General features: G+C 42.7%; 2 protein-coding genes across 3 annotated transcripts; both read left to right on the plus strand.

Annotated features, from left to right (window-relative positions):
* The first annotated feature begins 16,317 nt into the window (after positions 1–16,317).
* vgll2b (vestigial-like family member 2b) lies at positions 16,318–24,195 on the plus strand. Of its 2 annotated transcripts, none has more exons than XM_088933521.1 (4): positions 16,318–16,633; positions 17,624–17,882; positions 20,282–20,680; positions 21,818–24,195. In XM_088933521.1, the coding sequence occupies exons 1-4, from the start codon at positions 16,547–16,549 to the stop codon at positions 21,859–21,861; spliced, it is 789 nt and encodes a 262-aa protein (XP_088789647.1). In that variant the 5' UTR covers positions 16,318–16,546; the 3' UTR covers positions 21,862–24,195. The 2 variants fall into 2 exon arrangements, with proteins under 2 accessions (XP_088789647.1, XP_088789648.1); XM_088933522.1 differs by having other exon boundaries at positions 16,318–16,491.
* A 5,528-nt stretch (positions 24,196–29,723) lies between these two features.
* ythdf2 (YTH N6-methyladenosine RNA binding protein F2) lies at positions 29,724–42,924 on the plus strand. The gene is made up of 6 exons (XM_088932093.1): positions 29,724–29,904; positions 30,117–30,141; positions 31,865–31,944; positions 34,655–36,304; positions 39,168–39,230; positions 41,784–42,924. The coding sequence occupies exons 1-6, from the start codon at positions 29,878–29,880 to the stop codon at positions 41,805–41,807; spliced, it is 1,869 nt and encodes a 622-aa protein (XP_088788219.1). The 5' UTR covers positions 29,724–29,877; the 3' UTR covers positions 41,808–42,924.
* The last annotated feature ends 29,165 nt before the right edge of the window (positions 42,925–72,089 follow it).

A 72,089-nucleotide genomic window follows, 5' to 3' on the forward strand; every position in this document is an offset into this window, starting at 1 on the left:
TAAACAAAACTGCTTGCCTAGAGTAGTCTGCAGAAGGTTGACAAGCACTTGATTTGAAGGATGCATCTTTTATGAATAAAGGAATATACAGCATATGGGTCCAACCTAGACTGGTGTAAGAAATTTTTTTCAGTTTTCATGTTCATTGCTAAAAATAACATGTTGAGACAGACGTTTAAGGTGTAACTCCTCCAGGGAGATTCAGAGAAAAGTTGAATTGAACAGCTCGAATGAAATAGGAAGCCCTTGCAAAGAATTCCCTGTTATGTTCCACAGTAGCTCAGAGAGCACATTCACCAAACCACCAGGCGAGGAGAACAGGCGTTTGTTTTTGAATCCTTTCACATCCTGATCAGTTGGTTTGGCACCTAGCGTGTGAGTTACAGTAGTGGTTTGAAGGTGCAATACGTAGTGAAAAACCACATGAGGGGGCAAGCTTTTCAGCCACAGCACAGGAAGCATGACAGAAGTACAGATAGAAGTTTTCGTCAGCCATAGCCTACCCATAATTCTTGTGCCTTGTCTCTGGAAACATTGTAGCTGCAGTAATAACTGTAACTGAGCAATGTAACAGGTGCTTATGGTGGGGTCAAATGACTACAACATTTTCAGAGCACTGTAAAACAATTGAGATCGTCTGAGTTAAGGGCAACCCAAGTTAATGTTCCTCATGTGCTCTCCTTCATGACCACTTCTGTTTCAAATCAGCAAGTCATGAGGAGCCTTTGAGAACAACTTGTCAAATCTCTGTCAATTCACTGTCCCATGTGACAGTCTTCTGAGTGCGTCAGCTTGCATTCAGACGCTCTATGACCTGATTCAAGGTTATTGATTTATGTGTAAGCTTAGGTGTTGCTACCTTGCTTATCACAGGTGTAACAGAGTTCTAAAGGGACTGTTTTATTAACACTTGTTTAAAGGTCTTAGGCATTTCATTTGACACCATGATTGCACTGCGGTTTTACTTCAGTTTATTACTTATTAATCTAAGAACCTCTTACAGGGACTCGATAAATTTAGACTTTCCAATTTGATACTGAGCCAAACATCCTTACCATTTTGGATAAAGACTCACCTCCTGTTTTATTCATTTGCTTTCTTTCTAACCAACCAAAGCTACGTTTGTGTAGTTAGGTTGCGTCTGCCTGCTGTTTACTGACGTGCATGATGTCTGGATCTGCACAGTCATGTTAGCAATAATGACAGGAGTCTGACTGTATTAACATACAGCAGGATCCTCCGGCTCTGGTCCACAGGTTTCTGTAGATTGGGAATACTGGTATATCATTTAACAATTAATCAAGTCATTTATGGAATAAAAAGATCTTTGACACCTGAACTTCGAGGTGTTACTAAAATAATTTCAGTTCCAAATGAATTCTAAATTACTTCCTTTGAAGAACCACCTGCTTAATTGATCACCAATAATTTTTTCCAAGTCTATTGAAAATTGCTGATTGAACTGTGACATATGAAACCTGCATGCTTTGTTCTTTACACTAGTGAGACTGAAGCCCTCCATGCAGTGATTTGAAATCTCACTGAAATCTGTCCTAGTGTGTAGGAGGTTAACTCGAAAACTTTCAAGTGACCAGAAACACAACTGCAGTGAACAGGCATTTACTGTTGCTTTGTTCAAACCCCCATACTTGTTATAGCAGATCTTTCAATATGATTGTGTGATCGGACCTTCGTTAAAGAACCCTGCAGATAAGGGTTAGGGTTAGCGTTTAAGCAGACCTGAAACTCAAGACGCTGATTTAAGCAGGCCTGAAACGCAAGCTGCTGATGTGCATCTTCTCATTAGAGACACATTCCTCTTCTCTCTCTGCATAGCTGCATGATTCACACCCTTCAATTGGCACGACCACAGAGAATCTAAAACCAATTACTGTAAATCATTAACTGGAAAAACAAAATATGAGTAAGGGATAAACGAAATGACATGACTTTTGGAGAAATGCATCTTGACTCATTATTGGGTGTAATCTGCCAAATGTGTACAGGCTGCAGTCTGAGGGAAGTGAATAGAGGAAGATGAAATCATTGTGAACCCACTATTAACCCTCTCCTGTTCTGCTTCTCTTATGAACACATGCAATCCATTTGGCATGGTCATCAGCTTTAATAATTTGTACTGAGGCCTAACCAGAAATCAACAGGCAAGCCCCCTTGGTGCATGTGAAGTTTCTTCCTTGTGAGCACAGGTAAATAGGCAATAAGGTAAAGAGCTTGCCTTTGGAGTCAGAGACTGGAGTTTGAATCCCACTACCTGTGCATCATAAATGTAAGCTTTTTCATGCATGTCTTAATCTGACACCGAAACAGTCCACTCCTGTATCTGACTTGTCGAATTCTACATATCTTTCACTTACAAATTATTGTGCATTAAATGTTTTTTTTCCTACACCACATTCCCAAAGCTGCTTTGACCTGTTAGAAATGTTAGTGTTTACAATGTCACTGTATATGATGAAACAGAAAATAAAGTTGGTTCTGATTTATTATAAATATCCACCATACAGTGATCTGAACAATATTGTCATGATGCATATGACATAATGAGCTGTCTCATGTCCCACACCAGAAAATCAGGATTATATTTATTACATATGCAAATGTATTAATCTGTTCATTCTGCTTTCAATCCAAACATTTCAGTTGTGTTGGGACTACACATAACATTCTTTTAACTAAAGCTTCTTCTTTCATTCCCCTCCATATTTGCTCTTGTGCTGGACAAAGTCTAGAAATGTTATTTCATCTGAAATGTAGTATTTTATCACTGGTCAGGCCAGTGCTGTGATTATGAAGAGGACCCTGACTCTTAGACTCTCCGTGGGCCTAGTCACCTGCCTCCTTGTGCTGAGTTTCAACAACGGAACCGATTGGTCATTATCATTATCCTCAGGCCTGAAGGCATCTCATCTTCTTGTTTGATTCTCTATGTGATTGTCATGCAGAAAACTCCAGAATATCAAGAAGAGCAAAGTCCTGAGCCTTGTTATGTCCTGTGTTATGCATCTGATTGTTCAGTATGTTGACTTCATAACAGCTTTTAAAAGTGCCTCATTTCCCTCACATAGAGAGCCGAGTGCCTTTCCTCAAAGGAGCACTTTCTGTCGTCTGCACTATCTTTTTAATTATTTTCTTAATTGCTCCATATTCTACAATACATCTTGTTTTGGGTTTTTTTTGCCAGTGCCTCAGATGAGATTATTTCTATCGCAAAATAATTATTTCACAAGGGCCTCTATGCCAATGAGTGCTCGTGTTTTAATTAAATAAAGGGATTTCCTATCACAGGCAAGGACCTTTTCTTGCTCCAAGGACAACATTGAAAGGTCACAGAATACTAATGAAAGCTTTCAAAAGAATGATCAGACACTGCGCTTTCAAAACTGTGTTGATCGGGTAAGAAGAGGAGGCGTTTGCCTCTGAAATCCTCCTTTGGTAGTTTGTAAGGTGAGAGACATGCTACTTTCAAAGTGATTTATGACTATTCTCTCTTCCTGATACTCTTCAGTCAGATGTGCTGTGCTAAAGGAGAAACATACACCTGAAACAGAAAGACTCCTCGTATCAACCTGTTCTCACGCAGTCAGTGCAAATACACATCTGGCCGAACAGCAGCAGGAGAGGTGACATTTCTGTGACACAGCACTCCTTCATTTGAATGCACTGGCCAGAGGCTGCTATAGTCAATGCACACCTGGAAGCTTTGCAAACATAGAACCTGGTCTTTCTTTCTAGCTCAATTTTTTCTATTAGGCTCGGTTTGCACATTTCCTCCAAAAAGAACAGCATCTCTTTTCCAAACATTTCGGTTCTGTGGTTTCTCTGTTGGGAGGGATGATACATACAGTACATACAGCTGTGATGATTTCCATTCTCTTCTGTTAACCACCAGGAAATGGTTGGGCATGTGTTGTCCCACTCTGGTCGTTGATTGAATTTGAGAAGGAAACTTCTCAAATTCTCAAAAGTACTGTAGGCCAGCTTAAAAGCCTTAGTTCATTCTTTGATGGAAACTGGTCTTAAGCTTTTGGGTTCAAGACAACCCCCACATTAATTTCCACCTTAAACATTACAGTGTAGGAAATTGTATTGCAATCATTGTAAGACTATTGACATTCTGTGTTAGAGTGACTCACTAAATGCTTATCATGGCTGTATTATCTACATGCAGTTTTCCCCATAGCCAAGAACATTACAGTAAATGAAAACTGGTTAAAAAGCAAATTGCACACCAACACAACAAAATTATCTTTCAATCCATCCATTTTCTAATGTCTTCTTAAAATTCAGGCTAGTGGGAAAGCTGGAGTCTATCCTGGCAAGCAACGGGTGCAAGGCAGGATACACCCTGGACAGGACACCAGTCCAACACAGGGAAGACACACAGATACAAACACACACACGTAACAAACTCACACTCACTGCCAGTGTGCAATCATGTCACCGTACTGGAAAATCATGATCACCTGTGGGCTGAATGAATTGGTAGCACTTGGTATGAACTCTAATGTCAACAGCCTTGTAATTGATAAATGATTTACTTTGTAATGTTTTAATACTTGAGGTGATTAACATGTAAAATGCAACATTCAGCCAATGCCCGGGACTGTACTGCACATGACATTGATGTTGAAGTCTTTTGTATGCACTACAAAAAGGTTCTTTTTTGTCCAGTGCCAAGAAATGTTCATGATCTACATAAACGCAACCCACACAGATTTAAAAAAAAAGCAACTGCAATTAATGTCAACTTCTGTCTTATACATTAACCCAGAAATAGGAAATATGTGTGGGGTACGATCTTTACAGTACTGTCTTTATAAGTCAAAATGTTTGTTACTTTAATTTTACAGAAAGAATGTTCTCAAAATTCTTCTCATCTGCAATTCGATATCACTCTTTCCTTTTCAAAACCACAATTTCCTCTGCACAATCACAAATACAATTGAACTTTTCATTCTTGTTTTTAGATTATGTTTTGATGTCAGTTTATTGTTATCAGTGTTATATTATTTGGACAAGGGGTGCAGTCAGTTGGCATGGTTATCATAGGTGGGCTAATGATATTACTATAGCTGGGCTGTAGGTCTTCACATCTGCACCAAGGATTTACTACACATTCAGCAGCTCCATACAGTATAGTGGGCCTTGAGTCTGTATGGTTAAAAAGCATTAAAGTGTACATAGAGTGAAGTCAGGCCTTACTGAGTGGCATCTCATGTCTCACCATTCCTTCCTCTGCCTGATTAGAAGTTTAAGGCATCTTTTACCAAACATCAGAAGATTCAAACCCACAAATGATCTGCCAGATGATTCAATGTCCTGCAGTCACTTTAAAATACCTGACAACATGAAAAGAGAATTCAGTGCAATCAGATATTTGTTTGTGTTGTTTGTCAATCATAAGAAAAACTTCAGTTCATCCATTTTGCCAGCAGAGGTCAGCACAGGTTCTGCAATCACAGAGCCGTCTTGGCAGATTCCAGATTGCTTACTGAGGACACACTGTGAATCTGCACTCCTCCTGTCTGACACACTGTTATAAAATACACCCACTGGCATCCCTTACAGGCTTTTGCTCAGGCATATCAAGGAAAAGCAGATTAACATCACGTAAATCTCAGTGGCATTATTTTAAATAAGTACAGTGAAGGTAATCCGTGTTCAACAGTAGACTACATCTAATTTAAAACATTTCTGCTGGGATCTTCAGATCAGGTTAATCATGAATTAACTCTGATGCACCAGTCACATGGTGCCTAATTGAAAGGGTACTAATTAAAACAATTAGACTGAAGGATGATTTATTTTCTGCTCAAACCCCAAGACTCTCTCTTCAAATGGGCCTTATTATCAACTAATTCACTGGGCATTTGGAGAACTGTCAACTTGGTGCCACCCCCCAAATTACACACACTTTGTGCTGCTTTGACTAATTGTGTTTTGCTGTCTCTCAACTCCTTACCAGGCTACAGCCAATGTGGTCTTCCTAACAGAGATGATGAGCATGTGACACAACACTAAGCACAACACAGAGCAGACCCAAACACTGCATTGTCTGGCATACCTAACTGCATGCGGAGCCAGATGTTTAAGGGTTTAAATGTCAGACATGGGGGTGTTTTGCAGCAACTGGACAAAACCACTTTTTTTTTCCAACTGTTCTTTAAATACTTTAGTCTATGTCTTTGCACCTCTTTTGAAAATAAGCTGCTCGGTCAATCAATTGTGAACTAGTGACTCCACGAGCACCTCCATCCCAACTCTCTACTTTTCCAAAGGACCCTGGTAGATCGGTAAGAGAAAAATATATTCCCTGCTTCTCGCTTTCTTTCAGTCTCCTCTGAGCACAATGGAAACACGTGGGCCCAGAGACGGAATATAGTAGCAGCTTAGCAGAGGTAACTAAGAAACCAGGCGGCGCAGCCTCATTATTACACACTCTGAGCCGTTGGTAACAAATCTGGCTTAAAAGAGAAAAAAAAAGGAAATACACACACACATTGCCAAAGAGCTGCGTAGGGCTCCTGTAATGATGGAGCTTTAATTAGCGGTCATTGTGCTGCATTGAAATGCTGCCACCTCTTCAGAGAGGCAGGCCAGCGACGAACGCGCTCTTCCGTTGCTCCCGGTGCCTCTATCTTGCCAAGGGCTCATTACCGTGCCCTTTGTGCTTCGCCGCAATTAACGCGCTTCGCACACCCTGGGTCTCCTCCAGCTCCTCGGGGGGACAAAGAGCCGCCCGCCTTTCTTCAGAGGAGACAATCAGTCCCGTTTTCCACTTCCCCCGATCTCAGAAACTGGCCTGCCGAGCCGCTGCAAAGCACGCTGGGCCTTAAAACAAAGACTGGGCTCGGGGGGCGCTCTCCTGCCCTTTGTCGGCTTTAATGTCACACTCGCCGGTTTCCCCGGGCACCGTTCCCACAATCAAAACTGGGATATGCAGCAGGTGAAACCCAGATCTGAGCAAAATATTTTTTTTCACTTTTTAATCCAACTTTAATAGTTGGCTTAAACTGGAGTAATCAAAAGCAGCAGATATTCTTGTTTATATTATCCAATATACATACATGCTATACTTCCAAGGCTGTATAGAGTGAAAGGTGCATACTGTATATAAGTACAGAGAACGCACCTATTTCACCTGTTTTATTCTAAGCTATTGAGTAGGATTTCAAAACCACATAAAAGGTTCCAGGCAGCATCCAGGTTTATATGTTTGATTGTCACTATCATCAGTAGACCTGGCAAATATTTTCCAGTCAATATCGCATATTGCATTATGCATGGAATACTCTACTACTTGGACATGCATCAATTAACCTTTTTATATTAAAGGCTACTCAATTTGTTTTAAGGCTGTCTTGCAATGGTGTCTGCATCCATGAGGCTGTGTCTGGATACGCCCACCTGAAGAAACAGTCATTCATCCATCCATTTTCTAACCACTTACAGGACTGAACTAGCACAGGGTCATGGGGGAGCCAAAGCCTTTCCTGGCAAGCATCGGGCACAAGGTCGGATACACTCTGGATGGGACACCAGTCCATCAAGGGGCACACACAGACACACACTCACACACTCACATCATGGCCAGTTTTCCCAGAAGCACATATACCTGTCAGTATGTATATGGACTGTGGGAGGAAAGCAGAGCACCTGAAGGAAACCCAGGCAGAACATGCAAACACCACCCTACGAACTGAACGCAGGGCCCCAGCGATGTGAAGCAGCAATGCTAGCCACTGCACCTGCTATTCCCCAGAAACAACCAGCAGCTGATCCATTCCAAACTCACGACACCCGTTAGGCGATTACTGCATATTTATAGTCAGTTTCACCTGTATATTAAAGGATGTATGTGCAAAGGAAAAATGGTACAGAAGCAAAACCTTGTGTAATGCATAGGGGACAATATCGCTCCATGTGTCAGGCAGGGCCGTCAGTAATCCTTGCATTTTCTTGGAAACATGAGTCCAAGCAAAGTAGTTGCAGTGGGATTTCCCAAAGAATCCTGTATTATATTCTTAGGAATGTTCAAAGATTTTGGCACCACTTTTTTCATTTTATTGAATTAGTACATTTTGTATAATGCAAAGGAACAAGTAATAGGTTTATTCCATGCTGAAAAAAAGAAGAAGAAAGAAAACACAACGTTTTGGCCGTGGAGCCTTCTTCAGGTGTGAGAAAGACAAGGCCACCTGAAGGCCTTCTGACACCTGAAGAAGGCCCCACGGCCGAAACGTTGTGTTTTCTTTCTTCTTCTTTTTTTCAGCATGGAATAAACCTATTACTTGTTCCTTTGCAGCCTTTGCATGCTGACGCAGCTACCCACCTGAACTACTACATTTTGTACAATGGCTTTTTTGTATATTGTCTAAAAGGAGGTCTTCTGGTGGAGTTCACTTGTTTTGAAGGGTGGCACAGACAGTGCAGGGGATTATTTTCTCCAAGAAAAGGGCCAAATTAAAAGCAAGGCTTTCATGTCTGGAGATACCTGCTAAGGAGGAACTAAAATCCAGGATTGTGTTCTTCAAAGACTGGGGGGAGCTGTTTAATTGTAGGAGGACCCTGTGTTGACCTGAGGGCTATTCTCACCAAAACAATGGCAGTAATAACAGGCTCTCAGCGTTCACACATCAAGGAGAGAAATATGTATCTACATGGTCTCTGAAAAAACGATTGCTTGGCCAAGAGATCCCAGAGGATTACTGGTAATGTAGACAAGCATGACATCACTCAGTGAGAGCTGCCTCACATGCTCCTGGTACTGTATGCCATTTTTAGGGGACGAGGCTGCATAGAGACAAACAACTTGTGACCCTCGCATCAGATTTGAGGGCTGGAGACTATAAATATAACTCTCGAGGGCCCAACCGTCATCTGATTGTCCCGAAAGGTGGTGTGTGTACATTTATAATTGAAGTGTATAATCACAAAACTTGAAGTCTGTGGAGATGATGCCAAGGTTTAGACGGCAACAGGACCAGAATTCGATGAAGCCCCGAGCCAAACTGAGACTTTTATTTCGTTTCTTTGTTTTCATTTCAGTAGGGCAAGTGACTCGCATGGTACTTCCTCACTCTTACTTTCTTGGATATAAACTCACACTTTTTTGGGGGAATATCCTGGTCTGTTCCTTTATGACAGTTTACCGCGCTTACTCTTTTATGCCATAGCAGTAGCTGGAAGAAAGTAAAGCATGGTGAAATCAGAGTAACAGCATGGTCAGACTTAGTGTGGCATGGTAAAGTGAAGCACGGTGCACAATGGGATATAGTCAAAGCACAATACAGGCGAGCCACAGCTGGAATATATCATTCAAATTGACTCGGACAAACTTTCCTAAAGATTCACTTAAATGCACATTACTGAATAAATCCTCTCCTTCAGCAAACGAGTCATCTGGCTGAATCTTTTGCTCAAGTGTCCAAGACAGTTAGAGCTATGGAAAATTTTGACCAGGACTACATGTTTATGTGGCCATTTTAACCTCTGGCAGCACAACGCAACAAGCAAGTACTTTATGTGCATTGGTTCAGCAGTTTAACATGCAATAAAAATAGCTGGGGCCTGCATGATGTCACTCCGGGAGAAATCGAGACGCCTGCATGAAGCCCTCAGCCCCAGCCGAGCAGCCATGTGCAGAAGCGGCGCGGTTCCCTTCCGTGCGCGGTGCCTGCCGCCTGCGCTCATGTTTCCCCAGTTGTCCTCTCGCCGCGGGACGGCCTGTCTTTACGAGGCCCCAGACATGGCAGCCACCTGAGAGGGAGTGATGTCACCGGGGTGCCAGGTGTGGAGGCCTTGGCACCAGGCCGCTGGTCCCCGAAACCGGAAAGTGATCTCATCTGAGAGCCGGGGCCATTTTAGGCGCCGGGCAGCAGGGGCGTTCTGGAAACCCGACCTGCTGTAAATTATTATTGTTTTAGCATGTGACGGGTCGCGTACACTGAGAGGAGGCTAATCTTGCCCAGAGATCACGGGGTGAACAATTAATGGCACCGCCCCTGTGCAATTCGAGAGGAACTGCAGGACGCAAAAGTGACAATCCGTTGTTTTGCCCAACGAGTGTGTAACCTGAACCCCAATTGCACGACAGAGGCGTGAGGGTGCCTGTGGAGAGCCACGCTACGGGTCATAGGCATGACACCAGGACCAGGAACTCAGACAATAACATTTCTCCACCCTCATTTCTCAAGCAGGATGCAAGGGTCTGGGAGTTTCGCAGAGTTCCCATGCTTGTGTCTGCACCTGCTTCACCACAGCTCTGCGCAGTGTGTCACGCTTCACCAAACTGCTCTGTGCTCTACAATGGTTTTATCATTTCACTGGAATGTACCTCACTGGCACACCACTCCACTACAAGCGAATAAGCGACCAAGTGTATTGCTGTAACTGATTTCCTGCTTCAACAAAGGGCAGGATGAAACGATAAAAGATCAATAAGTAACCAAATGAGTGAAACGGACTGCTTCCTCTAATTTGTAACCTTTGCTATTTGCTTAAGTGCACTCTGCTCTTTCTAGGCCACACCATAGCAACTGCGAAGGCAATCGTAATGAGCTGTGAACCAATGTTCCAGAAAATACAATTTTTATAACATTAACATTCCTGTATGTTTTTTATTTGAAAGGACTAACTATAAGGAGTCAGTGCACAGGCCCTATTCAGTGCACTATAAAAACCCCTACATTATACCTCTTAATGTCTCCCGAAGGCACTATTTTCATAACAAAGAACACCTTTCAGGGATATGCAATGTTTTAAGAGCTTGCAGTTATTAGGAGTTAAGGGAATGAATATTAATAGCTGTTTAATTAATTAATATTCATGCCCATAATTTATATCCATCTAGACGTCAGTGCATCATAAATAGAAGTACAAACAAGAGAAAGTCCAAGCACAATATGCTCCATGCAGTACATAGTTCAATAGTGGTAATAGTGCAGTGTGGTTACTTACACAGTTCTGTAGAAATGCAATAAATCCAAGGAGAGCACCAGGGCTGCATGCAGTTATGAATAACCAAATTTTTATGTGCATTTTCTATAAGTAAGATTTTCACAATCTGGCTCAACGATCCCCATGAAGGTTAATATACTAATGTAAGACTTGCTAACCAGTTTGTAAACAGTGTCTACATATATAGCGACAAAATGTGTTCCAATTGTCCGAAATTGCTCTAAATGGATTTCAGCACTACATAGGCTGAGTTCTGCAGTTAAGATGTGGGCACGTTCATCAGGATGAGGTCTCCTGAATATGATGGCGATGTGTATTACAAAGCACACGGTCTCTCACTGCATTGTCTCTTTCAGACGCCATGGCATCAACCCGCAGGTATTGAAAGAAGCACTCCTAGCCTTCAATTGGCAGGGCTGTTGGGATTTTGACATGCAAAGAGAATCACACTTTCTTCACACCACCTCCAGAGGCTAACCTCCATATTACCACGTGCTATTTGCATCAAATGCATGCTTTTTAAGGTCCAGTAATTGTGTTTTTAAGTGGGTTCTCATTCTAAGATAATCCCCATCTGCATGCTGAGTTTGAGCTCCCCTTCCCTTTTTGCTTGCCCACAAATCAGCATGTTGTTATGACACCTGACAGGTTTATAAATTGGCCTGCGGAGATGGGGCCAGACAGCTGTGGAGGCATAAAAAGGGACTGTAAACAGCTGTAGAGCTCACGCAGGGACAGGGTTAATCTGGCAGAGCAGCAGCTAAACCAGTGGAACCCTCAGAGGAATTCAGCAGTCAAACCACACTGGGTATGACCAGCTGACGTTCTTAACCCTTGCTCAGGCCAGACAACTATACTGTTGCATTCTGGGAAAATTGGCAGGGTTTCCAGAGACAGGCCGAACTTTGTCTATAAAGCCCTTTAGTAGAAACGTCTAGCTGGTAGATCTTTTTGTTACATACTTACTCACTAGTGCCATTTTCTTTCTGTAAGAATCTCTTCAAAGGCACAAGACAGGGGAAGCTATAGCGTAAATAACCGAGACGAAGAAAAGATTGGTTACCAGGGACATTAAAGTAAAGCTTCAAACGGCAAAATCTAAAGGTAGGAGGCCTGTTCGTTGGTACTTATAGGGATCTAGGACAAGAAGAAAAGGACATCGGTCCCAGGGAGGTGTTTCAGTAGTGTGTGGCCTGACAGAGGTCACTGTTGTGGTGAAGGCAGGCTTCGCAAAGGCATGATCGGGGCTTCAATTTGAGGACCACATGAGCAGTAGAGCAGGTGGGGCGGCAAGAAAGGATCATTGACAATCTGCATTTGCCTGGCTGAAGCACACAGACTGGGAAAATGGCAGAATAAACCATGGACATAGCCTGGAAGTAACCTGTAAACAAACAGTGCTGGAGGTGCAAAAGTTCGGAAAAGGGCCAAGGAGTTTCCCTGTATTTTTCAGAGATCCCTTTGGCTACAGCATCTCTCACACGGCTGCGAGAGCCCTGGCGCTGCGAAACGAAGCAACGGGGTTTGTGGGGATCTGTGGACAGACATATCCAGGCGATGATGTAACCTGAGTTTATTTTCGGTCCACTCACACTTTCTCCCAGATACACACACATACAACACACGCACTCACACGGGCTCAGGCTTATTTTTACCTGCCTGTCTTCTGACTGGCCGCTCAGATGTCTTTTCTAGACGCACTCCAGCCCTCCACTAGGACTCTCTCATCCCTTCCCTAGTTTGGTCACTTTGTGGGACGGTGGTCAGGTGACACCCCCCTCCTTCTCCCCCACCCCACTCCCACATGAAATATGGGACTGGCCCACAAAGACAAATGACTGGAAACAGCTGTTATGGGCATGGGAAGAAGTGCAGGTCAGGGTCATTAATACCAGGAACTGCCATAACATGTGTTATTGTAGCTCTCTGCAGACACCCAGCTTGCCGCTGGGCTGTCAGCAGCTGTCATTCCTGCAGCAGCCCAGGGGGGCGAGAGTTGCATCACTCCCCTCTGCTGCTGTCTGATTCAGTGGCTCACGCTTCTCCTCCTGCACAGTTTTAATAATTTAGGATCAGGATAAGATTTATTTCTTAACTCGGCCGAGAGCCTTGGTTTCGCACCATTTTTGCTCCTGGTCCTGTAACATGCACGCTAGGTTTAATGTAAACCTATTAAAACCAGCCTTAAAATAAAAAGGTTATTCAAGAACTATTTTTAGAGACTCATTTGTCAGTGGCACTAAAATAAATGAGATGTGGGGAGTCTCAGGGAGGACACTGTGTACAGGACTGCTGTATACTGTGACACAGTGATCCTCACTCCTGGTCCTGGAGAGCCACAGCCCAGCAGGTTTTGTGGAAACCCCAAACTCCTCAAAAACTAAAGACTTGGGAATGGACCCAAGCTGAGCCAACATCACCAAGACACAATTGAATCAAGAGCTCAGGCGTAAGGAAAAGAAGTAGTGGCTGTGGATCTATCGCACCAGGACTGAGAATCACGTCCGGAGCAGAAGGATGTTTACAGTTTCAATTGCAGAGCAAAGGTCACCCCTGGTTGACTGAAATTCAAAAGTATTCTCATCCACTCAGGAACCACTGTCTTGTTTCAGTTATGCACTGTTTTTTGTGTTGCACAACGAGCTCAGTCACCGAGCTGAGCCAAGCTACAGTCGCAAGGCAGGATACACTCTGGATCGGACACCAGTCCATCACAGGCACACACACAGACACAGACACGCACTCATACCTGGGCCAATGCTTTACATTAGAGTTTTCTCAGGTCATCTAAACGGCATTCTTAAACAGATGTTTGGGAGGAGGACAAACTTTATCTCACCTGCTTTCAAACCTCCTTTCACACCCCTCATTCCACCCCATCTTCACTCTTGCAGCAGCTCCCTGGCTCATTCCTTGTGAAGAGTGGCGTAGCAGGGTCCTGTCAGCCTGATTCTCATGGGCAGGCTGCCCTATTCTGCTGACAGGCAAGTGTTCATCTCTGCGTCACATTAATTTGAATATGACTAAAGTACTGGCATGATATTAGTGCAATCCTGCAGAAAAAGGATTTTAAAATTCTAAGTGAAATGGAGGGTGGTATGGTGGGCACAGCAGGTAGGCTCCAGCTCCCCTGCTTCCCTGTATTAGAAGAAGAGGTCAGAAAACGGATGGAATTGAAATGGATTGAAACTGTAAATACTTTGTGAGACATCATCAGGCACATCATCTTGTGTGCTTACTGAGGTTAAAGGAAATTCACTTTTATTGTCCAGTATCTATAAAGTCTATAAATAAACTCATTAATATAATAAACAGGTCTCTTTTTGTGTACAAATGTTTGCAACATGACAAATTTGCCATCATGATTCCAAAAGTCCATCAATTTAACTAGCCAGTCTTCTAATGAGTGTTGTCTTCTCTCCAAGTAGAAAAAAAGGCTGTGAAGAACTCAGCATGTTAATGGAGTATCCTGTTCCCTTCTAATGCTGCTAAGCTAGGGTGGAATACTAATTGACATTGCAATGCTGCTAATCGTCATTTACATTACAGCACTTTCATGCGATACCCTTGTCTCCTTCTGGGCCAAAAGCTATTAACCAAATCAACTTGAGAGACATCCCACGTCACCTTATGAATCTAAGACAGGAATTAGTCAACATTTCAGCCAATCCGTTCATTTCAAATTACAATCCTAGAGCTAGCAGGTGTCCATTGAATAGGAGTAAGAGTCCTTGTAAATTGAAATTAGTGAGTAAACTAATGAGTCTGGTCTTTGACAGAATTCTGCATAAATTCAGTACAAATATATTCTTCTGATGTACTGCATATATTCAGGGGGACTTAAGTCCATATGGAAGTATTTGCATTCTTTAGCAGAAACAACACTCTTCACTACTTTACTTAAAGAAACATTGTATAAATGATATCTTTTCGATATATTTAGTCAAGGAGTAGGTGTAAAGGTTCCAGGAGAATTAACCGTGAGTTCAAACAGCGGTTTGCCCACAACTCCCTGGCCTCTAGGCTGAGAGGAACGCCCTGCACTGGAAGGCTGAAGGAAGTCAAGACTCTCCACACAGAGGATTATGAGAGGTCTGACTGAAGTATTCAAAACCCTCAAAGGTATTGACAAGAGTAAAAAAATTGACTTCTTTAGAATCAACAGTGAAACACAAACTGAAAACACACCTGGATACTACAGCAAAGTGCATTTAAAATGGAGAAATCTGGAACAAGCTACCCAGCCAGGTTGTCAAACTGATATCCTGGCGTCTTTCGAGAAATTGAACCTCTTACTGAAGAGTAGCAATTTCTTATTGAAATTGAAGTTTGGGAGAGATAATGACAGACATTAAGCCAATCATTTAACTGTTTTATATTACCAATTTTCACTCTATATACTGCAGCTCTTGCACACTCCTCAGATATTTTCGCATTTATGTCTGGAGTCCTGCCACTGGTTCAGTCAGTGGGCATCCTGACTTGTGATGTCTGCCTTCTCCTTCACCACGCATGTTCCTTCTTGCTCTTTCCACATTGGTGGTTTGGGGGTTCCCTTGTTCCTTTTGGGGTTTGAGCGACCCTGAGTTCTTTCCTATTCCTGATGCCATCTCCTCAGATCCAGGTCTGTCTGGCGTGCTATCTGTGGTTCAGTTAGCAGGTTTTAAAGTCTGTCTTCTCTTGTTATTGTGATATCAGTGTTTCCATACTGTTCCTTACGCCCCTGTTTCTGCATGGCTGGTTTGGGGGTTTACTTGTTTCTTTTGGGGGGGTTGAGCCTCCTGATCCTACGGCTAAGAGGCTACTTCATAACCAAGCGGGATAAACCAAAACGTACTGTACTTAAATCATCAAACATTCGCAAAGCACCTGATTCTTAGATGGTGTTATTTCTCTTGAACTACCAAATGGACTAGCTAGGACAGGATAGTTTGGGATAGGCCACATAGCCTCCTTTTGTTTGCAGTTGGTTTTATGTTACAAAACGCCTGGATAAGACCACTTATTGCCCTTCCTTCCCCTAAATACAACCGCATCGCTCCTAGACGCTCTAGAAAATGTTAATAGATGGGCTTATTTAGACCTTCAGTTTTTCTTTTGTTTTTTTCTGTTGTTTTTTTTTTAGATAAATAAGGGGAGCAAATTTAATGTTCTTAACTTCACGCCTGGAAGAGAGAAAAAAAAAAGTTTTCTTGAGCCTACGAGCGTGTCCTAAAAAGGTGGAATCGGCCGGAAACGTTTAAGGACCACCACGACTTAATACTTCGCCGCCGAATGACAAGCGAGGAGCACACTGGGTTTGAGTTTAGGGTCTCTTGAGTGAGAAGAGAGGGGAGGAGTCGAGCTGTAGGGAAAACGTGTTCTCTTCCACCGGGCGGACTAGTGCAGGCGCGCAGCTGTCGTTGCGGAGGGCTCGTGATATACAGCAATACTACTTTGCTGTAAACGACATCCAGCTTCTTCTGCCGGCCGGCGGAATGTCCGGCGGTTCTAAAAGGGCGCTTTCCACGGGTGAGTCCAGCCATTCCGTCCCACAGAGCTTTCCGCTGGAGACTGTAAAAGGATCATGAGTTGCGCAGAGGTTATGTACCCAGCCCATGGATCTTGCGCACCTTATACCTCAGCCTCTTCTTTCAGCGTCAACAGCCTGCAGGTAAGAACTGCTTGTCCTCTCGAAGTGACTGGCTTTCATTTAGAACACCACTAGAACAAGCGCACTTTCAAAATGGGTGGTGATGGTTTTCCTCCGTGCTTTGCATAATTAATCGTTTTGTAAAAGAAAAGATAAGCGCGTTTTAGTTTGCTCTTTAGGAACTGGGTTTATTTTTAGCTATCTACGGGGTGATTGCTTGGGTGATAGCCCATAATTTATGAAGGCTGTTTGTTTGCTTTTGCTTTTTAAGCGCAACTAAATGTATTTTCATGTGTCTAAAGAGCAGTTAAAGCACATTTTCTTATTTTGCTAATTCTCGTGTTTCTGTATATTCATAATTATTGTACGTTTTTATCTACAGTTGCGGGCAGTAATTATTTTTATCTGATGTCTTAAACTCGGCTTAGCTGTATCAACAAAGCTGTTCCGTGTGTTAAGTGGAGGGTTTGTCTTCAGGAATGAAAGTGGATCCTGGCGTGCGTGGATCCTTGTTTTGAACGGTCAAGTCTGTTTTTAATTTTCTGAACTGTGATCACCATAAAAAAGGTGCTATACAACATCAAAAAAGAACGGACTCTTCCGTTGATTGCATTCCCCCATAGTAAATATCTAGATAAAACCGCAATTGCCTTGTCAGGTATCTGGGCAACTAAAATCCCTCATTTTAATTTGATCTTCAGTGGTATCTCCTCCTCAGTCAGACGGTTTAGTGGTTAAATCCCAGCTAACTTTTCCAATTTCAGGTGTAGGCTAGGAGAACAGGAGATACCCGGTGCCCTCTGTGATTGCTTACGAACTTCCACTCTTGCTCTCTTCCCTGGGTCACTGGAGTTCGGGAGGGAAGGCTGAGCTCCCGCGGTCTTCACCTGACCTAAGTGGGGTCATGATGGGGGCTACGAAAAGGGGAGGATTTGAAGGTTAATAAAGGAAAAGGCATTACGGACCCTTTTTTAAAGCGCTTTTTTCCTGTTTTTTTCCCCCTGCGGTAAGGTTTTCGGGGGAGGTGGAAGGATGCAGAAACGGGTGGACAGTGTTCTCGGGACTGGCGCGGCCTCTTTCCCGGGCTCCGGTGAAGGCGGGGAAAAGGACAAGCAGGAGGCCCCCGAGGCCAAGTACCTGAGCTCCCGCTGCGTCCTCTTCACCTACTACCAGGGCGACATAAGCAGCGTGGTGGACGAGCACTTTTCCCGAGCGCTGAGCTCCTACATGGAAGGAGACGGCAAGAAACGTGTCGCGGAGCTGGGATCAGGTGAGATCGCGGCGCCAACACCGGAGACGGATCCTGAAGAAATCGGGTCTCTCCCACAATAGTGTGACTTCTTTATGCTCTTAAAGGGTTCAGCTTAAATTCGCTGTCAGACACATTTTTCTTGAAGGAATGCAAGACAAATTAAACATTCAACAAGTCACAGCGCATACTGTTTCTTTTACAGCTAATGCGTGTGAATAACCTAGTCTTTAGTTTATGGCTTATACTGTATGGACGTTTACAGCTCTCGGGGGGGAAATGATGATCACACTGAATTTATAGAAAACGTTTTGTGAATACGGGCCATTGTCCCATTGCTTCTCTTAACCTTGAGAAAAGGCGACATTTTTTTGTAGTGGATGGTGACCTTTGTCACAGTTTTTAGCCTTTTGGAGATCACCGGTCCCTCTCAAGAAACCAGCAGAAAAATAGAAGGAAAAATATATATTCTCAAGAAGAGTCCCGCAAAACAGAATTCACAATATCCTAATTTATTGCTTTGTAAATGTCGTAGTTCCTACAAATTCGTAAAGTTAATACCATCCCTCCTGTGTGGGGTGAGGATATATACTGTGCAAGCTTCATATCCCCCGTGACACTTCTGCTATGAGGCCGTCGCCGGCGCTCTTGTCGGCTGGTGGTGTAATCTGCCTTCAACACGTCTAGGAATCTCTGCTTAAAAGTCCATCAGCAATAAACAACTAACCTACAAAAAAAAATGTAAATCTGACAGTGCCCTTTGAGCCCTTCGTAGTAAGTGAAAACTCTTGTACACTTACTAATAGTAGACGCGTATACTTCCTATAGCCTACATTTAAGACAACTTCACAGAAGACGCAGCGCCTTGTTACAGATACTATGTATAAACGGAATGTGTGCGTCTTTACGCTGTAATGTAGAACGTTAAAGCGTATCGCGTTCAAAGACCGCCTGTACAATACCGACTGGTGACTTATCTAGGGCTGTTTGATCAGGACTTTATCCCGGTGTCTTTTTCCAGTGGAATTCTAAATATAAAAGTAACAGCTAAAAAATAAACCGACTCCTGACATTCTAGTAGGGGCAGACGGTCCAGTGAAAACAACAGGTGGGAGGCCTGCGCTGTCAGTGCACGGCATTGACACGGGAAGGCAAGATGTCGCCACAGAAGTGATTTAGAGCGGCTGTTTCTCAGGTTAAATACCGCTTCTGCTTCCTTATATAGGCTGGGAGAACCGGTGACCCAGCGACCGTTTTCAGGATGCGCCATTTAGTTTATTTACAAGTTTACGCAAGGGTTTTAGCACTTCGGTGAAGTCACGCATGAGAATTTCGCACCTTGTCCGATTCCTCAAAGTAGTGAGGCTGTGTACTGACGGACAGAAGGGTCTTTCCCTCACACCCTTGCTGTGGAACAGTAATAAACCTTTGCTGGACACCCGGACACCACCGAAGACGCTGCACTGTTTTTTGGCGAAAACCGCGCTGTCGAATGTTTTGCAATTGGAGTTTCAATACACCGGCGAGTCAGCAGTGATTTGTGCGGTGCCCATCGATCCTTCTCCAGAAAACGAGAAAAAAGAAAATAGAGCAAAAAAAAAAAACTACAAAAATGCTCCTCTGTTACTATTTAACCCTACGGGCTTGTAAGGCTTACACAGCGACAAGGACGTCAGATGGGACACTTCTGTTTTCGATAGAATGTGTCAGCAACTTAAAATAGAAAAGTGAAAGTAAATCAGAATCGTGACCTCAGCGATCCACTGCAATACTAAGAAAAAAAATCAATGTTTTGTTTAAAAAAACATGTTGATGAGTCCATGTCGCAAACGTTATAAAAGTGTTGCATTGGTCCATCTGTGTATCGTTTAACATGTAAAATGCTCCACATAGAAAACGTTGTGCCATCAGTGTTGAATGCACACAAGAATCATGCACTCAGATGCTTTAAATGGCCATTTGTCTCTGGTGACGTGTGCATGAATCCCTGGTCATCTATTGTTCTAAATCAAATCCTGTAGCTTATTCATCCCCTACTTTCCAACAGTTTGTTTTCCAAATTAAGCAGCTTGGATGCAGACACCGCAGCCTTGCAGTGACCCTGACGAGAATTCAACCTGATTAAGTCTTGCGTTCACGCCCACTGGTACAGAGATCGAGCAGGAAACACAATGCGTACTGAGGTGACATTCAGTATCTTGAAACACTTCATTCACCAGTAAATCCTAACGACCTCTAGCCTGGAGGAATGAATATTCAGTAAACATGGAAGAGGTATGGCTAAGAAAGAAGTAGGGTTTAATAAAACAACATTCCGTACACTAAATATGTGAGTGGACAATACTACAGGGTGCCAATATTCATATCCTTGTCTCCTCTTCATACTGAGGCTCATCACTCCATGTGCTGCTTCTCCACAGATTCTGCTTCCCCGAGCAGCAGACGAAGCTTCCCTCCCTCCTTCTGGGACAGTAGCTACCCTTCCCCGTCGAACCGAGGACACTCCGATGGAGCAGCATATTCCATAGACCCTTATTCCCCTGCCCTGCACCCTGGCCTGCCTCCCCCGCACCCTTCCGAGTCCTGGGCCTACCCGCAGAGCCCCGCCTACGCCCCGCCCCGCCCGCTGCATGAACTCTACTCCCCCGCGGGGCTGGAGCCTCACTACAGCCCCCTGCTGATGCCCACGGTGCGGCCCAGCCGGCTGCCCCCGCTGCCCGGCCACTACGATGTCACCAAACTAGACGCCACCCCCGCCTGGCCGGGCCTGATCCCCGCCAGCGACGTCACCCAGACCCTGACACTCAACATTGACACAGGTAGGGGGCCTGCAGCCTGTGTTTCTGACTGCTTCATCCCACTCAGGGTCAGGGGGGAGCTGGAGCCTGTCCCAGCATGCAATAGGCACAAGGCGGGGTACACCCTGGATGGGACGCCAGTCCATCGCAGGGCTCACACAGGCACAGACACAGACATACTCACACCAGGACCAATTGACCTACCAGCGTGGCAGGAAAGCAGAGCACCCTGAGGAAACACATGCAAACACGGAGCAAACATGCAAACTCCACACAGCTAGCACTCCAGGTCCGGAACTGGACCCAGGGTGTTCGAAGCATCTTGATGCAAATTATTGTGAAACTCAGAACAGTATCAGCTTATGAGTACATTAGGGTCTCAAATTTGTGAAGGTTCAGTGCAGAAGAAGCATCACAAATAGCCAAATTCACCTGTTGCCAAGTCCACCTCTATACTGTAGCATAATGTACTACAATGTATACAGTAGTGTGTATTAGGTGCTCTCTTATGATGATAATTAAAGCACCAATGCACATTTATGTATACTTTCTTATAAATTATAATTATCATGCCAAGCCATATCCTTCTGTGCCTCAGATCATGCCACAGATGATGCTGCAGAGTAAATGGCGTTAAGTTAATTAAAATAACAAGGATCAATTGAAACAAATCACAGTATTTCATACATATAAACATACTGATGTGAATCATACTGTATATTCAGGTCCTCAGGTTTTACTGAGAGTTTAAGCAACAATGTAAAACACAAGAACAGAGAAGAGGTTTCAAATGGACATTCTGCTTGCATGGAGGCTAGTTTGCACAGAGACCCATTTCCCTTTACGGAGTGTCAGTAAGGGGACGTTTCCACACAAGTGCTGCCTTCCCATTGCCCAGGCTTGAAAAAAAAAGACGGCATGCTTTTAAACAAAAGTACATTGTACAAACGTAACCACGTGGAGTTTTAGAAAACAAACCTCAAAGGGCTGTAAATATGGAGGACAGACTGAAGTCACGCACGGACAAAATAAACAAGACTTGGAAATGTGTTTCTGTGAGGCACTGATGTCGAATTACTGAATATGGATGGTAGGATGTCACTTTAGCTGTGACTGGTCTAACCTGTTGCCTTTCTCTCATTTAATATTGCGATTCAGGGCTGCAACACCACAAGAAAGCCAAAGAACTGTACTGGTTCTGACACCTCTGTCACAGCTCCCCTGGCCAGCTGATGGAGACTATAAGACAATTCCAGCTCATCTTTGGAAGCCATTTGTAACTTTTGTCTGTGTGGGGTTTTTTTTTCAATCTTTTGTTCTGTGAGTACAATAGGGACAGAGCAAACAGCGAAAGAGGAGCACGTCGCTGGAGATACACTTCCGAACATGGGTTTGCTTTATTTTTTCATCCCTCGGCCATCTTTGTGAGTGAAGCTGCGCTGAAGAAGTCGTCCGCAAACCCTGGAAAATTGAACAACCACAGACACGCTGAGCAAGAGCGACAGAGGGGAGACCAAAATGGTCAGGGAGGAGGTGACCAGCAGAGGGTGTTATTTGCCTGCATTTTCTCAATGACGTTCCAAAGTCATTTTCGCGTACCTGTAATGTGTTCCTTTGTATTTATTCTGAAGTGCAATGACAGGGTTGGAAGCTGTTGTTTTTTTAAAATATTTATATTTATATGTATGTATTTGTATGTCTGCCAATATAAATTATGCTCAAGCAGATTTGCTGAAAACTCAAGGTGCTGAACCTCTGTTGGTAGAAGGGGTTGTGTTGCAGCTGTTGTGGTGTGCCCTAGACTGCTTCAGTAAAGAAAAAAGGGTGCAAAATTAAGGCTGAGGTGTATAACTATCTGTCACATAACTTTATTCTTTTGTTTACCTGCTTTAAACTATGGATGAGTGCCAGCAGGATCTTTTTCTGTAAATCCAGAGATCGCGCCATGGTTCTGGAAAGTTCTATTTGACGGTCCTGTAATGAACAGGGTGTCAACACAGTTCTGTTTCTACCTGAGGCTCCTTTGTGAAGAAAGTGGTTGTAATGTGGCCACAAAATGACAAGTGCGCAGGCACAAAATGCCCTTTCCTCATTCTTCTCAGTCTGTCCCTTAGAGGCCGAGAACAATGAAGGAACAGATCATTTCTTACTATTAAAAAGGACAGCCCATCATAACCTTTGGACTTCAAAATGAAGTTTTCAACACTGTACTGCTGCCAAAGAAACATGGGGTGCGATGACTTTGTGGACACCTTGTAGATCCTCACACTGGACCCCATGATGAAAGGGAGGAGATCTGGAAGTACTCACAAGGGCAGCTGCTACTGTTCAGGTCTCTGGTAGTGTTTAGTTTTGAAGGTTTTAAAAAATGAGCTGATCCTGCAGTATCTTAAACTCGTGATTATTCATTTACCAGAACTCATTGTAAAGAAAATTCCTGCTATCCTGCCAATAAGATTTGTTAGTATCTAAATACGCAGTCCATCTGTGGGATAAACACATAACAATACAGTTGCGGACATAGAATTGACATTCAGTATCTTGAGACACTTAATTCACCAGCTCATCTTAACTATCTCTACCCTGGATGAATGGATATTCAGTAAACATGGAAGAGGCTAAGAAATTAAGAAATAGGCTTTAATAAACAATATCTGGTACACTAAATACATGAGTGGACAATGCCACACTAGAGTGCTCCAGTTCTCCAACACACAGTCTGGCTGATGAGGGAGTTCTGAGCCTGCTGTTTCCAGAAACCTATTGCTACAAAGATACAGATGACTTTCTGAATGCCCTCAACTCTAGTTCATCTGTTTGTCTGCTAAAATCATGCAATCATCCTGTTTTGACCGTATTCCTGAGAAAAAAATGGACAGCATTTGGTTTTATGCATGTGACTGAGTTTTTTTTATTATTTTGGCAGCGTGATGTTTAGTTAACAGTCTATTTGTCAGTTCTGATCTGCAATTTGTTCATTTTGAGAATCTGACACTTTCATTATCCTCTTATGTATATCACCTTAAAGCTGCCATCATTTCAACTCCATTGTGGAGTACCTACACCTTTGCCATAACATACTTCTAAAAGGTCAAGAAGAGGTCATTTGGTGGTTACTTAACACTTATTTTGTTAAGTAACCAGTTATTTGCAGAATAGAATTCATGTATAATATGCATGGGAAAAAAAAAGTTCTGCTAAGAAGAAAAGTATTCTTAGCTTTGTATTTTAGAGATGTCTGTTATCTATTTCATGCAGGAGGTTGCAGCATGTGGACAATTCATTTATGCTGAAACCCAGAAGAATTCCCAGCCAGATCTTTTGAACAGTCGAAACGTGGCTGTAATTCTGCACGTTTTGCCGAGAAAAAAAAAGTAATGATACTTTTTTCCCCAACAAATTCTGCAGTTTCACGCTGAAGTCTGTTTATTTGTTTTATTTTTGGTACACAAGAAATGATAAAGTCAAATGCCTTTATTCAGCAGGAGATGCTGTTTTTGAAAAAAAAAATCAATAAAAGGGGTCATTTCTGGTAATGTTGTTCTTTACTTGCTTCTGCCCATTAATGGTTTAGATTACAAATGTATTTGCCCCAAGTGGAGGCCCCAACAGTGGTTTTAAGGTCAGAATGTACTGCTGCATGAGATAAAATGAGCTTTAGAATGGCGTGTGACCTAGCAGTTCCGCATTCTATGTGTCAAAATGATGTGGCACTGGTCATGCAAAAGTAAACTTGTGATCACTGTGAAACTTACAGTATGTATGACATGCAAAAATGAAAGTCCATCTACTTTTCTGTGCAATGAAACCTTGGATTGGTTGCTGTTTTGTGACACGTTTTGCAAGGCCATATTTTTTTGGGGTACGCTGATGACTTTTTTAACTGCACCTGAACTGTTTTCAAATGATTCAACATCACTGGGGAAAAAAATGGTCATAAATGGGGATGGCATTTTTGACTGGGCTCTTTTTGTCATCCACTTGATCATCCATCATTGATTGATTGAAAATGTTCCAGGGCTTGCAGTATTTCCCAATCTCACATCAGGAACAAAGCAGTCACTCACTGTGATATGTTTATGTGATAAAGCAGTTCTTTATGGCGAGGGGCAGGACAACCTGGAGCCTATCCTAGGAATACGGGGCACAGGCACAGGCAGGATGCCAGTTTTTGGTATTTGCATACCTTGTCAATATATCTTTGGAATGTGGAAGGAAATCAGAGCATCCTGCAAAATCCTATGTAAATATGAAGATAACATGTAACCTTTGCAAGGAAAATAACCCAGATTTGAACCCAGGAGGTAAAACCTGTAAGGCAGTGGACCTACCTACCACACCACCCCATCACCAGAAGGCAGAAAAGTATGCATTTATTTGTACTTTCTTATAAATTATAATTATTATCATTATCATGCCAAGCCATATCCGTCTGTGCCTCAGATCTTGCCATAGTAATGCTGCAGAGTAAATGAGAATTTTACAACTTGCCTTTATGTTGAAATACACAATATGGTATCAGTGTCCTTATATATAAAATGTGTGCAGTTTGTCATCAACCAGAACATGGCTGCCATTTATCAGGCGGGCTCCCAGCCCTAAGTCACACTGTGCCTCTTTTACAGTGGTGAATTCCACCATGCCAGAAGCCTAGCCTGAGACTGAGAGTCGCATTGAGGTTGCATCCTTGTAACAAGCTCGTGTGATTTTGAGTAAGATAAGATCACTTTATTGGCCATATACAATTTCTTGTATTAGGAATGTGCCTTTTTCACATACCCAAACTTGCTCTCCCTGAGACACAGACACACAGACAGGGAGAGAAGCTTGGGGTCAGAGCACATCAGAGTACTGTACATACACATTTGATCAGCTCACTGGCCAAAATATTAAGCAAGCCTAGCTGAGAGAAAAGACCTTCTAAGTGACCGGCAATGCTTTATGAACTTGAGAAGCAGGAGATAACTTCTGACACCTTCTTTGGCCTGTCTCAAGTCTCAAGCCTCAAGTCTCAGTCCCATTTAAAACTGGTAGAAAGCTTTAAAGCGTAAGTTCAGTCCCAAACACTTTTACCCTCATCTGACATTTTTTACATTTATGAGGAAATTACTGTATTTTCTTACAAGTGCTAAAATAGTGCCAAAACTCAGATTAAAGATGCAGATTTAAGATGTACAAAACAGAGCACTGGGGCTTTTAAAATCTCAGTCCCCTGTTGTTTAAAGGTCTGATGTAGCCCAGAGCTATGTTACAAATGTGTCTGCTTGTAAGTCTGAACTGGAAGTATGCTTCACTACCACAAAATTAAGTAATGGGATGTGCTATAGGAGTGACAGCTCCAGTGTTAAGCAGTGGGAATGCCCCCAGCTCATGATCTATCCAATAGTTCCTGAGGATTGTGAAGTAGTAGCAGACCAGACCTTTTCCCTTAGTGTGCTGTGCTATGGGTAAAAAAATGGTTAATGTAACTTGCATCATAAATGGCATGACTGCATGTTCCACAGACCTGGTGGAGCATGTCACTTCAAACATTGCCAAGAGTCTAACGCCCCCGGACCTTAACCCCATTGAACCCCATCTGCTCTGGAACACTGCAGAGATGCAGTTAGAGGCAGCTCACAGCTATTGTACCAGAATCTCTTTGGAGATTCATGTCAGCTGCTATTGGTTAATTGGTTCCCTATCTCCAAGAACACCTTTAAACGTGTTGTGCAATTAAAGCCATAGGAGGCTGTCTTTCAGTGAGTTTTCTACTGTTTCAGAAGAGCATTTTCAAACACGCCCGTGGTGTCTCATACTCAGACATTTTTTTATCTTCATACTGAAGCACCTAATAAAAATCTCACTTGCAAGTCTCGCAGTCTTTGTCAAACGCGTGTTTTTTTTTTTTTAATTGTGGCAGGCTGCATTTCAAAGCAACTTCACGGTGCTGTCCGTGTTCCAAACCGATACGAGTTGGAAGTACGCCATCTTGTGATCAGAGGTGAAAATTACGTCTATACGACTACGCGCGGGGTTGGATAAATTTCTGTCGCAGCCCCTCTGTATGCAGCGGTATTCTGGGTTTTACAGGCACTTTTGAAAAGCAGTTGTGAAGCCAAAATATAATTATTTCGTTAGCTTAGAACTGCAATGAAAACCAGAAGTAACCCTTAGACATACTGTAAATGTATGAACCAATCGTACTGAAAGCTTCGTGCAATTATTGCCAACCCAGACGGAGAGATAAAAAATGATGATCCTAACAATTTTCTTGGACTTCCTGAACATCACATGATTAGGTTTTTTCCTTTGCCCCCAAATGTTATACGGCCCTGAAGCTGAGGTGACTTGAATTTAGTGGATGTCATTATTTTTCTCCCCAATTTTATTGATATAGTCCTGAGCTACTACACGGAAGGACAAGCCAGCTTCTCTTTCTTTAAATGATAATAAAGAGTATCAATATCGGGGGCAGCCTGGTGCCCCAGTGGTTGGCATTGCTGCCTCGTTGTTTTGGGGCCCTGGGTTCAATTTCTGGATTGCTCACTGTGTGGGGTCTCTCTGTGTTTGCATGGATTTTCTCTGAGTGCTCTGGCTTCGTCCCATAGTCCACAGACATTCTGGTAGGTTAACTGGCTTCTGGGAAAATTGTCCCTGGCGTGAGTGTGTGCATGTCTGTGTGTGCCCTGTGATGGACTGACCTCCTGTCCAGGGTGTATCCTGCCTTGCTCCCGTTACTTGAGTGCTGGGACAGGATCTGGCTCCCCTGCCACCCTGAACTGGATAAAGCTGTTAGAAAATGGATGTATGGTTAGAAAAGGGGACCCAAGGCCCCAGAGCTGTGAGCCAGCAATGTTAACCACTGTGGCCCCATGTCACCCGACCTGCTTTGCCCTTTTTTCAATTTAGAAACTGCAATGCATTCACGAAGAATAAACAAACATGGATTGAAACACAAGAAGTATATTGATAATCCTAAACACAGACTCAAGGCTTCTATTTAATTGCAAAATGAGGTGATTTTCTAATCCCAGGAATTTCTATCACCTGTTTCTTTCAGTGCTGTTTAAACTGCTCATGGTCCAGTATTTTTTACAGTATGTACTGTACAGCTGACTTCGCAGATTCACCAGATGGAATTAACCTCCCTTATATTAATAAAATTAGTGCCTAATCTACACATTGTCAGCAGATACTATCCATCCTATTCTCTCTGCTTCTTCCAATGCAGGAAGGAGGAGGAGCTGGAGCCTTATCCCAGCAAGAAACAGGTACAATTTAGGATAGAGCCTGGATGGGACACCTGTCCATAGCAGGGCAGACACACACACTCACACCACTTTTCCCAGAAGCTAATTAAGCTACCAGTATGTTTTTGGACTGTGGGAGGAAACCAGAGCATTCAGAGGAAGCCCATGCAAAAATGGGGAGAACATACAACCCACACAGATAACACCCAAGGCTGGAATTGAACCCAGGCCTACAGCACTGCCAGGCAGTAGGGCTAACCACTGCACCACTCACTAACCCACCCCAAACATCTGATAAAGACTCATGCAAACAGTTTCTTTTCTGATACTGATTCTCTTCAGTCCATTTGAGCTGTCTTTTGTCCTGTTCTCCTGTCAGTGCTGAGGTTGGAAATCCTGGCACTGCTGCAACTTGTGCCTCTTCCTTCCTGTCAGATCACACATATCACGTATAAGGCAGGTTTGTGTCTTTGCTCCTAATCCTCTCTCCAATGGTGTCCCCCAGGGCTCCATTCTGGGTCCAACACTGATCTTGCTCCACCCATTTCCTAGGTAGTCTCTTTCTATGGAAATTCATATAATCTTGGATGCTGATGCTGCTCAAACTGATTCTGATACTCCTGTCTCCTGTCTCATCTGTGCCTGTCTCACAGCCATCTCCTCCCGGCTGCACTCCTGAAATCTCAAAATTTCTTCCCTTCTTCTATTTCCTTCTGAACACCACCTCTGCCCTCGTGCCCTCCTGCTCTGTCATGAGTCTTGAGTCCCTTGTGACCTCCCTACTCCAGCTCCAAACACATTTCCTCTCTTGGACACTCATACTTCTTCCTCAGCCTCCCTGTCAAAGCTCTCTGCCCACTCCTGCTTAACCAGAATCCTGCAGCTCTCTTTGTTCTCTTTGTTCCCTCTTCCTCAGTTTCCTCACACTGCTGCACTATTCTGGACCCTCGGCAATTTATCGACTCACTGCTGCTCATATCTGATTCAGAACTCTATTTTGCACCAACCTCTGTATCAACTGCTCTGTTTCTGCCATCTTCAGTCTGTTCCATCACCCCCTCCTGCCCATATTTTTACCCAGACACCCAGGTGAACACCTCTACTCTTTTGGAAAAAAAGTGTCATGGGGTCATTAATTACCAAGCCTTCAGGACCTCATCTGAAGAGTGGTACCTCCTACAGCACAGTTTCCATGGTCACCATGCTGGGGCATTGCTTTTAGATAATTCTGTTTCAGAGGGAAGACAGCCACCTACTGGTTGAGCATGACTTCTTACAGCAGCAGCCTTTTATGTCACCATCACAGTTACAGCCACAGCATGGTTTAGCTTTTGAAATCTGATTTAATCAATGTCCAGGTGGAAACTTTACTGTCCATGGTGTGTATGTCTACATGACACAGCATTCCCTTGATCTTAGTACAGACTCAATTAAATACATTAAATTTGCTGCTAGTATGTTATATAAATATTGTCTGTTGAATCTCACTAGAAGGACTGAGTTGTATTTTATTTACTCGTTTATTCAGAGATCACTTAGTTATAACACGCAATGCTATTATTCTTAGCATAGGCAGAATTAGCATCAGAAGTTGCAAATGCAGCAACAAGTGCTGTGAGAACAGAAGAAAATCTTAGAAAATTGTGTTTTTACACAGCGCTGGACGTCTTAAAATATCTCCCCCAGTGTCTGCAAGCTCCTGGTCAACTGCTGGCAGAAATCAGAGACGCTCTTCGTTATTCCTCCGCACCGACAGGTGTCGCTGTTGCAGTGCAAGGCAGTGGGAGTGTGGTGTTGCTCGGCCATGTTAAAATAGTGTGTGTGCCTGTGGCAGTACTGAGAGAGCAGAGAAGCGGTAGCCCGCCATTGTGCAGAAATAGGCTCTGTAGAGACAGGGGCAATTAGCTCTCACAACAGGCATTTTACACACTCTGCCGTACTAAATATAAACTAAATTAGATACACAGGCCTCAGGGGGAGAAAGAAATGTCAGCCAGCAGTCTTCTAGAACAGGTAAAGAAAGGCACTTTTTAAATATTTACGAGGAAAAAAAACAGCGAGACGTAGTAGCAGAATCAGCCGTGACTCTCTCTAGTACAGTAGGCCTGACCACCTGCTATAGAGACTGACTGCTGGGTGAATTTTTTTTTTTTAAATTCTTTATTTTTCCTTCTTTTTTTCTTCTCATAACTCAAACCTTCATGAATCACCTGGACCCAATCCAGAGACCGAAAGGCCAAGGAAACAAAGGTGAGTTGGCGTGGAGTGGTGGCTGGTGTGGTGAGTGCCGGTGCTCGCCTAGCCGAGGGACCGGGCCTCTGTGCGTATGTGGCGGGATGCTGCTCTAGGCCCCGGACCGCTTGCGAAACCCCGGGTTTTGTGCCAAAAGATTTTTGCAGCATGAGGTGGTTTGGAGCTCGACCTCTCCAAGCACAGGTAGCACCTCACCTTGCTTTTTTTGTGAGCCGGGCTTTTATTTTTAAAGTTTAAACTTGAGTTTTTCTCCCTCGGTTTTGTCGTATCGCGCTATCCCGGCTGACTTCTCTACCTGTGGTTGGAAGTAAGGAAGTGGCGAGTGACGACAAGTTAATTGTATGTGTGAAAGATCTAATCTGAAACTTTAATTTACCGTTTCCAGACGCTTCGCGTCTTTTGAATGGTTTGTAAATTGATCGATTATGTTTTAGAAAACTATTTAAGCCCAAAGGGCTTCATTCTTGGGGGGATCGGCAGTGAGAATCGTGCCAGTTCGATGGGAATTCCTCATTTTTTACTTATTACACCTCTTCGAATATTTGCTGCCTGCCCGTAGCTCCGTGCAGATATTAATTCACACGTGTATATTTTTCGCGTAATTACGTCAGTTTGCACAAAGCATTTCCCTGGTTTCCGCTTTCCGTCGCTTAGCCGAACGAGAAAATAGATTGTGCATTTCTTCAATTCGGAATTTGCCATCGTTAGTTCTCCCTCGTGTTTGAACTCTTGGAAACTACCTGAAAAGGTGGACGGGGGGTCGGCGTTTAAGGGGGTTAGAATCAGTAGGCCTCTCTAAAGCGTTTTGTGTCGTGAAAAATAGCGTTAGCTGTGTTTTCCATGTGGCTTAATGTCTGATTTATTTTTAATAAACGCCATTTAAATCGGAACCCGGAAGAAATCGTGTCCGTCCTTTAAGTTAGGCAACTGCTGTAGGAGGATGCATCTGTGTAGAATCGGTACCGTCGTCTTCAGTTCAGCCTATATTGGAGGCTTGCTGGTGCCAAGTTTTGCAGGTAGCGACAATTTAAAGACTCGGCTGGGTCAAAGCCAGTCAGGGGTGCCGACCCACACAGCCTTCCGGATAAGGAAATTCCAGTACCGTGGGCTTTTTCAGTTGTGAGGTGTGGTGACTGAGCCTGTGATCGACCGACGTTCAGTTCAGTGATTTAAGACTGAATGTTATGATCCCTCTGTTCAGCTGGGGTGAGGAGGCATGTACATAACTTGTTAGCCTTACAGCAAACAGCTGTGAAGATGACGCTCGGCATTTAAATGCACAAGAACTTCAGGTTTGTTGCTTTGATAATGTTAAGGAAATGTAATCACCGATGTTGAATTTCAGAGGGGAGGAGTTTCTGATGATTCAGATGTTTCTGATTGAAGTAATAGAAAGTAGGTCCAGATATTTTTGGTATCTTGAGAACTAAGTTTGGTGTTAAAATATCCCTCCTTTAAGGCTTGTTAAAGACTCACTGCCTTGCCTGACCTTTTAAAAATGTCTAGTAGCATCCTACAAACACCTGATACTCTGGTAGCTCTTTGAACTGATGTAAAAACTGTGAAGTTATTCTTCTGTGGATCTTTTTTTCCCCCGGACCGTAGTGTTACAGGAAGACCAAAAACATTTTATAAAGTGCTGTGTAGCACAACAAGAGTGAAGTATATTTTTAAACGGATGTGAATAATCTGTTAAATGTACCTCTCTTCCTCTTTGCAGTGCAAAACGGAGCTGTCAACCAAAAGGACACTTTAAATGATGACGAGTTTGAGCCTTACCTGAATACTCAGGCTAGACAGGTAAGTTTTTATTCTCCTTTTCCTACAGTACTTGGGGTCTATTTGCAAGTTATCTATAAATTCCCAGGCAAGAGGGTGATGTGCAATAATGTACCAGCATTAAGTTCATAGTTTAACATCTGCAAACATCTCAGCCAAAAGTTTTCTAGATAAGTGTACTGAAGTGGCCTTCCTAGATTTAAATTTTCTGAGGATAATCAAGCAGTTAATTCCTTGTATAATCATTTTTGATTGTTTTAGAAGCTGGAGGATAATAAGGGTTGTGATGAGTGAAAACAACAGATTATCCAAAATTTTCCTCTCTGCGAGGCATTGCTTTGTCTTTAAGGCCTAATCCAAAGCAATTTTGATATTGTGAACAAAGGAGTATCTGTTTGTCCTCAGACATTCCCGGGTGCTGATAAAGGACTCTGCTTCGTTGTTTGGAGTCTGTGACTCTGTGCCCTGTGACTGCTCAGCTGTGGGCTTGTTCTTGGATGAAACGATTTCCACAGGCTCCAAAAACAAGCTCAAGATGTGTGCAGGGGCCTTGTGTGTCTGGATTGCAGTACGCCCTCTCTGGGCAGGCTGGCATTGTTCTCCCACATCCTTAGGTGCCGAGCCTTCAGTCTGGTCTTCAGGTGGAAGTGAGGTGTGCGGTTGCATGTACAGCCTCTGAGCCAGACATATTAGTCTGTGTTCTCATCCTTAGGCCCAGTGACCAACAGGGAGTCTTAGGTTATATTAGGGGTTTAAAAAACTAAGGCAAGTTCAATTCCAAGAATTGGCACCCATATACTGTTTCTGGTTTCTTGGTTTGGAAGGTTTTAATCTTGTTAAAAGTACCATTGTGTTTGGTGTCTCTATTTTGTTTTACACATGCATAGGGCGTCTTTAATTCTGATTTCATTTAATGAAATGGGTCCCACTCAGGAAGTGTTATAGTGCAGTTATTGTAAAACGGTACACTATTTTTTGTTTAAAAAAAGGCTAAATTGCTTGGACGTTTGTACTTAATGTGGCTCCTTTCTTAATTCCTTTTTTACAACTTAACCAGAGACTGGATTTGAGGCAGCCATATCAATACACCTCACTAGACTAGTCTGAAGCTAGAAATAAGGATGGCCACTGTAGTTCAGATACATTTTCATTATGGAGCTGATGGAAAGCATTATGCTCGGTTTTGTTCTCCAACGTGCTATACTTTGTAGACAAAGTTGAGCATTGATTGGCAGAATGGCTTGTTAAAGTTTGCATTAGTTTTATACTTTGCTCCTTTGACTCTGTGTACTGCACGTTTTGGAACATCCTCTGTGTGTAATCAAACATAGGATAATCACATTAGTGGTTGGCATTCCAAAGGATCCCAGAGGGGGCCTACTTTATCTGCCTCTGAAATGCTGCTCCACCTCTCGGAACATTTGGGAAAAGTGCAAAATTAATTCAAATTATAACTTGGGGAAAACAATTTAACAGATTTTGCAAGCCCAGAGTGCAGATGAAGCAGCACACTGGGGTTGACTACCCTACTTGTAATGTGCACTGTCATGGGCTCCTTAATGGTCAAGTAGGATGGACCTTGGTTTTAATGGCTTACCCAAAGAATGTCACCTCCTATGCCTCCCATTACCATACTGGGGCACTGATCTGAAAATTCTGGTCCAAAGAGTGCCACCTACTAGTACACCAACACCACATACAGCAAAAAAATGTTTCTCTTATGGGTCTCTTATCCCACTCCTGTCCAGGACCAGTCTTTCTTGGCTTTTGAGATTTGACCAGATCAGGCTACAAGCGGGCAATTCTACTAAGAAGTGCTGTAAGGAAAATGCTAATATCAATGATATTAATTTAATATAAGTCACCTGAGGTAACAAATGAGAGGAGGCAATGTGATGGTTCTAGCAGAGTAGGCTGCTAGTAGATCTGAAGACCTCATCCAGGTGCTTTTTGAAAGAAAGCTTTAATTTTTGTGAATAAAGCAAAGCTGTTGGTATAAATTGAGGTTCAGCTTGGTGATTCATATCTTGGAGACAAAAAAACTCTGTGAATAACCCTTGCTGACGCTCGCTGAGATCCTGTAGCTGTGCCATTACACAGGAAGCCATGATACACCAAATGAAATGTAAATCAACATAATATAACGTCGGCTTTGGTTTGTTTTAGGATGAAATACGTTTCTAAAATGTATTTGGACATGCTGTACGTTTTCTTTCATAGTAATTGATTGCATCCTTTTAAAAGGGATGTTTTTGTTAATGCTACACTTCCGCAGGTTTGTAGAATAGTCTTCTGACTGATGTATGTTGATGGAACAATCTGGTAACGTCTCTCTGAGGAACAGTTTCATTTTATTTTACAATGTTAATCTCTTTCCGGTTGTTTTAATGTTGTTCTTGAAGTAAGAATGCTCAACATTCTGTAACAAAAATGTGCTAAAATACAATAGAAAGGCACAAGATTGATATTTATACATTTCGATTCATGCATTAATCGGGATATTTATGCTTATCACACCTGGATTAATACTGCAGCCGGAGCTCTCTGTTGCTTCTTGCTCAATTAGCTGTGGCTCTTACTGGACTTTCCAATGGTAATGTTGCCTGTGGTATTTAGGTTTGCCTAACAGTAATGCTGCATTTAGGTATATCACCTTCATGTAGGTTGGCCTGAGGAATGTTGTTATGTACCAGATGCACACAGTGCTGAATAATGTATTTTTTCTCCACAGAGCAATGCCTATACGGCCATGTCAGACTCCTATATGCCCAGCTACTACAGCCCGTCTATAGGATTCTCCTATTCCCTGAATGAAGCGGCCTGGTCTACTGGTGGTGACCCTCCCATGCCCTACCTGACCTCTTATGGACAGCTGAGCAATGGGGAACACCACTTCCTGCCGGACGCTATGTTTGGGCAGCCAGGGGCACTGGGGAGCACGCCTTTCCTTGGGCAGCATGGTTTCAACTTCTTTCCCAGCGGCATCGACTTTTCAGCCTGGGGCAACAGCAGTTCTCAGGGACAGTCCACACAGAGCTCGGGCTACAGCAGCAGCTACGCCTATGCTCCTAGCTCCCTGGGGGGGGCTATGATCGACGGACAGTCTCCTTTCGCTGCCAGCGAGACGCTCAACAAGGCTCCGGGGATGAACAGCTTGGATCAGGGCATGGCTGGGCTAAAGATTGGAGCAGGGGATGTGGCACCCAAAGTGGTAGGGTCTGGGTTGCCTGGCGGACCCCCCAACCCAGTCTCCACGGCTCCCAGCATGCCTCCGGTCTCCATAGCCCCCGTGAAACCCGCCTCCTGGGCAGACATCGCTAGCAAGCCAGCCAAACCCCAGCCCAAGCTGAAAACCAAGGGTGGGGCAGGAGGGACTAACTTACCCCCTCCTCCCATAAAACACAACATGGACATTGGCACCTGGGACAACAAAGGGACCATGCCCAAGGCGGCTGCTCCTCAGCAGGCTGCCATCCCTGCCAACGGCCAGCCGCCCAACCAAGCTTCCCCTCAGCCTGCCTCCGCTGCTGGAGGGGGGCCGCCGCAGCCGCTTAGCAACGGCCAGCTGGCACCTCCCACTGGCCAGCCCGGGCAGCACCAGCAGCCTCCGTCGGGTCAGCCAGGGCTGGGGGGACAGCAGCAGCAGCAGCAGCAGCAGCCACAGCAGCCTCCTCCGTGCCCTCCGTCCGCCCAGCCGGTGCCGCCGACCCGCTGGGCGGCTCCGCGAAACCGTGCCAATGGCTTTGGGGATGCCGGGGGAGGGGCTGGACAGTCCCCGCCCAGCTCTGGGGCCGGCGGGGTGTCAGCCTCCCTGGAGCCCCACCCCGTGCTGGAGAAGCTGCGCTCGGTCAACAATTACAACCCCAAGGACTTTGACTGGAACCCCAAGCACGGGCGGGTGTTCATCATCAAGAGCTACTCGGAGGACGACATACACCGCTCCATCAAGTACAACATCTGGTGCAGCACGGAACACGGCAACAAACGGCTGGACGCTGCGTACCGCTCCCTGGCAGCCAAGGGGCCCCTCTACCTGCTGTTTAGTGTGAATGGCAGCGGGCACTTCTGCGGCGTGGCGGAGATGCGCTCCCCGGTGGACTACAACACGTGCGCCGGCGTGTGGTCGCAGGACAAGTGGAAGGGCCGCTTCGACGTGCGCTGGATCTTCGTCAAGGACGTTCCCAACAGCCAGCTGCGGCACATCCGCCTGGAGAATAACGAGAACAAGCCGGTGACCAACTCGCGGGACACCCAGGAGGTGCCCCTGGACAAGGCCCGGCAGGTGCTTAAGATCATCGCCAGTTACAAGCACACCACCTCCATCTTCGACGACTTCTCGCACTACGAGAAGCGCCAGGAGGAGGAGGAGAGTGTCAAAAAGGTAACTACTTCCTCTCTCTCTGCCAACGCCACCAGCCACTGTAGAGCATGTGCACTTTCTCACAACACCAGATAGGGGGGCAGGAAATAATTAAAAATGTGTTTTTTTGTTAAAGGTAAAGATCAGAGAGATCAGGGATAAGATAACTTTATTGGCCATATACAATTTCTTGTATTAGGAATTTCTTTTCGCATACCCCAACTCACTCCATGAGAGACGCAGACAGGAGACAGGGAGAGGAGCTTGGAGTACGCGAAAATAAATTCCTAATTTCTTAGGAATCAGAGGTCAGAGCACATTGTCAGCCATTTATATGGCGCCCCTGGAGCAGTTGGGGTTAAGGGCCTTGCTCGGGGGCCCAACGGAGAAGGATTCCTCTGCTGTCCGCAGGATACGAGCCGGTAACCTTCCAGCCACAGGCACAGATCCTTAGGCACAGATCCACTGCACTGCCCAGGAGATGCTCACGCTTGACAGTTATTTGCATATGTTGTACTTTTAGTCCCAGAGCACTTTATTTATTGGGAGGGAGGCCCCTTTCATGCAGTACTGAAGTGCTGCAGCCACCTGCCACAGTACCTCAGGTGGCGAAGTGAGAAGCTGCTTCACTAGAAGGTCCAAGATTGAGCCTCAGATACGATGAATTGTGCAGGACCAGAGATTAATGAAACCAGGGCACTAGAGTTCAGACCCATATTGTAGTGTATGGTGCCATTCATGAACCTTAAATAACCAAGGAGTCAGGAACACCTTTTAGCACCTCATCTGTGGGGTGACACCTTCTATTGCAGTGTCCCTGTCTCAGTAAAGGGGAGTTGTTGTGAAACTCTTGGTTTAATGGAAAACGTACTCTCCTCAAAACCACTGCCTGGGTTTTCTTAATCCTAATGAGTTTACTTGTCTGAGAATTTTAGAGATATGCGATTTTACAGTATGCTGCTGCAGAGACACAGGAGATTTTATCTCTTCTAAAGGAAGGCCCTTTATCAAAATTAAAGATTAATGTAAACAGGGGCTATTGTACATACCAGTCAAGGCTGTTTTTTCTGGTTTTTGATGGATTTTTGCCATGGTGGAATTTACGGTAAATGTTTAATTGATCAGTCGTGAATTACAAAAGCTCTAGTTAATTGGGGCTCTCAAGTTGAACTACTTGTACAGTGTAATTACAGCTTGACAGAGTTGGTGTCACTTTAATTAAAAAAGTCAGATCTTTGTAAATAGTTCCCCTCTGCTGTGTATGGTTTATTAGTCCACAAACGTGATATTGTAACAAATTTGCTTATCAAAGCATAAAAAACAGCACCTTATTATGTAGTTTCACGTGGTGGTTAATAACATGTGGATATCTGTAGCTATAAGTAAGCTCCGTCAGTTCAGTACAGCAGGCTGTGCTAAAGGTCACTGTGCTCAGTTCTCCACATGGTGCTCAGATTGCACTGTGTGTACAGTGGGTAGCGGTAGTGCCCATTTTTATATAGTCTTCTGTGGATTAAGCCAAGTTACTATGAACAGCACAGGCCCACTGCTGGAATCTTTTCACCTGTTAGTGGAGAATATGCAAGACTGTAGGACCTGGGATCATACAAGTTGATGCAGAGCATCAGTAGTACGTCTCTGCACTGTAATTTCGGGTTCTTCTTATTGTTTGCCTCTTCCCACTTTTTAGTATTGAAAACTTTTAGGTGTTCTCTGACATAGTTATAATTTGGTCATTTTGAGAAACATTACCGATTATTTCCAGTCTTCAAATTTGTGGTACTCCTGGTGCTGACATGTAAGGGGAATCTTATCAATGTCATGATTCCAAGGCTTATGTATAGCTGTAGATCAGGATTTGAGCTTTTGATGAAAATAAGCTGCCCCTGCTTGTGTAGATTTGTGAAACACGTCTGCCCTGGGATTCTGATCCAGGTTCTGTGCGGTTGAGCTCTGATAAAAGGAGGCATGTTCTAAGACCTGAACAAAGAGGTGCACAGGTGCACTAAAAGTAGCAGCAGCACTGAAAGTGGCCGTCACCAGTGGATCACCCCTGAGTGCGCTTTAAAAGTCCTTGTGCAGTTGGTGCTGTTTTGAGAGTGCAGTCTGAGGGCTTGTGGTGCTTTGCTGCTGAAGTAAAATCTATATAGCGTTGCAGTGTCGCTACCACTTGTGTGGTTCCAGGAACTGTAGCTAGACCATAAAAGTTCATTATTCACATGTACATGGATGCAGTCATTAAAACTCATCAGATCGTCCATTCTATTTCCATCTCTTGCTTCTGTAAGACGTCAGGCCATTGACAGTTTTTAATACATTCTTTTTCTGACTGATTAATTTGCTGACTTGAGTATAAAATTTCCCATATTTTTTTTTGTTTTCGTACAAAGGGATAAAGAAATGGATAATATTCTGCTAGTGTTTCCTACTTTAACGTTTAACAGGGTTTTTAAGACTGAGCAAAATAAGCTGGAGCTGTATTTTCTCTCACTTTGCCTGGAAACATTGGGATTCAGTAGAAACTCAGGGTTATCCACTTGGTTCAATTACCAGACTTCATCTCTGATCAGCTGTACGTCAGGGTATTCCTGTGAAATGTGGCAGTGGAAATACCTTGCTCACTTGTAATAACTGGCAGCAGCCTGTATGGTCTATGCTTGGTATTCGTAAGTGAGGAACTACCTGACCCCTTTGTTGATGCATTTCAGAACACATCGGGTTGCCCTCACCAGTTATCCAAGTCATTATAGACTCTGAGAGACCATTTAAGTAAAATCAGATCTCTTTAAGTTGGGAAGTGCTTACAACGTATAATGCCTGGCATGTTTTCTCACCGTATATTGTCTTTTTAAATGAATTAAATGTAATTTTCTTACTTCAACAGGTAGAAGTTCAGGGAAGTGATCCCTATACCAGTAACCCAAACAGGAGCCATTACCGACTGCAGGTACTGTTTGTTTCTTTCTGTTCTTTGTGTGGCATTGTATCCATGCAAGTGTAAGATGAGCAGGTGCTTTACGGATCATTCGTGTATGTAAGGCTTTTGGGTGCTTCCACGCTTTGTGCATTTGTAGGGTGCAGTGTCCCCGTGTTAGGACTTTATCTCAGTATGTATTAGGGTTGATCGTTAGCTGGAATGTTCCCTTAATTGTTTTTTCCCCTTCACTTCTGAGCTCAGAGAGGTTAATCAGGCTCCACTCCACTTGACATCTATGCCAACTGCGCTTTGTCCAGAGCAGCAGCTGTGCTGAATGATGGTCTGCAGTGCAAAGCAGAATAGGCATTAAGAAGTTATTAAATAATGGACACTTTAAGGTTTATATAATTTCAATAGTGTGGGTGTTCTCCTGTTTTTCTTTATTTAAATAACACTTGTCCTGAATATATAATTTCACTGATAGTCTGCCATGCCATTTTAAATGACAAATTAAAAACTCTTAGGTGGGTTACTTAGCAACCAGTTCAGGGGCCCTTCAAAACTTAGGTGTAGTTTCTCTTTATCAGTCTTGTTACATGGTGGTTATTGGCATTTTCAGCGTAAATCTAGGAGATGACTGCAAAGTGTCAGTGAAAATCTGATATTTGGTGAAGGGCCCCATCTCCTGTGAACACAGCCCTGTGAAGCATGGAGTCTGGTCATCATTGGTGTCACTTTATATGATCAATATGCAACATGCAAAATTAATTTGCTTGATGTCACTAGATATCCTTTTTTAAAGACTGATATAATATGCTACTAATATATGATAGTTATTCTTGTGTTGGTTTGCTTAGAGTATTAGTCCACAATTGTAAGTAGAATAAAAAAAAAAACTTCCCTAATAAAGAAACTGTATATAAATAGAAAAAATACTGTTTTGAAAACATTTTAACTAGGATGCTAATTTCTAAATGTTAGATTTAAAAAAATCCGGGGTTTAATAAAATAAGTAAGGTCTGTGGCATTTACCAACTTAAACCAGTGAGCCTTGAAACTGTGGGGGGGCTGCCCTGGCCCAACCAGAAATCTGCCCCAGTGCTCTGGGCACACGGTGCACCTGCATGAATCGTCTGAGACTCTGTGGAAGATTTTCTAAGCTGTAGAAGATTCGGCATGTTTTACATTTATGGGTTCCTGGATGGAATCCAATAGGCCGCATGTTGCTTACTACTGCTCTCGGTGGATTTAAGGTGGACAATTTAATCAACACACCTGATGTGTAGTTCCAAAATAAGTCTTCATTTTAAAAATGGCATGGCAGTTTTATCTTGTTTTATAACAAAGACATTGCCAGATCAAATTTTAACCTTTGACTTTGCTGTCAAGATGGGTTACTAATTGCAGGATCCCTTCCTTGTTGGCCCATCTTAAAGTTGCAGGCCTGGTTACAGATGATACTGCTTTCTGGTTCTGTTGTACTGTACGTTTTCTAGGTCTGTAACCGAACTGCAGTGAAATAAGTAAACAGCCTGCATGTGATGTCAATAAGGAATCCCATGAATGTTTTATTTATACTAAAAGACTAGTTCTACTGCTGGTGATCTAGTTCTGCACGGCTGCTGTCACATAGCTCTGGAATTGGGTGTGCAAGTTTGGTTTTTTCTGTTTTTTTTATTGTCATTCCTCCTTGTAAGGTGTTCTCAGCTGCCTAACTAGAACAAGGACAAACGAATGCCAATGATGGCTCATATTGTCTAGTAACCAGAAGGCCCTCAGGATCTGTTTGTACAAATTGATCGAAAGAGAATATAATTGTGTATTACATAATATATGTACGTAACCTGTCTTTGAGTGGAGTTCTTTAGGGTGGAGAGATCTGAAAGAGGGCAGGTCTGTGTATGATCGAGAACGGATGATTAAAGGGTGTATTCTTTTGAAAATGCAAAGCTGTCTTAAGTGAACTAACAAAGTTAGGAAGACATTGTTGACCTGTGTGGACTGCTTAAAACAGATACACCACAGATGCATGAGACTGCCTGTTCCATTTCCAGAGTGCTAGTCTGATCATGCCTTCAAATCCCTGCAACTACAACACTAGCAAAACTACAGGAAGTGTGCAAATCAGTGCTGTCTTAGGTAAAGTGTGGGAAAAAATGCTGCTGCTAAAATTGAACTCTTAACCTTAATTTTAACCATATCTATCAAAAGAACCGTCAATGTAATTAAGATTAGTTGCTCAGTTTAAATCAGCAGTGTATTTTTTTTAAAACTTGGTCATGTAATTGAAATTTTAAAACATTTAAAAAGTTGTGCCGGCTTGAGTTCAGGCCATGGTATTGACACTGAAGTTCTATTGGTTGCAAGGATTTGATCAACTGTTTCATACTGCTTAATGTTGAACTCAGTGAACTGTTGTGTGTAGCGGGCTGTTACTCTACATGTAGGTGTAGAAAGTTAGGAATGTGAGGTCGTTCAGCCCATGGTGTGCCACATCCAGTTGAAATGCTCAGGTTTTAAAATGTTGTCCAAGGTACTGATGCAGAATTGCTGATGGTTTTTAATTTTTCTTATCTTTTGCAGGATCGCCAAGGACGTGTCAAGTAACAGATTGCTCTTGAGCTAAAGACTGTGATGAACCCCATCCAGATCTTTTCAGAAATTCATGTGGAAAAAATTAACCAAGGACAAAAAAAGAAAAAAAATGAAGACTTTCTTGATTTCTGTTGACTTTAAAGACTTACTTTGAACTTGTAGTTTAAAAAGAAACAATTATTCATAGGACTACAAAAACTTAAAAGATCTATAGCTTCTTTAGGTGAAACGGTCATTTTATTTTCGCCTTTTTTCTTGGTTTCGTGATTCCACTGCATATGTTTTTGTTTTGTTTTTTCCCCCTTTTTTCTTTTTTTTAAATGAAGTCTAATTTTTACAGTCCATCAGCCAGGCTTTGTTTCCTTCACACTGAATGTAGTGTGGATATAAAATAGTAGTGACTTCAGGTGTCCACAGCCCAGATTTAGCCAGCCTGCAAAATTGGCTGATGTCTTTTCTTTCCCAAGGAGACTTTCTTACATCAAGGATTCAGAATGGCTGCTCCTTCTCAGTGCATCGCGTCTTGAGCAGATGAGGAATACCTGTTTGTCAGAACCCTCCCCCTTTGGGGAAAAAAAAAAACTTCAAGGAAGGAATGAAATTAATTGTGCAGAAGAATACTGAGTTTATTTTTATTGTATTGGTTTGGAAAACAAAGCAAAAACATGTTAGTCTTGGTCTCGTTTTGATTTTATTGTTTAAATGGGCTGTGTTCTGCTGTCTCGAGGAAAAACACTCAGTTTTTTTTGACAAAAGTTGAATTGTTGCTATGGGCTGCTTTTTGTTTTTCTCTCCGTTTTCTTGTCAAGTCACTGAGGAGACGGGCTTTGCCATACTCTATCTCTATTAATCAGTTCTCCGTAATAAATGTGATATCCTATTCAGCAGAATACTGTGTGCATTCCCCTTGTTTGATAAGCATGAGTGTTGTCATGCAGCGCATCTTGTTATAAAGAGGAAATGAATGTTTACTGCCCTCAACTGAGACGCACACATCCCCCTCTCCCCTCCCTCCTCCTCCTCCCCCTCCCACTCCCCTGAATGTAGAAGTTGGTGCAAGACCGGGATTTCCTCTTCTGGAAATATGGGGTTTTGTCAGTGGCATAATAAAGATGCTGCATCAAGAAAAGTTTGTGGTTTTCTTTTTAAAGCCACTAGGGAGGCACATGTTATAGTTGGAAGACGTTCACACGTATCGATGCTGACCTGGATGGGGATGTGTATACAGCATTGTAGACTGTCAGTATTTGTTCCTAGGTTTATTTAACATGTATAACTGCTCTCGGGACAAAGTCATTCAATCAGGATGCAAACTTTCAGTTCAAAATGAACTTTTAAATGATGGTTATGCAGCTGGGATGCACCTTTGGTGAAATAGTTAATGCCAAAGATGAAAGTGTAACTTGAATTACCCAATCAAGTCCAGGTCCTGGAGGTGGAATGATTTTGTGCATTACTTGAGCAAGAACCTGTTATCCATGCCTTCAGATTTTTTTTTTTAATACCACGAGTAGAAGTTTAGCAGTGCCTCATAACCAAGTGTTTGCTTGTATTGTGATTGTGAAGAGAGAAACAGTTGCTAATGTTCATTTGTTCCACCTCATGTGGGTGACCAAAAGCTGGGGGGAAAATAAACCAAGCACATTGTTTTGAGCTTCCCTGGGACTGTGGGAACTTGAGACCGTTTTTAATGATGGAACTTAATTTCAGTGGGGTCATCCAGAGCATGAGTGCTGAACCAAAGCTGATTAGTAGTCAAAATTAAGTGAACTCTATACACTTATAAGAAAATCATGGGCCATGGGCTCTCCTTACAACGTCTGCAGCCAAACCTGATGCAACAGCAGCAAGGCATTAACCTTCAAGGTATCTGGTGCAGTTCTGTTGGTTGAAAGTTGTAGATATCTATACTTACCCAGGGAATCAACTTTAACTTTCATCCTCATTTCTCCATACTGGCCGAGATAGTGATGCTGTATTAGGAGAAGTGATTTTTCTTTTTATCGGGTTCGACCAGTGAGTTGAGTATTTTGTTGGCTTTTGCCTTGATACAACCGCACTTCCTGCCTGTGTGCAATCTTGAAGTGTTTCACTGGTTGGTGCACTCTGTACAGAGTGTCTTAGGTTTTGAAGGCATGTTTATTTAGAAGTGTTGCAAAACAGTGGTGAAATGAGTGTCCTTTTCTCCTCTACCCATGTGGACTGTGTGTGAGCCCAGCAGTGCTTGTCGTGGGGATTGCATGAGGGAATCCCTGGAAGAGTGCATGTTAAGGAATGTACACTTTCCTCAACTTCTGCGCTGGGCCTTCACTGTGTGATGGCTCTAACTCCTTGCAGCTCTGTTTAGGTGAATCCTTTGTGGACTGCTGGCCTGACGTGGCTCCCCTCCTTTCTCATCGTTCTGCACCACCCCTGCTCTGCAACTTTGCAGAGCTCCTGCAGGAGCCTGCCAGCGGCCACGAACCAAACCAGCTTTGCTTTAATGCAGTGCAGTCCCAGCACCTACAGGCAAGCAACATTAAAAACTGCAGGCTGGTTTTGTTCAGTGTCATCTGGTGCTTTATTACAGAGGAAGTTTAAGAGTTGGGCATTGCTGTTGTAGCCCAGTGTGACATCTCACTATCTCACTACAGCTGTGAGCTCTAAGTGCGATGTGCTCTGTGGTCCAAGATTGTAGCCTCTCTATGTGCTTTTTTCTGCAAAGTACCCGGGCAGAAGTCCCTTTATGAAAGAACTTGGGGAATGTCTTTGGTGTAGGCACATCAAGGACTGATGATAAAAGGTCCTTCATGAAGCCTTGCCAACATGAGCCACGATCCTTTATCATCTGCTTCTTGGCGTCTTCTGTTCCATCCTCTCCCTCTCCCCACGTCTGCTGTTTTTTTCTAAACACTGCAGCTCCTGGCACCTGTCCTTGCTCCTCGGCTGTCCTGGTGAGTCAGAATTACAACACTAAGTCCCGTTCTACTGCAGCAAGATGGCTGTCTCGCCATCTCAGAAGCTGAGAGTGAAATTCAGCCAGTTCCCCATTCCCTCATCTCCTTCTGAACAAAGGGCACATGCCATCAAAAGCTTTTTTTTTTTCCCCTCTCCTCCTCCTCCTCCTCCTTTTTCTCGAATGTTGTTTTGGTAGTTTTTGTTTCTTGGTTTTTCTGTAAGGCAGCCAGATGAGCCTCAAACCGGTTTGTCTCTGCAAAGGGTAATTCTCTGGTTTGGGAACCATGCAGCATTGTCCTGTCTCACACCCACTCCATCACTCTGCAGCCAGTAACCACATTCACAAGGCAGAACGGAGAGTAGGCTACCCAGCTACAGGTCACTGCTCTGTGGTCTGATTTCTGGCCTTTCTGTGTGGTACAGCAATGGCATTTGGCAACAAAAGGGCTTTCAAATGCAAACATCACAGATCAGGAATGTTTTGCAGAAATCATCCACTCTTTCCGTTGGCTGGGGTTATGAAAAATAAAGCCCACCTTTAAAATTGATCCTTTTTCATTTTTTCTGCTGTTACGGGTTTTTTTTTGGTGTCATTTTTTCCGTTAAGTGTGTTTTTCTGAAGATGGAAGAGGAATGCAGCACACCCGAGATATATAAGGTTCTGGTAAGGGAAAGTTAGATTTAAAATATATATATTTAGCCTGCTGTGCTTGAAGAGTGTTATTAAACTTTGACAGCTATCTGACTGTCGTGACGGGAGGGTCCCGGGTTGGAAGCTATAGAGTAAGTTCTACAACTCAAAAAGCGAAAATGCATTAATTGCGATTTGTAAGACCTTTTAAAAATTAATATTTCTGAACTACACCAAGCGCTTTACACAGTCATAGCAAGGGTTTGATGAGAAAATTCTTCCCCTCTGAATAATCTTTATGCGATATTGATACTATTCAAAATTGTTTGCACGCAGAGGTGTTATGTGGAGTTTGTCCAGAAGGCGGCAGCATCGGTACAAATATTGGTTCAGACAAAGGTTTTACCGTTTAGCTAATTTTATTGATCGCAAAGGACGTTTTTCAGTGTGGTTTTCAAGTGTGATATCTTTAAGTTCTATTTAAGACACAGGATTTCTTTTTCTGAAGGCAAATCAGGCTTTCATAGTGTGGCTTGGGGATTATTGTTTTATTATCATTGTAAATTTCGCATAGAGATTTTGAAGCCGTTTGACGTGCTGTACAAGCTTTCGCTCGTGGTCACAGCGCGTGACCACACGGTGGCAGCAGAGGATCGTCAGACGGAGCTGAGCAGCTGGTCTCACGTGTGCTCGTATTTCAGCAACACTGCGCAGCTCGATCGTTTACATGAGCAGATCGTCTGCTGTTGACGCGTAGGTGTGTCTCTCTCAAAGACAAATTGTAAATAAGAAGTGGTCATTGCCACCTTTCTCCAGATACACCCCCTACTCCAAACCTCCCTTTCTCATCTGTACTGTATAATCCTCTTCCTCCTTTTTATTCAATGCTAAATGCAAGCCTGAACAACCTTCTTACAGCAATTTACCCGTGTGCATATTTAATGACAGGGATGCGGAGATTGGAAATAGCATTGTTTCCGGTACTCCTTAGCTTTGTATGTACATACAGTAGATTGAGACCTGCTCTGGAGAAAACAAAATACAAACTGCAAGGAGTCAGTCCCAACAAAAACTGATTGGAGATGTAAACATCATTTATTTGCTGAAGGAGGAAAGTAGACAGTTTTAATGATTCCTGTCTAGAAAGGTATTAGCAAGTAATTACAGTAACAACAACAAACTGGAGAACTCTGACCTTTCCGATCTTCCATCCATCTTCTAACCACTTGATCCAATTTGGGGTCACAGGGGAGCAGGAGTCTTTCCAGGAAAGCAACAGACATAAGGCTGGATACACTCTGGGATGCCAGTCCATCACACACACAGACACTCACACCAGGCTCACTTTTCCCAGAAGCCAATTAATCTACCAGTAAGCCTTAGGACTCTGGGAGGAAACCAACAAGAGCACAGGGAGAACATGCACACTCCACACAGACAGCACCCCAGGTCCAGAATTTAACCCAGGGCCCCAGTGCTGTAACACAGCTCTACCATGCCCCACAGTGGAATTCCCTCCCTTGTCTTGCCCTGGTGCTTGGCAGCACTGTTCCCTATCCTGTTATTTTTCTGCTGGCTGTGTAGCAGACTGGTAGGCACTGATTCCAGCTTTTTTTTTGCGCAAGAGAGAAAAACAATTTGAGTTGGCAGTGTGCTTCATACCTTCAGTGACTTGGCTTCTGACATACTGCCTTCAGAACAGAAGGGAATTCACTGGCCAAAGGACTGGCATTCCTAGAATATATAAAGGCTAAACACAAGATGTGTCGTTAATCCTTTTTTTTTTTCTTTGGATGTGCTGATATTAATGGCTCATGTTGTGTTAAATGTATTGTGTATTTATTATGTTGTCTTCTACCTGCCTGTAAAGAAAATGACCATTTAGAACAATAATAAAGTCAGTGTAATACTGGCCAGTGGCTGAGGAAGAACCTATGGACTACTTCCTAAGTTCTCAAGGACAGTGGCTATTCCTGCATTCCCCCTCCACATTTCCTCTAACCTAGAAGTGTATCGGTTTTGAAAAAACCCAATGCTCTTTTACAACGATGACCTACAAGGCTACATGGCCGGGCGCTCACTGGCGCAGTGTTGTGTGAAGGGAAGGACCCCTCTTATGAGCACAGAACAGCTGTGTCGCGCTTAGGATTTGAACCCACAGCCCCACCCCCCTGGCCCTGAGCGAGTACAGTCATGGAGGAATGTGTAAAAGGCAAAAAAAAGTGATATTTTGTCCCCTTTGTTTTGTCTGAAGCTCACCTGTTTCTGGAAACTCCCAGAGCCTGTGCTCTCCTATTAATCCAGGGAAATTAATCGTGACACTCCTCTAGTCCTGGCTCAGCTTGTCTTTAACGCGCCAGATAGCTTCTAATGAACACAGATCGTCTTCCTGCTATTTATTCTCAGATATGTGTTTATCTGTAAATGTACTGTTCAGTTTTAAAGAAGTGTGAAGTACAATTGTGCCAAGCTAATTCTGGCATTTTCTGCACCACTACTTAAAGAAACAAGAATTCCTTTTGTCAACATGTCAGGGAGGTAGTTTATGCTATCTGGAATGACTATTAATGAATGTTGACTAATAATTATTATATATTGACTCTCCATGGACATAAAAAAATCCCAGGGTGTTTCTCAAAATGAGTAGGGGTGTTACCCTGGTGTCCTGACCAAACATAAGTCCAAGAATGTTAGCGTTGTATAATGAGTAAGGTTTCATCCAGTCAGCAGGTACTGTATATGAAGGCTCCAAGCATGATATATGTGTATATACATGTTTCATTTTAACAGGAAATTTTCATTTTCAAGGGCATTTTTAAGGATTTAAAAGGAATTTTCAACCATCGGCAGAGTCCCGGTTTGCAATACTGTTCCTGAAATCAAACGTGGGCACATTACATATTCAATATTCAATACATCCACCACCGAATTTAAATCCAGTAAAGAATAGTTATTTATAGCTTAAAGGCTATCACAAGAAACAGCTTTCAGAGTATTTTAAGGGCATTGAATTGCTATGTATTATGGGAATGAATATTAATGAGCTCTTACCATTTCACAACACTAGGAGTTGGAGCCATCTGAAGAGACTTCTAATTCTGTTTTTTTACATATAAAGTCAAAATTTGCCATCATGGACAATTGGTCTGTCCTGTTAATAGAAAGATGAATTACAAGGTGTTCCTTGCATGATATACTGTATATACACTGGTCAGGGTCAGCTGTGCAGCTGTGCTGATGAGCACTAATAGCAAACCACCTATCCATGGCTTTTAACCTTGACTTTATACACCTTATGTATATACTGTGATGTCTAGATGACCCTAAATGTTTAATTTAATCAGAACCACTTCTTCAGGCAAAAAAGCTGAAGTGCTAGTTCTCTTGTTACATACTCTGCTGTCATGTTAGAATAAACACAGTAAAATTTCCCGTGTTTTCTTTCCCTACAGCGCGTCCTGTTTCTCTACAGTGTTTCCTGCAGCTCCGGAGCAAATATCTGCCTCCTGCATGATCTACTGTACATCAGACACTGCACTAAGCACAGAGATAGCCTAACCTACATGTGTCTGCTCCATTTTGTGCTTGGGGTTTGATTTCTGTCAAAGCTGCTTATTTTAAGAGTGCAGACCTGTGTAACTTTCAGTTTTACTGTATTGTTGAATTTCAGGCACCTTTTAAAAAAAGCAAATGGGAGGGAAGGGTTTAAAATGGTGTATGCAGGTCACACTCCGTGGTACTGTTGAGCAAGTGACACACGTTGTGTGTCAAAACACCCTGCAGCTTGATGGATGACTTAATGAGTTTAGATTTGCCCATAAAGTGTCCCAGAACCATGCCTTAATCTTTATACATGAGGTTCTTCTGAGGTTGTTTGCAGTTCTGTCAAACACAAGCCGAGTAAGAGAACAATAGGGATTAGCCATGTGTCAATATGTTTGGGCACAGAGCTCTCAGTACCAGGTGGCCTGGCTGGTTTGGAGGGAGACAATCGGGGGAAAAGCATGACCGTCTTCAACGTCATTACAAACATCTTAAAGTTGCTTCAGCGGGAATAAAGGGGGAGCACTGCGGGGTTTTGGTAACAGCTTGTTTAAAAACATCATGTTTGGACCATGACAATGCAACTCACTGTTTCATGATTGGACACACTCGGGAACTAACTTTTTGCGCCGATCTACATAAGTATTCCTGTGAAATGACAGGAGAAGAAAAAAAAGCCCAGCTGTCTCTCTATTAATATCATCTCCACAGAAGGTTAAGGCCAGTCCTTATAATCAGATGCAAAGCGAGCAGAACAGCAGGAGGGATTCCGATTTTGTTATGACCGATGTTGAAATTTGCAGCTCTGTGGGTTTTAAGCCTTTCTACTGGTGCAGCTCAAAATGGGCAGCGGCAAACATAACAAAATGGGCAGATTTTATCAGGGCATTTCTGCCTAGAGTGCTGCTATCATCAGCTGCATCAGGCTCTGCTTCTTGATGCAAAAGTTTCAGCTGCACACTGTTTGAGGCCATGATTTTTGTCAGTTTCATTTTACGCTTGGGTTTGTGTCAATGTTTTGTAAAAGTTACTGATCTCTACAAGGCTGGGCTATATAGTTCACGCAAATAATAGTAAATATATCACAGCTCCATTTGTGAAAACCTACCTTCAAGTTCTACCGATTGATGCAGAAGCTTTTTTAATGAAAACTCAAATGTCCCAGAAAGAGAATTTGGGATTTAAAAGTTAATTCCTTATTTCTACGGATGCTGTGTACAGGCTTTGTTCAGGAACCACGCATTGGGGTGCTTTTTGTAATCCTGCAATGTGGGAGACAGTACTGACGGAGTGTCAGCTGCACTACAATGCAGAACACCACAGTAGGTTCAGGTACATGCTTGTACATTTTAACAAAATTACACCAGGCAATTCAATTTCCACAGATACTGTGAAGCCAATCTGTTGTTGCCTCTTTTAGCAGCGGTTGTGCTCAGACACTACTGTTTCGGGAAAGGAGGGCCAAATGCATAGTCTTTCATTATGCTATGTTTACTGCTTTTTTTAAGTGGAAAAGCAATCTCCTGATGTTACAAAATAAAAACACTTAAACTGCCTACAGAGACTCTAAAACTAGCAAACTGAAGAATTTATATGATGCTTTACTACTGCAGTTTATTGTTCTCTTATTGGTGACAAAACAGGCAGCGAGCAGTTTTTTATTAGTGACCTTGAGTATTTATATTGCATTAAAGGTCTTACAAAAGCATTTTTAAGAAACCTTTAAAGTTCATTATCAACATATTACACACCTCAGTAGTTTCAAGATTCTTTGTTCCTCTGGCCTTTTTCATTTCAAAGCCCTTTTGAATTATTTAGTTTTTATTATAAGCATTAGAATTTTGTTTGATTTGTATGTAATTATTTTAGTATTGTAACTTATTAGTAATTCAAGGCCATACTGCAAGAACAAAAGCCAATTGAAGTGCATCTTCACAAAAAAACCCGCTTTGAACATAACAAAAAATAAGTTAGATAACAGAAATGAATGTCAAGGAAATGATGCAGGAAATTCATTTTCAAAATCAAATAATGCAACTGACTTCTTCATTTGCTCCCAGGTAGCAGATTTCAGAGTTACAGACAGGTATGTTGCTTTTGGATGATTTATAAGTAGTATAAGGAAATCAAAATGGTGTGGCAGCTGGGACTCTTTGGTCCTGGGTTTGAATCTGGATTTAAATGCCTTCTGTGTGGAGTTTGCATGTTCTCTCAATGGTTTTTGTGGGTTTCCTCCAGGTTCTCTGGGCCCCACTGACCTCCCAAAGACTGGCGGCCAAGCTACCCGATGTCTTCTTGTGTTCACACTTGTGTGTGAGCGTGCCCTGCGCTGGACTGGCATCCCATAACCACCTCCTGCACTCTCCTTCCAGGAGGGGCTCTGACCTTGAACAGAAATAAGTGGCTTTCTCATAATGGATGGGTGTAAATAATAAGAAAGTACACACTAAAGCCTGAAACATGAACCAGACTGCATCGCTGAATCCTGGCTTCAGCCCTCTGACTCCAGTAGGCGATTGACATTTCTGATACAAAAGCATTTTTAAGAAACCTTTAAACTTCATTATCAACACATTACACACCTCAGCCACCACCTGAGTGAGTCCATGGTCTCACTCAGGTATCTTAAACAGGACTTGGGATTTACTGCACAGTGAAAACCAGGAACCATCAAACAATAAGGGTGTGACATCTGCGAGCGCCCCCTGGTGTTATCCATGGTAAACTGTTTCCTGTGGCTCCACTTGAATATATTCCAAATGACATGACTTGGCTTCCACCATACAGTTGTTTGAATACAGTTGTTTGAATAGGCCAACTTTAGAACCATGAGCACCATGTAGCTATAATATCTGAACTGTTAAGCCTGTATACATGAAGTGTTTAGAAAGATAAAAATGAAGTTGCTTTCACCCTGATGGGATCACATCAGTGCAGTGTACAGTTGGATGCTGCACATTGGTGGTGGTGGAGGGGAGTCCCCATTACCTGTAAAGCACTTTAAGTGGAGTGTCCAGAAAAGCACTAAATAACTGTAAGGAATTATTATTATTATTATTATTATTATTATTGTTATTATTATTATAGCTGTTTTGTTCTTCATTTCTTAATTTCTATTGACAGTAGGCAACACTAGATTTAAAGGCAGGTCTACAAAATGCTCCCTTAAGCTGCCTCGGCTGTTAATAGTAATGTTTTGATATTCACATGAATTAATCTATTCCGAAATAAACAAATAATGACTCTGCACACGGTTAAATAAAACATAACTTTAGGATTTGGGATTTCATTGTTCTTTAGAGAACCCAGCCCAACTGGGTCTCTTCTCTTCCAGTGGGGAATTGGCTCAGACTGGCCCCACCCAAAAAGATGTCAAAGATACCCCCCCCACCCCCCAAAATAAAATGAAGAACAATGCCAATAAGGGGGTCACACAGAGGGGAGAAGAGAACAAAGCAACTGCAGGAGAAGAAGGGGCACAGCTCATTTCCGCATTTATAATATTCCGTCCTGAGCCACAATGCAGGTTTCCAGATGGCAGCTCCTAGGATAAAGGGGAAATATAAAGCTTTTATCCCAGTACTGCTCCAATAGGAGTGAATGTAATATTATTTTATTAGCAGTACAGTAGGAGGGTTACTTTTCCTGAAGCTCAGAGTGCTGATAGCATCTGAGCGCCTTGGCAATATTCATTTAGAAATGACCAAATCACACAAACATCTCCTAGGTCACTTCATTTGTGTGGAGACATTATTAAAGCAGCATTTCAGAAAGTAAATTTTCTTTGTGCATACCGGTGCTCTTCACTTGCATTAAAAAAAAAACACACACAGAAAGCTTAAAACCAGTATCTATATTTGTTTTGTTAGCAACCCTACTATCCAGAAATATCAAATACAATTTAACAAAGGTAAATAAGGCAATACGTTATACATTATATATATAAGTATTTGGTTTATGACAAAGCAAATGAAAATGTCAAAATATGTAGCACCATTGCTTCTCTTCCTGTTTCCGCGAGGAGCAGCAAAGATTTTACTTCATACCTGAGGAGTGTCTCTTTTTCAAGCGATCCAGTAAAAATTAAAATAGAATTGGGTGGCTACATTGGTACTGTAGATGCTACGTACGTTCAAAGATCCATACAGTGCATAAACTAAAAATCACATTAAAGCCAGATGCTGACCTAAACATATTTAATATGCTGAATAACAGGCTCATGTGCTTGAAGAGGAGTGTGAGGAGCCGATTCCTCATCCTCTCGTGTACTGTATATGCTTTCACAAGTTCAAGGGGCATTTTGGCCCTCGTGTGACTATGGCCTGTGTACTATTACCATAAAGGGGCTGCAATGTTCTTTTCCTACTGAGGTAGTGATTTCATGTTCAGTCTTTCCTTCATTTTCTCAGCAGCTAGTTTCCTGGAGACCCCTATAGACTTGTGCTGGGCTGGACGTCTGTGGTTTAGACATCTTGGATTTTCCTGTCTAAAAGGCTGCTGAGGTACTGTGAATCTGCGTGGTCATCTATAGATTTCATATGGTTTTACAGTAGGCAAACTTGGCTTTGCGATGGTTTTCCACCAATTGAATCTTGAGTGCTTTGGTCTGTGCAAGCCTGCTTCTCTTATGGTGAACCCCAGGAAGCACAGAGAGGAGTAAGACTGGTACTGGAGGAGTTCTCTTCAGGCTTTATCACCAGAGGCGGCTTGAAGATCTTCTCTGTTTGGGGAGGGGGAATCGTGCGTACCGAGTTCCCCAAAACCGAGCCTTTTGAGGGGTCCATAGTGGCACCTTCCAAAACTCCTGTGACCTGGAAAAAGTAGCAGCACGAGGGAATCCAGCCAGAAGTCAGGAGTGGCCCTAGATCTGGGCTGCTCAACCTGGCCCCCTTTCAATCCACTCCACTGGAAAACTTTACAACACGTAGTCTCCCTGCTCTTCAGCTGATCAATATATCAGTTAAACTGCACAAGGGACTGTAATGGAGTGGATGGTTAACGCGGCGTATCGAGTTCAGTTCCTGAACTGAAAGCAGTAATGAATTGGAGCTTCTATCTCCTAGCTCTGAGGTACAATTGTATACCTTCACACACTCCCCAAGCCCAGTTTACCTCTTGGAGGGCTTAACCCAATAAGGATGCAGGAGCAACTTCATTCAAAGGGAGAGACCCCTCCACCTCCTAACACCTTTAACAGGAGTTTGACAGCTAGCTGAAGCTTTCAAGATTGTAAACACTGTCGGGTTTGCAGCACTTAATTAACCACAGTTACTGTATTTACAACGGCTACCTAGCAGAAGAAAAGGACGAAGCAGACGTCAATATTAAATAAAGCACAACACAAAAACTGATGTAATCGGTTTTATTGCTTCCCATTACAAATGGCATTAGACTTCGTAACTCTTACAGAATACCCAAAATTGGTGAAACTCTCTCGGGTAAATTGTTTGCTATTACAGATTCTTTTACATGCTATTTGCGACTTTCATCAAGTGTTGCATGCTTTTAATCTCATCCACACACACCACTTAAAGAAGTCCATCTGTAAAACCGATTCTGTCATTATGAGCCAAGAAAAGCCGAAGACAATTTTCCCTTTCATTTTTGTTTTGTTAGCGTTCATTTAGTCTGGAAGTTGTACAAACCAAACGAATGATCTTTAAACGATTTTTAATGTATAAAATATCACACTCCCCTTTTAATCACAAGTGGGGTTAGTTGAGTTAATAATAGGTTTTCTAAAAAAAAATACATAAAACTGTACCAGGAAAATCTCCAGAGGTAAAGTAGTTGGCAATTTTGTTTACGTTACCCCGGTAAACGTTAAGGAAACCGCACGGTAGGCAGTCGATAACGGTATCGGTAGAAGCAGCTATAGGTGATTAACCGTAAACTTCTTATTTTCACTTCGACGTGTGCAACATCAGTCAAAATACATGGTTATTACTCTTTCGATTTATAACGTGCGCCTCGGCTAGGTGCGCACCCCTCATTACCATAAATACATCCGTCTATTTCTTCCATTAGTTACGCTTCGGAAAACCTCACCAGACCTCCATTTACATTACAAAATGAGTTTTTTTTCCCTGGCAAAACGAAAGTATCAGATAAAAGTGTTACAATACAAAGGCGGTTCCAAACGTTTCAGAAGCCGCCTCCATGTGTTCTCCTGTGAATGTTAGAGGGAAAATGAGAAATTGTTGAACAAATGTTATTGGTTTCGCACGTTGGCTGTTCCTGTTAAGTGTTTGAGTTTGTTTTATTACAACAAAGGAAAAGGTACAGAACGTACAAAAGATTATATTATATCCCCATGCGATCGATACTGCTGATACTGTAAACTATGGGATTAAGAAAACGTGGATAATATTAAATACAATTAAAATCTACATTTAAAAGTTAAAGAACTGAAGTTTCCATTTTTATGACTAAAAAGTGCATTTATTGTTGTAAATGTCTTCAAAAAGAACCTCGAAATTCATTCACCATAATTCCTCCTTGTCACTAAAACCAGCAGTCGTTTCCTAGATTTTTGAAGATGTGAGTGATACAGCGGTAGACAACAAAACTACAAAACAAAATTAAACAAAACCACATCTCCAGAATTCGTCCAGTCGCCTTTGGATTAATACACAAATTCACTTAAAGTGTGCGTGGTTAATGAGGTGAAAACATTAGATGCAATGTAATATCACGTAAAGAGGCGCCTATATTACTACTGAAAAACAATACAAATGGCAAAATGGAAAAGGCCACTTACAGGACCGCATTAAAAAAATAGTTGTTGGCGGTGGTACTGTTTCACTTTTGTATTTACATAGCTATAACCATATCTGACTTTCGGTGGATAGTCTGTTTTATTGAAATGATTAATTTATGTAGAGAATTTGTTAATTTTGACAAATCGTCTACATAAAGACTTCTTTCCTGCTGTTGTGTTCACTTTTGAGTATCACGGTATCCCATGATGCTTTCTCAAAAATGAATATAGGTGCGAGTTATTGATTTTATTATTTATTTTCATTTATATGGACAATATTTGTTAGGTTCCTTGCAGTTTAAAAATGAATTGTTCTGTCTCCACTAGGCCTGCTGCGGTATTCTTAGCTTCCTTTCGGTAACGGAAAATCAAGCGAAATCGGTGCCAAAATCGAAAATACCCCATAATTTAGGGATGTTATTTTATTCAGGGACAATTTAACACAATTAATTAAATCTCTTTTCTTTTAATGGACAATTTTAATTGAGTAAACAAAACTACGAGAATCAGCAGATTTTTTTCCCACGTTTGCTGGAACTACAGCGCACCTGTAAATGAGAAATATAGTATTACACATGGAAAATAACGGTCCTGAACGTGTTCAGATTTTGCTGAATAGATTATATGATTAATCTAATAGTGATCGCATAGGCCTTGATTCTTCGATTTAGGTTTGACAAATCGCCGGGAATTTGTAGGTACAGTATACCATCCGGCTTCATCTGTCGGACCAAAGAAAAGAGAGAAAAAATATTTAATCTTTAGATTTTTAAAATGTCAATATTTTGTTGCTGACTTTTCTTTATTTAATGACATACCCTAATGTCTTTTTTTCTCAGAATCTCGAATTTATAGATCGGATCCCAAATATAGTTTTTATTTACTGCCGAGTTTGGCCTAGCTGGTAAAAACGGGCCGGTCCTTCTCTTTCGACTGATGATAGACCTGGAGAAGACTAACACGCCGAGGTACTGTTATTTCTTTCTGAATTTACAGCACAATGTCTTGTGTGTTCTATGCAAAGAATATTGTATAAAATATAATATCCTGCACTGGAGAACTTTTGTATGTTCGGGGTAACACGAAAAGCTAATACCCGATACAGACGTCTGTCAAAATGAAACGTTAATGAATGAGCTGATTGTCATTGTGATTTATTTCCTGCTTTTATCCCGGCTGCAGTTGTTCTTTTATTATTGTAATCGATCAGCCGTTCCCATTACGAGGATTTGACTAGCAAATAGAGTTTTTTTTATCCTGACAGCAAATAGTTAATGCGTAAAATTAATAGTAAACATATAGGATCATGCGTAACCCCTCCTAGCAAATGCGACACGTGTCTTGGTGTAGCCTGTGCCCCATCTCAGTGATACCCTTGGGTTTTGTGTGCTGTCCTGAACACTAGAAAATTCGCTTATTTATTTAGTCATTTCTCCCTGCTGTCAGGTAATATATATCTATGCACTCGGACGAGCACGTCGTCTCCTCAAAGTATTGAAGAGAGGAGATATTTAGGCCAAGTTTGACTCGACTGTCTCTTTAATATTTCATACCCGTCTAGACATGCTTTTAGATGGATTCACTTTTTGCTAGTTATTTTTGTTGTTCTTTTTATCAGTGGTAAAATATTAGTCCTTTAACAACACACCAAGGTGCGCTCGCTGGTTTCTCTCAAATCCACACTGGCCTGGAGTTATCTCTCATTCAGGATCTGTTGGCAGTAAAGCTGTATACTTTACTACTGCTACCGAACAAAAATCCAATTTAGCTATTGCTTCCGAACATGAATTTCCAGGGTTATTCCTAGGTTTAGCTTTTCGCATGACATCATGACCCATTGAACCAAAATACAGTCGATTAGAAAGTAGATGTTAAAAGTGCGAGACTACGTTTAAATGCAGAAATATCGGTGGGTGACTGAAAGAATCTTCCAGTCGCGCAAGACTAAATATGTAGGTCAAACTCGCAGCGGTTTGCAACTTTTTTGGGGGGTTTGCATTATTAAACAAATATCTTGGTCAGTAAATTAGTATCATTAGGAAATTAAACTTGTTCAGACAAGAAAAAAAGATTCCCATGGGTTGGCTATGTTGAATTTATTGTATTTCAAAACAAATAGTCGACATGCATTGAACTATGTTTTTTTTTCCCCTGTGCTTAACTTCGAATATCGCCAGCTGTTTTAACGGTGTTCTTGTTGGCCTCTTGTTTTAGGCTTTGACCTCAATCAGAGCGGACAGCTCTAACTGTAGTTTGTTAACATGCAACCCGGGCGGCTTTTACGAACCCTGTGACGAGACTCAGACCAGCACCTGTGCTGACCGCACACTGTGGTTTGTACAGCTTATGTTAAGTGCGCATCAGTTTAACCACGTTTTTTGTAATTTAACGTTAAAAGCCTAAACACGTAGCTAAAAAATTAGCATTATCGGTACTAAGAAGTAGCGGGCAAGCAAAAATAATTTGTGAGACATGACAATTTAAGCAGTTTTTCCAACCAGAATGTTCAAACCTGAATTGTTAGTTCCCACAGCCTCCAAAATCCTCAGAACAATGGCAGACATGAGATGCCGAGACCTATTTCAATCACCTTGATTAGCAGAGTACCACTTTGCCTTTCGCCAGAAATGCCTTTGAATATTTACCAGCTTAATTGGACGGGGAAAAAAAAGAGCAGTCCATTAATAAAACTGCCCCCCTCCCCCAATTCCTCCAACAGCCCTACACTGTGTTATTTAATCATATAAATTTCTATTACACCCGCAGATTCTGTGAAAGGGGCATTAGTATTCTGCTGGTATATGCACTGCCTGACACTCAACGCAGACTGGAGTTTGCAGTAAGGATCATTAGTATTGTCCTCAACAAAGACTGCAACCTGTTCGTTTTCTATACTGTATATGTGTGTGTGTATAATATAAATGCAGAAATTGCTCTCTTCCCCGTAGGCACCAGGGTTAGTTTGCCCTGCTGTTTCCCTTGTTGACCTGTTCAGTTTCCTTCCCTTAGATCTTGAACATAAAAGGTGCTCGTGGCTTCTCTCTTGGCATTCACCGCGTGCCTTAATTGTATAAAATTAAATCAAGGTCCACTGTGAACACAAAGAGCTCAAACCCAAGATAAACATCCCTGTCGGGTTTGCCCTGCTAAGCTCCTGCATAGCAACACATGTGCACAGATCCCCTCTCCTGTCTGTTCCAGCATCCATCTGTCTGCATAGATCAACCCATTATTCATCTTTTCCGACTGACCAGTTTGCCCCTCGCTGCACTCCCCCACACTGACATGCGTCCACACGCGTGTTTGCATTACACATATCGATCGGATAAATCCATGCAGGTCTCTGTATGGAAACACGCCGGCGATCCCCGACACACACAGAAGCAGCCCTGTGTCCTCGCTGCTGCCTGCACTGTACTGTGTGCGCACTGCCTGCGGGGCTGAAATCAACAACACCAGGAAGAAATCGAAAAGGGAAAAAAAAAAATTGCCTTTCCCGCACAAAACAGTCATGGTAGTCTCCAAATCTTAACATGCGACTGCAGGAGATAAGAAAAAAGCGAAGTTAAATTTCAGCACACCCACGTATACCTACTTTATAAATAAACAGTAGACGGACGGACAATGTTAGTCTAGGTAAAGAGCAGGATACCATTGCAGATGCACAAGGAGAAAAAGTGTGAGAGAGACAGAGAGAGAGAGCGAGAGAATAATAGATATTATATACCTTTGTTGTACGACAATAAGAGTAGTAGAGGTACCTGGTTGCTAAGTCATTCTTGCAGATCTCTTCTTGGATTGTCGCAAAACAAAAGAGGATGACATGATCAGTTTCTATCATACATAACAGAGTAACACCATTGCAATTAGGACTATGCTCTTATTATACCTTTTCGAATTTCCTGAACATTGCAAGTCAGCCCTGTTTTGGTGTTTGTAAGCATATGCCTTAGAAGTAATGTTGATCTAATAGGCAGGGATTGCTGTCTCTCTCTCTTCTCTCTCTCCCCTCTCTCTCTCTCTCTCTCCCCCTGTGCTATATTCTTGCACACGCCTGTACGTAGCTTTTAAAACGATGCAAAAAAAAAAAGAGCCCTACATAGGCTTCAGGGTCCAGAGTAGGATATAAGCTCCATCTGGTATCAGAGAATCTGTAAAAACAAAAAGGAATTTAAAAAAAAAAATACAGCAACGCACGGAGAGGTTCATATTTTAACATATGTACCTTAACATTCTCATCTCTAGAACTCTTTCTATTCAGGATTGTCTTAGTCATCGCAAGGAAGCCAAGAAAGTCCACTGCCATCATCTGCGCCACAGCTTTAGAGGACTCGATTCGGAAAAGTGTCGGGGAAAAATCCGTTGTTTTCTGCCAAAAACAGGCAGGCGCACGCAGGTCCATCCATCCTGGTCTTGTTCGGCTTGACCATTGCGGCAGGGGTCCGTGGAAGCCGACCTCTGCACTGGTGTCACAGATAGGGTCTTCTGTGGTAGAAAACAGGGGTGTGCCGTGAGGTGGGGGCAGTAGGATTGGGGGTGGGGGGGTAAGGGCTTGCAGCATGGAGCTGGTTTGGCGCGGAGGTGGGGGGAACGGGGTGGGTCCAAGGTAGGGGAGGCGGGTTGGGGGGGGGGGTGAGGAGTGGGGGGTGTTGAAGGTTGCCGACAAAAAAAAAAAACAGTCGGATTCCGTTGGACTCTGAGTGTTAGCCCCCACCCTGCCCCGCACGAGTACCACCCCCACCGCCGCCGCCAATGCCAGCACCACCCTGCCCCTACCCACCTCCCCACCCCCCTGCCCTGTTCCCGAAAATTCCTTTTATGTAAGTGGGTCAGCGCAGGAGGAAAAAAAAAAAAAAGGAAACAAAATATCGGTCCGAGGAGAAAGATGGGGAGTTCACTCCGGCTGGCTAGCACGGGCGCCCAGGCAGACACTGAGCAGAGAGGTGCCTTGTGCTTCAATTTATGCTCTCTGGTTGATACCATCCCCCCCACCTCCCATCACCCTCCCCTTCTCTCCCACCCCCCGTAGCACACATGCATAAGCACACCCTCCCTCTTCTCCCACCCCCATCCTGCCTGTTCCCCCCAGCCCAGCTGATCCAGCCTGGATTAATGAAGGAGCCCCAGCTGCCAGGGATTACACAGGCAATGAGGGACAGTAGGACCAGGAGGACTGATGTCCTGCCCCTGTGAAGACGGCAGCAACATCCTGACGAGGGGAAGGTGCAGGCGGGCTGGAGGCTGGAGGCACATGTGCCGAGAGATCAGCACAGCAGGGCGACCCCTGACCCCTGGCCTGCGCCGTCATGACATAACGAGACGACACCGAGGTGCCGGGCGTACGGTCCCTATGGCCCTCTGCAGAATGTGGCTTGGTTTGGCGTGTCCCCGTTTTGCGCGTTCTTCTGTCTCCCTCATGTTAAAAATGCGGACCGTTTCAGAAAACGGCCCCTGCAGTCGTTTCCTATTTATGTACTGAGGAAGACATAGCAGGGAGAAGATGGCCTTAGCACTGACTCCTCCCTTTGGCATCAAAAGTGTGCCCCCCCCCACCCCCCATGACCAAACTGCTGAAAGTCCTACTTTCTGTAAATCTCCAGTCGGCTGCTTTGGTTTTTTTGAGCTCCTTTCTAAAGATGGGAACCAAACCAGAAATAACAAGGTGTCAGAATGGCTTCCTTAAGATACAGCTGCTGATCCAGGACAGCATAGTGCTCTGGCAACAGTGCTTTTTATAAATGTATGTTAGAATGGCACACGGTGGGCTGCAGCTGTATAATTACTTGTGCAGCAGCAGGTTTTGAAGTAATGAATTTAATTTCGGAATTTGCACGCAAAATGACACTCGCAATTTTTGTGGATTTGTTCAAAAAGATCACCTTTCTGTGCTGGAGCCCCAGGTTTCTATACTATAGCACATAAATAAAACAGAAAGATGAAAGATGCCGGCCCTGTTCTGAGGATAAACCAACCTGTCATTTTGCTTTTGTAAATGGAACTTACACATTTTCTATTTTTATTTGAACTCATCTCTTCCAGTTAAAATGAAGCCTTGTACTGAAGAGTCGTGGTCTGTTTCAAAATCAGCTCTACCATGTTGCTGGATTTTTTAGATTTCTTTATTTTGATAACAGAAAGCCTTGTTCCTTTTATTTCTTGTTTTCCGCACCTTGTGAAAAAGGATTGAAACTGCATTTTATTTCCAAGATAGAGTTAATCTTACCTATGTGCTTAACATGAGCGAATATGAGCAGTTTACTGTATGTTAGATAATGTAATGCTGTTTTTTCAAGGTTTTAGTATTGATTGTGGTTTTAACAAACCTTAAATGAAAGAACGTTTGACACAAATCTAGTACTTCACAGGCCATAAATAACACGGCTATGGTTTCAGTGGTAGTTTTTTCGGATTTTAAGGAAAATATAGCCTCCTTTTTATTCCAGCTTTTTGACATGATGGTATGATTGGTAGGAAAGTGAAAAAAAGGAGGAGACAGAGTTAATTCCTGAACAGGGCAGCATTCTGGGATTAACTGATGAGCTTAATACAAAATTGTAAAAAAGAATCTACTGAGATTTGAATAGGTTCTGACAGATAGGAATCTCTGTGTGTCTCTTTTTAAAACAGAGCTTTAGGGTATGAAAGTAGCTGAGTGCTGGAAGAATGACTATGTGATTAGAGCAGAGTACATACATTTTGTGTGCTCTTTCTGTGTCCCTTCATGTTGACTTATGTGTGTAGCATCTGATTGTGATAGCCCCCCTACATCAGTTCATATTTCATTGTATTGTATCCGTCTGCTTCAGGCCTCGTGATGTTTCAGTTTTTAGCATTTTAGTCAGTGCTCTGCTTTTGCATGTTGGAACCTAGATTTCATCATTTAGTTCTGTGAGACTGTGGAGGAGTTTTGAATATTACCGTGCAGTGTATTTACTGATTTTTGTTAATTACTCTTGTGCCGGAGATGTTATTTATGGGTGGGAGATTTACGCAGTGCGATGTAAATTGAGTTGTCCGACATTTGTATTCACGTCTGTTCAGATACATTACCAGTCCTTCCTTCCGTATAGCTATGTTAAAGAATAGCTCCTGCCTGCTCTTCTGAGGGCGTGGCGATCAGCGATCAGGGTAGAGATTATACATAATTGGTGGGATAGCCTGCTCCATGCATTGTTTTTGATGAATTTGTGCAGGCAGCGCTTTCATTTAATTTTTAATTTATATTAAAATATATTTTACATTTAGCTTTACAGGGATTCATATGATATTTTCCTTTTTTTTCTGAAATGAATCGATGTTTAATTTTAATTCCAAATAAAATATTTAAAGTTTTGCACAAAGCGTTCCCTGGCTTTGAGAGGACAGGCATCTGCAAAGTCTGTTTTAGGCGATTACTGTATATGGACATGGAATGGAAATGTATGCATATTCATACAACTACACATTCATAATTCTGATTTGTCTCAGACTGCCTGCAGTGCCAGATCACATGCTTATTATCACACATAATATAGCACATGTATATTAACTGCTTGTGCAGTTTGCAGTCACTTTTACGGATTGAAGTTTTCATCTAAACGTATTTATCAAGTACGTTCCTAAACTCCTTTTAATGAACACTATACAGGCATGATTTAAAATATACAAAAAAAATCAAAAAGCTTAAATGTCATTTTAAGATAATTTAAGAAATATATATAGATATAAACTGTACCATGAATGTGAGCGGTGTACACTTTAACATTTTTACAAAGAACAGAATTAACCATTTTTTTAAAAAGAACATTTTCCACTGCAGTTATGTTAAGTATGCACATTAAAAACAATTACAGATCGCTGTTTCTACTTTGGCTTAAAAACATGACAATAGCAAATGACCCACCAAATGGTGATCTCAGCTCCCAAAACTGTTTGCGATTAATTGTGAAATGTACTGTTTTCTGTAGAGTGCCTTGAGGTGCAGAAAAAATCTTGAAATTGCTCTGTTACAGAATATTTTAATGTACCTTTTCTGTATCTTATAGTGCCACAGCCCATTTCAGGAGTAAGTGGCTTGCTAAAAAGGATGTAGAAATGGGGAGATTTTTGTAGCTGTGGAACAGTGAATCTGGGTGTCCTAATAATTTTGACGGGAGGTTAATACAGCAGTTCTGGGCATGTTCTTACTTCTTTATCTAGACACGTGCATGGTCACTGGCCACACAAACACCAACAGCCAGACCTGACCTGCTTCTAAAAGCCCTGCGCCTTCTTGTCCTACATTTATTGGAATTAAGCTTCTGATTTTTTATTTGGTTTCTTTCCGCTATCGTTTTTAACTCACGTGATACAATCTGAATTAAGAATACAGGAAGCAAATTAAGGTTGCGGATTTGCAGGGCAGAGCAATAGGCTTTTGATGACGTCTAATCTGTAGCATGCAAACATAGCAGAAAGCCATATCCCCCAAGCTGGTACGAACCTGCTTACTACAGTATACACAGAGAGAGTCATTCCTGTTCTCCTGCAAGCATGCACACAGACAGACACGTTCTCAGTACATACATAATACATTTTGAGCCTTGTAGTGAGACTGAGGTACTACCATCAGACACTGATTTAAATGCAGCAACATCCTTAACGGTGGTGTAGATTTGTATAAATGTGAGACTTAATCTCCCACAAGAGGAAGAAAATGAATTTGTTCTGAATGTAAGGATTTCTATTTGAAATTCCTAAAAAATCCTTACCCACAGAAATCCTAAGGAATCCTTCATTCCTAAATGTTTTGGTCATTCATCATGTTAGCGTTTTTTGTTGTTTGGGATTTCAGCATTTGCTCCTAAGAACAAAAACAAATCTACATGCTGTATCCCACAATCAAAACTACAACATATTGTTCTTTTTCTGTGCTTTTGTCATCCAAACTAATTGTTGTGCATTTTGCAACAAATTACAGTGAGCCCAATCTAGCTATTCTTCCATTATCAGTAAATCACTTCTCCTAGTTTACAACAAGCCAGAGGACACAAGGCACTTGCAGTAAAGAACTGCTAAAAACAGCGGCCCTCTTCGTTTTACCCATATCATTTATTTTGAGAGTAGAGTTTGATCATCTTTTGTGGTCCACTCATGAGAGATGCCATACTGGTTTGAGATTCTTAAACAAAATGTGCTTTTGCCCCAGTGGATGTCTCCCAAGGTCAGCTGCTGATGTGAGTGCCCAGTCACTGTGCGGATGTGTGCTGGGCTTCTGTGTTTAGTTTCGGAAGTGTCACAAACGGTAAATTCTTCCTGAGCTTATTAACGAGTGGACCCCATGCACTTAATTCTGGGAGTAAAATGAACGATTGCAGACCTCCCCTTGTATCTCATGCACAGGTTCATTAAAATGATGTGTTCATAATTAAAAAAGTAATTAAGGGTGCTATTGTAAACTGGAGCTTAGAGGGACCTCTGCTGCACAAACTGCTGTTGGGGACACAAGGAGTGTGAAACAATATCAAGAGATACACAATATAACACGCTTTTTCAGCAAATTCTGAAATATACTGTAGCTTCTGCCATTTATATCCATCCATCTGTTTTCTAACTGCATCTTCCCATACAGGGTCATGGGGGAGCCAGAGCCTATCCCAGCAAGCAACAGGCACGTGGCAGGGTGACACCCTAGATGGGACGCCGGACTGGGGGAGGAAACCAGAGCACCCCGAGGAAACCCCATGCAAATATGGGGGAAACATACAAACTCCACACAGACAGCACCCCAGCTCTGAAATTGAACCCAGGGCCCCACTGCTGTGACACAGTAATGCTAACCATAGCACCACCATGGTTTTCTATCTAAATCCTCTTCTGTTTTTCCCCATTCTCTTGAATATATTGCAACATCCATCCATCAATACATCAATTCATTTCTGAAACACTTTTTCCAGTTCAGGGTCATGGGGGAGCTGGAGCTCCCTAGAATCTGTGCTCCTGGAAACATTCGGACGTACCAGACAGTGGTTTAGCCCATTGAGCTATCTTGGCTCTTATTGTAATGCATCTTTTTGTTTTTAAATACCATTGTAGGCACTTTTGGAGCCATTTTGCTTTGACATAACTTAGTCCTTATTGTGGGAATATTGAATAAGCCCAGCCAAACAATTCAAGGCCCGTTGCGGCAGGCTGCATTGTGCCTGTGACTATTAAGAAAGCATTAGCACCTGCCTCTCTGAAACCCTTGCAGTTATTGTAATGTCACATGTGGATCGTCCGATGGGAGATTTACTTCATTCCAACAGCGCTTTCATCTCCCCGGGCCACGCCTGTGATGGCCGATCGTCCCCAGTATTATCAATATCACCGATTCAAAGGGGATTACCAAACACCTTGGGAAAAATCAAGGGCTGTCGTAAGATGCAAATGGTCTTGAATGAATTGAAAAGCAGATTCCTGCTTTATACTTTGAGTATGAATTTACGTAATACTTTTTACCTTAAAGTAAAAAAATCGCTTCACTGCTGTATAAAATGCGACTTGTTTTCATTCATTTTGACCCACCCCAAAAAAACGCTGATCACAGCAAAGGTCCTGACAGATAGAGTGTAGTGGTGTCGTATGACAGAAGCAAAGGGGTTATATGTGAATCAGAACAATCCAAACACGTTTTACTTTGAAGACTGGCCAAGATGGCCCAGGAGAATCTCTCTTGTACAGGGGGTTGAAATGCTGCTTTTCCCACAGGCCTTCTTTGCTGTAGAAATTTGGGATTTTTCATCCAGTGAGAAAAGGTGATGCGGTCAAACTGCGACTGTTACATCTGTGATGTGTGTTTATATTTTTAAGCATTTATGGACTTAAAAATGATATTTTTGTAAAGAAAGATTTCTTGATATTTGCGATATTTAAAAATGAAGGCAAACGTCATTCGCCTCCTCAGAATCTCTTTATGTTACAGCTAAGGATACCTCCCCCTGAATGATACCAGCCTCTGAAAATATCAGTCATTTTATAATTCTATCATTTCTTTCATTTTTGTCTCTACCTTATGGTTACCTTCCACTTCAAACAATTTGACTAGTGGTGTAACTAGTCATTGTGTCCCTCGGAGCTACTGTATATTTCTGGCTTAGAGTGACTGTGGTGGTGTGGTTGAAAGAAAGTACGCTCTTTGTCATTTAATATGTTGTTCAAGCAGTAATGAGCGGCTTTCTGATGGGGAGGATGAATGTCGTTTTAAGAAAATTTGACTCTCAAATGCCAGGCCATTATTGCAGTTACAGTATAACAGAACAAATGCTTCTATCGCGAGGCTAGGATACTATCACAATGTACTGTATTTGTTAATATTGCTTCTCCAGGCCCTAAACTGTATGAAAAGACGCATATAGTTTAGCTGCGTGACGGAGTAATTTTATAAATAAATGTTTACAGATACATGTAACTGGGTTTCTGCTTGGAGAAATTAACCACTTGACTTTTAGCGTTCATCAAAAAAGGCATTTTTAACCTTTCGCCTGCGGGTCGAAATAGCAAATAGTTTTTAATTTCAGGTGCAGTCATCACCGAGTGCTGCTGAACGTCTTACTCTGTCGCTTGAATTAAGGGAGTCCTTTCGCGTCTGTGCCGTCGTTCTTTCCACGGTCATTTTGCGAGAACTGAGTTTCTGACTTGCATGCCAGCCCTGTGTTATTTTGCCGTCTACGCATTAGAAATGCTCCATTTTTCCTGCGGTCGGATTTTTCCGGCTGTCTGGTTGGCTGTGCTGTATTTTGTGATGTCCAAATAAACCAAGGCGCCTCTGAGAGAGATGTTCCGCTTTCGACTTCTCTATAGAATCAGAAGAGTTGGAAGGAAATGTTATGAATATATAAACGCGTGTGCATGTTTAAAGACCCTTTCAAATATCCAAAAACATATGTTTACTTTGGGTTTGGTCTGACATCTAATGCCAGTTGTGTTGATTATTTTGTTGTTGAGAAGTAAGTGCCTGCGCTGTTAAAGATGTTTCGTTTTCCTCTTCCAAAAATAAAGTGAGCTCATGTTCACGTATCCATGGCATGCGTTTTCCCCTTTTAAAGATTTCCCACCCCCGCGTGTAAAAACCTACACCACACCACAAAATGCGACGGATTACTGCGACACAGGTTCCAAGCGATTCAACCCCTTGATCCAAAGCCGTTCAAGATTATGAGAAGTGGCAGATTGCGCTATCACAATGCAGACAAACTCCTGGGTGACTATATGACCATTTAAATTAATTTGGTCTAGAAGAAGCAGGTGTGACTTTCTTGTACCTATTAAAGATAAATTGAGTCCATTTTCCATCAGCAACCGCTCTGAAAGACCGCCAGTGAGGTTTATTGCCTTCACCGGGCTACGAACACTAGACTTTGGGAAGCATCGTCCTTCAAACGAAAACTTGCGTTGGCAGAGGAAACTGGGCTCGGTGATTTTTTTTTTTACATTTTATAAATGGAACAAAAGAAACAGGAATATTATATTTTGTCCATTTACTATTCTAATTTTCTTGGCAATGTCATTTGTAATACACTACACCTTTTTTTTTAATATTGGTGTACACAGGAACACGCGTAATTAAAATCACTCCAGTTTGTTTTTTTAATGTTTGACCTTTTACACATCCAAACAGACGTATCGTCTAGACAGTTTTTTTTTTGTGTAAAAATCGGTATAGCGAAGTAAAGAATTGCTTGGAAATGCAACACTATGTATGAAGGCATGAAGGCCACGCATACGTGCGTGAGGTTTATAAAAGGCGAACAAGGAGCTAGGTCTCACGATGGGTTTTTTCCCCTCAATACCCGATTCTTATACTGTTACTCTGTATCTCTGTATCAGGCTAAGCGTTACAGTATACACACGCCCTTTGAAAGCGGTGTCTTCATTGTCCTAACTCGGACAGTGTAAAATAATAATCTAGTTCATTTTCACTGATTTTTTTTTGCAAACGTGAGTTTATGTGCTGACCGAGCGTTTCCGGTTCAAAGACTGGAGTGGCCTATTAAATACAATTACAGTGCATAGGGGAACAATTCATTTTCTTTAAGCTTTTTTCTCTCCATCGTCTTGGTAGAGGTGATATTGAAGGAAAGTGTATTTTCGAGGCGGGGTGTCGATCATTAGTGACCAGTCGGAGCCTGACCACTACCGACTCTTCGTTTTCAAAAGCTGAGCTGCTTTGCTGAAGCCGCGTTAACCCAACTGAGCGGGTAACTCCAGCTCACATCAAAATGCATCTTGGAAAAAAAAAATGTTTTCACTTTAACGCGCGCTGCCTTTCAAAATGTTGAATCGTGTTTTTTTTTATCGTTTAGCGAAGAAGAGATAAAAGACAAGCGCTTCACGAAAAACGAATTTTAAGATGATGAAGATAATTCACTGCAGTTGGGACTGTCATACACGCGAAGGATTAGGCAAAGAAATTATGCAGCCCGTTAAAGCAGAAAGAATCGGTAATAATAATTAATGCTAATTCAATGGTCCGTGATCTTGAAACATGTATAACTTGGTTACGTTTACGTCCAAACATTAGGCCAGAAAGATTAGAGTCAAACATGCAGAATCTCCAGAGGTTGAATAGATGCATTAAATCTTTTTCTTGCTGTTTGTGTGAAATAGTAGCTTCATGTTTTATCCCTTTGCAAGCACTACTTTGACTTGTCGCCTACTAATTGTTTATTGCAAGCGGTGGACCTGTTAGAGACCACTGACGGTATTCTAGAGCTTAATGTTTGTTCATAAAGCTAAATCTCAAAACTCGAATCCAAATCTTGCTAAGTAGAACCATTGTTTTATATAATCAATTATTTAACAGAAATTGTACAGTATGTGCAGACATTTTATTTATTATTAGAATCACTCTTTCCTCCAATGATGCTATGTACAATGGATATTCCATTGTCTCTGTGGCTATACTGTGAATGCAGTATAGCAGCCAGTTATTCGTACATTGGATTAGATTAGAAGGTTGTATTCAGAAAATAGGATTTGCAGGAGTTTACTCAGTGGTGTGGCGTGAAACTTTCTGAAGTATGTTCCACACATTATTCATGGTCTTCAGGCTATTTTCGTGAAATGAGGAGAGCAAACAATTCTTTCAAACCGTGTCAACCAGTGTTGACCAGGTCTAAGCTCTGTTTAGGGTGATGATTTCATGAGATGTGCTTGGAATCTGGGAAAGAAATATCTCACAGGGCACTGCTAGCACACGTCTGTTTCGGTGCCGTTTTCTGTGAAAAAGACTATGCCTGTCGTTTCGGGGGTGGAAATTCTCCTCCAATGATTGTCAAGGACTTCTCCTGGGTACACCTGTCTCTGAGACTAAGATCACTCCCTGCAGCCAGCCAATGCACAGCGCTGCCCTGTCTCTGCACAGGATCACAGGCTAGACAGACTATTCCAGACGTAACGTGGTTGAATGTGAAGGAACGTTAAGCTAATGCACTGTGTCCCAGAACAAACTGAGTAAAACAGGATTAAAAGCATCTTGGAGGCACGCCACCCTACTGTTGTCTACTCTGATGCACTTCGCCAGTGATTTCACAAAGCAAATAATCTTCTCTCTGCATTTTAGCGACAGAAAGTGGCACAGACCACAAACCACTTCCCACCCAAGTGATCTGGGGCTACTTTTATCCAGGGTGAACTTCAACACCTTGTGATTTTGCCAGGAAAATGAGGATTGTGTAACTCCCGCAATATCAGCTTCCTTGATCGACTTCTGCTCTTTTAGTTGCAGGAGCGTCCCGAGCCCAAATGATCACACAAGATCCGCAATTCTATGAAATCAGGCTCACCACTGCAGCCTGCCGAACATCTGCAAAACCGACTTGTCGAAAGGTAGCCATTTATGCAGAGGGGTTGTTAAAATTGTTATTCCGAATCGGGATCGCCCTGGGTGTCGGGGCCGATGTTGCGGATTGCAGGGAGTGTGTGTGTGCGTGTGTGCGTGTGTGCGTGTGTCTGCTCGGTGCAGGCCCTGGGGCTGTGCATCGCCCGCGCGTGTGGAAGCAGTGCTGCAGTGAAAGAGGAATGCGCCTGCGCTCTCTCGGGGAAGCGGGAATGGGGGACGAGCCTGACCTTGATTGATTGGAATCAGAATCCACTTGACAGCAATTAATTTCCCGAATTAACTGTCTCCCTGCGTCCGCTCTCCTGAGCCCCGACATCCCTTCCCCTCCCCCCCCCCCTTCCCCTCCACCCCATTTTTTTTTTCCAAAGGCAGATGAGGGCCCAATCAATATCTGCAATTCATTTCTGTACATCTGCCCCCTCCGCGAGCTCACATCTATCATCCTGTCCCGGACGGTACACTTGAGCAGCGACTTCTCACTCTGGGTAAGGGTGACGTGACACTGGTCAGGCCCGGACAGCCGATCCTGCGCCTGTGCCATTTCTAGTTGAGCCTGCTGTCCCAAGCCTTCTGGCTTTGGGTGTTTTTCACCATAAGGATTTTCTTTCAAAAGCAAAACATTTCTCTCTTCAATCAGCAGCCCTTGGCCTATATCATTCTGCACATTTTTTACCAAATAACTAAAATCCCTCTCCGTGGCACTCCAACCAGGGGACTGCTGCTCAAGGGTACGTTTTCCATTTATTTCCAGGTCATACTAAAAAACAGAGCATTTATATATAGTGCTTTTCCTGCGTGACACTCCATGAAGTGGTTGGGGGGGAGCATATCAGGATAATGCTCCTGGGATGCTTTTCAGTTACATGCAACTCTCTTGATTTTGTCCCATCTTACAAGGCAACAGTTTGCCCTCCTGCAGAAGCTTCTCCGCTCCCTTTTCTCCCTTCTTTCTTGGAAAATCATTCGCTCAGCGGTTCTACGCAGACTGCAGGGGAGAAAGTGTGCACCTCAAGGGGTAGCACGTGTGCCATGTGAAAGGACAGCCTCTGCTGTCGCCAGAGAGCAAATAAGACGGACTGACACGCAGGCAGATTGGCGGTTTCAGATTATTTTTGATGAGCCATTCTAAACACCTAGACAAAGCACAACGTTGGTGTATGACCTCACAGGGTTTTAGTTTTTTAAAAGAGATGGAGGGCACCGGGAATTCTTCATCTGCGTGCCGAGGGTCAAGAATACTGTGACCCATGTGTGCCTGAGCTGAACAGTTTTGCTTCAGCGCACGTGAAGCAGGAAATAAGATACAGTGCTCCAGTAATGGTGACTCTAGCACAGCAGGGGGGTCGGGGGTTCAGAAAGAGAAATGAGGTCTTTCTGGCCGAGAAGGACCAGAAAGTGGGCACTGCACCAAACTGACTGTCAGTGAGAGGACAATGTGGGTCTGGGGTAGGACAGACGCACTGTGGCACAGATCCCGCCCGTAACCCATCAAAAAGCACAAGACTACAGTTATTGACATAGAGGTGTAGTCTTGCAGAAAACGACTCCTTCAGTCTCTTTTTGAGTCGGATTTCACATTCAGGT

This window comes from Atractosteus spatula, chromosome 14 (assembly GCF_055471065.1).
Source record: "Atractosteus spatula isolate fAtrSpa1 chromosome 14, fAtrSpa1.hap1, whole genome shotgun sequence".
Lineage (NCBI taxonomy): Eukaryota > Metazoa > Chordata > Actinopteri > Semionotiformes > Lepisosteidae > Atractosteus > Atractosteus spatula.

Excerpts from the sequence above, each read along its gene's own strand:
- ythdf2 (XM_088932093.1), top strand. The coding sequence starts at position 29,878 with ATGTCAGCCAGCAGTCTTCTAGAACAG. Across the intron at positions 29,905-30,116 it reads CCAGCAGTCTTCTAGAACAG|AGACCGAAAGGCCAAGGAAA; the intron begins GTAAAGAAAGGC and ends GACCCAATCCAG. Across the intron at positions 36,305-39,167 it reads AGGAGGAGAGTGTCAAAAAG|GTAGAAGTTCAGGGAAGTGA; the intron begins GTAACTACTTCC and ends TTACTTCAACAG.
- vgll2b (XM_088933521.1), top strand. The coding sequence starts at position 16,547 with ATGAGTTGCGCAGAGGTTATGTACCCAGCCCATGGATCTTGCGCACCT. Across the intron at positions 16,634-17,623 it reads TCAGCGTCAACAGCCTGCAG|GTTTTCGGGGGAGGTGGAAG; the intron begins GTAAGAACTGCT and ends CCCTGCGGTAAG. Across the intron at positions 17,883-20,281 it reads TGTCGCGGAGCTGGGATCAG|ATTCTGCTTCCCCGAGCAGC; the intron begins GTGAGATCGCGG and ends GCTTCTCCACAG.